At 43.0% G+C, this 72,089-nt stretch overlaps 1 protein-coding gene across 3 annotated transcripts; it reads right to left on the reverse strand.

Annotated features, from left to right (window-relative positions):
• Positions 1–26,277: 26,277 nt before the first annotated feature.
• Positions 26,278–59,500, reverse strand: GNB1L (G protein subunit beta 1 like). 3 transcript variants are annotated; one of them, XM_083149450.1, is made up of 8 exons: positions 59,348–59,500; positions 56,935–57,149; positions 54,980–55,114; positions 53,931–54,056; positions 45,091–45,247; positions 38,176–38,271; positions 32,142–32,357; positions 26,278–27,763 (listed from the first exon to the last, which is right to left on the reverse strand). In XM_083149450.1, the coding sequence occupies exons 3-8, from the start codon at positions 55,093–55,095 to the stop codon at positions 27,497–27,499; spliced, it is 978 nt and encodes a 325-aa protein (XP_083005576.1). In that variant the 5' UTR covers positions 55,096–55,114; positions 56,935–57,149; positions 59,348–59,500; the 3' UTR covers positions 26,278–27,496. The 3 variants fall into 3 exon arrangements, with proteins under 3 accessions (XP_083005576.1, XP_083005560.1, XP_083005568.1); XM_083149434.1 differs by having other exon boundaries at positions 59,302–59,450; XM_083149442.1 differs by having other exon boundaries at positions 59,283–59,427.
• Positions 59,501–72,089: the final 12,589 nt, after the last annotated feature.

Consider the following 72,089-nt stretch of genomic DNA (forward strand, 5'->3'; position numbering starts at 1 on the left):
GGGCGATTAGTATGTTATATGCACCCCCATTGTTAACGCCACCGCCACTATCACCGCCAACCGGCGGTATGCGTCCTCCGACCTTTTCATACCCCCACTATCCATGTCGGCGTGGATTTAAATTTATATAGTGTGGCGAGCACAGCGAGCCACCGCGCCCAAAGCGTGGCGAGCGCAGCGTGCCCCGCAAGGGGACGCGGATAACTTCACAAGTACAGTGCGGCTCTTAGGAGCCGAAAATCGAGTCCCATCGCATACCACTAATTAAGGTATGCGATGGGCGCCGTGCTAGGACACAAGTACCCTATTTACAATTGAATCTCTACATTAACTAAGGCACCTGGTCCTGACGGATTAAATGCCAATTACTACAAAATGTTAAAGGCTGATATTATCCCAACACTTACCTCTTTATATCAAGAAATATTTGATTACAAGTTGCCTTACACATATTTTAATGAAGCCATAACACTTTTACTAAACCAGATAAAGATATTTATATGCTGGACTCATATAGGCCAATTGCACTATTGAATCAAGACTATAAGATTCCAGCTAAAATTCTATCTAACAGATTGAAGAGAATGATGCCAAACCTTTTAAACCCACATCAATTAGGTTTTACAACAGATTAATACTCAGTTTTGGGGATTCGTTCAGCTATAGCAGTAATAGCCTCCTCGTCAAACAACGCTGCCACATCCACAGTATTGTTGAGTTTAGCCGAGAAGGCCTTCGAAAAAAATCTATGGGAGTATCTCTTCAGAATCTTAGAATATAAAGGTTTTGGACTTTCCATTATAAACTTAATTAAACATTTATACCACAAACCTTCTACTAGGCTATTGGTTAATGGTCTTCTCGGCAAATCCTTAATAATGCAGCAGGGAACACGACAGGGCTGCCCATTGTCACCTTTGTTATTCAATCTAGCGTTAGACCCTTTACTACGCCACTTACAACGATGGATGATCCTATATTCTATATTCTTACAACTCGCTTTTTTGAGAAATGATCGTTTTCAACATGGCTCGGCAGCACAACCATTTTGGTCAAGGTGCTCCCAGGTATTACGCTCTGTTAGACAGCTTACAAACCAAGAAATGTACAGACAAAATCCCATTATTACTTCCTACCCCATGTAATCTAGCTTTTCTCCAAGCCCAACATTATACCAATAAGGTGATAACTTTTTTTTTTTTCCATCAATAAATTTTTATTGACACAGATTTGTATATGGGGTACAGAAATGAAAAGGGAAAACATTGGGGGGGGGGGGAAAGGGGGGGACTGCAATCGGGGGTGAGGACAATATAAGACAGTAACATTTTACATATTGAGTTTTATACACGACCATATCAGACACATTAGATCGCTACGCAGAGCGAGCTGTACACAAGCATATAAATACAGTTTCAATTATAGAGTTAGTCTAAGGTAGGAGAGCATCAATTAGACAGGGGTGTGGGGTGAGGGAGGGTCTGAGTCTGAATCTGGGGGTTCATTCAGGCTAAAGGTGGTTGTTTGTCCAGACGTGGCTGAGGGGAAGAGTCTAGTACCCTCCCTTTCAGTTGTGTAGGTGTGCCAGGGAGCCCATTTAGAGTGTGGCGAGGAGGAGTTGGGGGAGTGGGGTTGAAAACCAGTTTCCATGAGGAAATGGTGGTTTATTTTTAGTATAACCTGGAGAAAGGGGGGGGGAGAGGGCTGCTTCCAATGTTGAGCTAGGTTTGCTCTTGCCGCTATGAGGATGTGTCCGAGGACATATGTTTTCCCAATCGGGAGATCTTGTGGGTATACATGGAATAGAGCTAGGAGTGGGTCAGGGGAAAGGGTTAGTTGAATCACTTCAGAGATGAGATCAAATACCTCTCCCCAATATGCCCTGAGCTTGTGGCAAGACCAGAAGATATGGTAAATGGTACCTATATTTCCGCATTGACGCCAGCACATATTGGAGCACGTTGGCCAGAAGGTGTGGAGGCGATCTGGGGTTAGGTAGAGACGATTTATCAATTTGATGTGCATCTCCGAGTGATTGAGGCAGCGGGACATTGTGTAAGAGGATAGGAATATCTTACGCCATTGAGGTCCAGAAAGCTGGATGCCCAAGTCGGATTCCCATTTTTTATGAGCTGAAGTTTTAGTAAACTCTGCGGGGGTTATGAGTGTGTCGTACCAGAAGGAGATGTCCCCTTTGGAGAGTGTCTGGGAAGGTCGGGAAAGGATCGTCTGGTGGCGGGGGTCTATAGTGGGGCGTTTGGAAAAATGGGAGTTCCACCAGTGTGCCACTTGGAGATAGTGGAGGTACTCGTGGGGGGGGAGAGAGTATGTTTCTTGGAGGTAGGGAAAAGGGTAAGGTTAAGGTTAGGTATTAGTCTCGCCACGGTAGTGATGGGGAGGGTAGTGATAAGGGAGGTAGAGGCGCGTAGAACGGACAGTAATTGGTCCCATGCATATAAGGTAGCGGACGTTGTTGGGAGCAGGTTAGGTAGTGGGGGCCTGATGTGTTTTGGGATCTTAAGGAGGTCGCTAAGGGGGATATTGGGGGAGTGACATTGTTCAATGTCCACCCAGGCCCTATGGGTAGGACTTTCAAAATAATGTTTTGATGGGGCAAGTAGGCAAGCTACCTGGTATTGAGACAAGTCTGGGAGGTCAAGACCCCCATATGCTCTTGGGATTGTCATTTTGGAGCGGGCCATAGCGGGGGGTTTAGATGACCAGATGTATTTTGTCAGGATAGAGGTGGCCTGTTGAAGGGACTTTTTAGGGAAAACATAGGGGATAGTGCGGAACAGGTACATTAGTTTGGGTAGGAGCGACATTTTAAATGCCGCCATCCTACCCATCCATGAAATTTCGTACGCCGACCAAGATCTGGATAGTGATGCAAGGGAAGTTAGGAGGGGAGAGAGGTTAACATCAAATACAGACGCCATGTTAGGGGGGATGTGGATTCCTAAGTATTTTATAGAGTTAGCTTGCCAATTGTAGGTGTAAGTGGCTTTCAGTAGGGGAAGATGGACTGTGAGATTAATCGGTAGTGCATCAGTCTTGGATGTATTAAGCTTATAGTAGGATGCGGCGCTGTATGCAGCTAGCGTCTCGTGGACGTGTGGGAGCGAATGGATGGGGTCTGTCACGAAAAGTAACACGTCGTCCGCGAAAAGGCTTAGTTTATGCTTGTTGGGGCCTACCTTAAGACCTGGAATGTTAGGGTTTTTGCGAATGGCCGTAGCTAATGGTTCAATGGAGAGAACAAATATTAGGGGTGAAAGTGGGCAGCCCTGCCTTGTGCCATTGCTGATATTAAAGGGGGAGGAAAGAAAGCCATTGCTGAACACTCGGGCCGAGGGGGAGCTATATAATGACATGATTGATGATAGTATACGGTCCCTGAAGCCGAAGCGAGATAGGACTTCCCGCATATATTGCCAGTTAAGGCGGTCAAATGCCTTTTCGGCATCGAGTGAGACGAGAAGGAGATCTTGTTTAGCAGACAAGGAGTCTATTAAGTTAAAGACTCTCCGTGTATTGTCCGGGGCCTGGCGTCCCGGAACAAACCCCGTCTGGTCCGGGTGTATCAGCAAGGGTAAGTAGAGGTTGATTCGGGATGCCATTAGTTTGGCGAAGATCTTGATATCACTATTCAGCAGGGCTATAGGACGATAGTTTTGGCACAAGGCAGGGTTCTTGCCGGGTTTCGGGATGGTGACAATTCTGGCCTCTAACAGTTCAGGGGGGGCACGTCCCAGCGAGGAGAGTTCGTTGAACAGGTCAGTAAGGTAAGGGGAAAGCAGGTCACTGAAGGTTTTATAGAAATCTGTAATGAACCCATCCGGCCCGGGGGCTTTATTGCGCGGGAGTGACTTTATAACCGACTGGACCTCCAATCGGGACCAGGGGGCGTTTAAGAGGTCCAGTTGGTCCTGGGAGAGTGAGGGAAGCTGTAGGTTTTCGAGGAAGCTATGGATAGAGGAAGGGGTGGGCTGTGGCGTGGAGGGGTCCTTGGAAAGGTTGTATAAATTGGAATAATAATCTGCGAACTGGTTAGCTATATCTTTAGGGTTATATATTTTCTCATTGCTGGGGGATGTAATGTATTTTATACGATTTCTAGCGTGCTGGGCGCGCAGTTTCCGGGCTAGCATTCTGCCCGATCTGTTGCTAGCTAGGTAGAACCTGTGTCTTATTCTGTTTAATGCTGATTGGGTGCGGGCAAGGAGCATTTTCTGTAGTTGGCTCCGTACCGAAGCCAGCTCTGCCTTCAAGGAGTTAGAGGGGGCCTCTTTATTTCTTGTATCAAGTTCTACTAATTTAGTCTCTAGGGCTTTTTGGGTTGCGGTGGCATTTCGCTTCAGAGTTGCCCCAGCTTGAATAGCAGCCCCTCTTGTAACCGCTTTGAAAGCGCACCAGTGGTTAGTCACCGAGGTATCTGACGTTTTATTGTTGGACATGTATAGTTCCATTGTTTTTTGAATGGTACTTTTGGCTGCTGGGTTTGACAATAGGTGGGGAAACAGGCGCCAGGGCCTAGGGGGAATTCTGGAGGGTTGAAAGTTCCAATGCCACACAACTGGGGCGTGGTCAGACCACGTGATGGGGAGAATGTCAACTCCTACGGAGTGTTGGAGGGACCACTTATCACAGAGAATATAGTCAATTCTCGAGTAGGTGTTGTGGACTTGGGAGTGGAAGGTGTATTCCCAGCCTGTGGGGTAGGTTGTTCTCCAAGTGTCGTACAAGTCAAACTCTGAGAGGAGGTTACGAAGGGCTAATGATTGGTTGTCTGTGTGAGATTGGTGGCTGGAGGGGAGGTGGGATTTATCCAGTCGGGGGTCTAGTGCTAGGTTAAAGTCTCCCAGCAATATCAGGGAGCCTTTTGTGTTTTTTTGTATGAGGGTAAAGAGTTTACGGAGGAAGGCCACTTGGTTCGTGTTGGGGGCATAGATAGAGACTATCGTCGTGGGTCTGTCTTCTAAGAGGCCAGTTATGATCAGATACCTGCCGTTTTTATCAGCAGTCTGGGAGTGACAGGTGAAGGGGGTGCGTCTGTTAAACAGAATGGCAACACCATTACGTTTGAAGGGTCCGTTGGCGTAGAAAGCAGTCGGATAGTTGGAGTCCCTAAATGTGGGAGGTCGGGAAGAGGCGAAGTGGGTCTCCTGAAGGGCCACAATGTCCGCTTTCTGTTTATGGAGGTATGTCAATGCCATTCTGCGCTTATGTGGGGAATTCAGCCCTTTAACATTTAAGGATATCAACTTAGGCATGGCAGAGTGTTAAGTAATGCAGAAAAGTTGCAAGTACATCCATGGAGGGGGAGCGCAAAATGGAGGTAGGTAAGGGGAATGCAGTCCGGGGGGGAGGGGGTTGGGGGAAAGGAAATTGAGAAGGACAGTATGTTGATAGGAGGGGAGGTATAGGGATAGGAAAAAACAAAAGGGTCCAATAACTAGGACCCGCATGACTACTGCAGGGGAAAGGAAAGGCATTTTCGTGCAGTAGTATATGGAGAGGTTGGGGGTGGTGGCCTGGCGTCTCCGGGTAGAGGGCGGGGGGAGATTGGCCACCCCTCCAGTAACGACATTTTTAACTAAACAAAACATTTAATATAAGATATAAAATATAACAGTCCGCCTGAGAAACTCAGGGGGGGAAACAAGCTATAACATTGGTTAATTTCTATCAAGGTTGCGGGAGATAAGGAGAGAAAGGGTCCCCAGCCAGTGGGGAGCAATAAACTATAAGGAAAAACCGAAACCTTAAACAGGCTAACATTGTGCTGCTACAAACCGTGAGCAGCAAAGTCACGATGCTCATAGACCTGCACCATTGGTAGGTAATGAAAGCTGATACTTATCATTGAAGCCTCAACCCGCAGTGGGGAGGTGATGGAGGTCTGGTGGCATGGGAAGTCCATCATTAGGCAGAAATGGTTGTAGTCGGGAGAGGGACATCAGGTGTCGGCCCAATCCTGGCGAAGAGGTTGTGGGCGCTTCTGCCCCTGGGGGGCAGTGATGGAGATGTCCCATTCTAACAGAAGTTTCACCCCGGCATCTAGAGATGATATTGTATAGGTGGTGTCTTCATGTGTGATGATCAATTTTACCGGGAACCCCCACCTGTACCGGATCTCGTGGTTGCGTAGTGCCAGGGTAATAGGGGCAAACGACCTCCTGCTGGCCAGTGTTGCGGGGGAGAGGTCTTGGAACACTTGGAGACCTCCCAGTGTATCTGAGAGTTTTGCGTCACGGGCCGCCTTCAGTAGGCGCTCTTTCACTGTAAAGAAGTGGACCCGGAGCAGTGTGTCCTTGGGTAGGTCGGCTGAGATCGTTTTGGGTCTTGGTAGGCGGTGGATACGATCAATAAGGAGATCCTTAGGGTCGACGGAGGGGAGGAGCCGACGGAACAGTGCTGTGGCAAAGCCTTCAAGCTCAGCGTTGGTCACCGATTCTGGGATGCCTCTGATCTTATTATTGTTCCGTCTGGATCTGTCCTCCAGATCAGCTAGTTTGGTTTTGAACTGGTCCATCTCAAGTTGTTGGCGATCATAGGATGACACGAGAGCGTTGTGGGATGTGACCAATTCCTCCATTTTCTTCTCTAAATGATCTGTTCTATTGCCAATTGCCACTAGTTCTGTTTTAACCTCACGAATGGCCAGTTTGAGATCTCTGGCCAATTCAGCCTGGAATGCTGAGAAGACTTGGCAGAGTGACTTCACCGTCACCGGTTCGTCTGATTCAGCATCTATACCAGCTATTCCAGGGGGAGGGCTAAGCTCTGATTGGGCACCCGGGTGGGTGTACACTTGTTTCAGAGGGCTTGGTTGCAGTTGGGGGGTTTGGGGGGATTTTCTAGCAGGCATGTTGATCTTGGTGGGGGCGACCTCCTTGGGCCTCTTTGGGGGCATGACGGTAGCAGGCACTTTTTAGATATGCGGAGAGAGAATAGAGATCAGGCACTGTGGGGGTTCATGTAGCAGTTGCGTTTTCACATAGGGGTAGGCAGACTGCAGTCGTCACGGAGTGGTAGCCATGTAGTGACGGCGGTCACATTAAGCTCCGGTGGATGGCTTTGGCAGGGGGGAGATTGAGGTGAAGGAGTGAGGGCAAGATGTGCTATGTGGAGCCCAGGCAGCCGTTGTCCCCAAGGGGGAGAGAGTTACCACAGTACTCGGTGGGGCTAATTCACGGGGTCCAGGCACCCCAGTTCTGGGAAAGAGGGTGGCTGGCTGTTGCTCTACAATTTTATTGGAAGCTCCCAGAACTGTGTTTTACAGTGTATTAGGCACAGTACTGCAGTGATGCAGTGATGTGCCCTGTTTGTATGGCAGCAGACTCCTGTGTAACTACACAGGTAGTCCTGACAGGCAGTAGCAGCACTGCAGTTTCTAGTGAGGGTGGCACAGTAAGTGGTGTGAGGGTCTTATATGCCCAGAGGACTGGAGGGTAGGGGTAGGTTTGGGAGTACCCTCAGCTATTTAATCTATCCTCTGCTTATGAGGTGTAGCAGTTACACTGCTGAACAGTCCTGAGCAGTAAAATCAAAGATGGCCGCCGCAGCTGCACTGAGCTCCAGCAGCAGTGCCTACAGGGCTTCTCACCTCCTTGTAAGCGGGGAGCAGGCTTCCAGATGTGGGTTGTCCGGCTGCTGGGGAACCCCCTGAGGTATGGCAGGCTGTGGGTGGTCGAATCTGCGCCGTCCCGGGTCCCGTTTTGCCGCAAATTCGCCGTGGAGCCTGATCCTGGGCAGGCCTCCAAAATCTAGGTCCCGGCTTCTCCGGGCAGGTAGGCCGCAACCCGCAGAGACCTAGTAAAAGGTCTCCCGGCTCCGCAGCTCTCTTCACCCGTTTCCCCAGTGCCTGTGGGGCTTAAGCAGCAGGGTGTGAGGGAGATTCAGGTGTGAGGGAGGCACTGAATACTATTTTTACAGCTAGACTGGCAGGAGCTGTTGAGGAAAGCTGCTGTCCCTAACTCCGTGCAGGCCACGCCCCCAGGTGATAACTTTTTTAAGTGACGCTGATTGAGACAACCAACTTGATAAAGCTCTTATAAATGTAGGTTACTCTAGAAGAGCCATAACTTACTTTTATCAAATACTGAGAGAGCCTTATTATACTGGTCAATTCCAAAGAGGTATCAACAAGTGGCGGACACACTTCCCCAACCTAGACGAAAGGGCTATTTAAAAAAACACTATTGTATTATTCTAAAACCATATCAGCTACGTCTTACAAAGACATGTTTCTTAGGGATGCAGTTACGATCCCGGTAGTCGGTATCCCGGCGGACAAAATACCGACCGCCGAAATACATACACTTTCTCCCTCTAAGGGTGTCCACGACACCCATAGAGGGAGAATAAATTAGTGTGCCGAGCATAGCGAGGCACCGGGCCCAATGCGTGGCGAGTGCAGCGAGCCCGCAAGGGGGGGGGGATCCACGCCCCCCCCCCCCTTGTCGGGATTCCGACTGCCGGGATTTAGTACCAATCCCATTTTTACAAATATTTTATAGAGGATATTTATCTCTTTATCGTTGTAGTTTAACGGGTCTAACCAATTCTTTGACATGCCCTCAATTCTTAGGCAAATTTATACCACTGTTTAAGGCAGTGGTTCCCAAACTGTGTGCAGTGGCTCCCTGGGGTGCCTCAGGACACTTGCAGGGGGTGCCCTGGGTTGGTGGTCCAGGACCAACAAAAATTATTAATGGTGCATTATTTATTAGAAAAAACAGTGCTGGTGGCTGTCAATCATAAAATGTGTACAAACAGAAGCAAACCCTGCCATTTACCACATAACTGACATGAAAAATCGCATATAAACACAATCTAATAAAATAAATTTTGGCCTAGGGGTGCCGTGAAAAAATTCTGATACTCTAGGGGTGCCTTGATTTAAAAAAGATTGGGAAACCCTGGTTTAAGGGAATGTACAGCTATTCAACAAATCATAGAAACATAGAATTTGACAGCAGATGAGAACCACTTGGCCCATCTAGTCTGCCCCTTTTTTAAACATGTTACTTCAAACCATACTTGATCCTTATTTCTTTGTAAGGATATCAATATGCCTATCCCAAGCATGTTTAAATTGCTCTACTGTATTTGATTCTACCACCTCTGATGGGAGGCTATTCCACTTATCTACTACTCTTTCTGTAAAGTAATTCTTCCTCCAATTCCCCCAGAATCGACCTCCCTCTAGTGTTAGTGCATGTCCTCATGTTCTGTTGCTCCTCTTCCTGTAAAGAATGTCTCCCACCTGTACCTTGTTAAAACCCTTGATATATTTGAAAGTTTCTATCATTTCCCCCCTTTCCATTCTCTGCTCTAAAGTATACATATTAAGATCTTTTAGTCTTTCCTGGTACGTTTTGTGATGTAGGCCATGCACCATTTTAGTTGCCCTTCTTTGTACAGTCTCTAATGTATTTATATCCTTCTGGAGATATGGCCTCCAGAACTGAACACAGAACTCTAGATGAGGTCGTACCAATGACCTATACAGTGCCATTTTTACTTCTTTCTTTCTACTGCTGATACCTCTCCCTATGCAACCAAGCATTTGACTTGCCCTCTTTATTGCTTTGTTACATTGCCTACCTGCCTTTAAGTCCCCTGACATAGTGACACCTGGATGACTAAGACAATTTGCAGTAATTCATCTGGTAAATTACTTATTGTTAACACCAGAGTGGGCCACTAAATACATAAGTATGAGACCAGAATACTTTTGCAAGACCCACCAATTTCTTAATAATAAAATGAGGTGGACATCCTGGACACACATGCCCCCCCCCCATTTCATTTGATTAAGAATAACATGATGTACACATTGAAAGAAGATTACATGAATCTTTTATCTTCACAAAAAAGCAAACCAACACACCATGGTTTTAATAATGTCTCACATTTATTGAAGTTTGTTTATACAGAACTAGCATTTACAGAAACTAATTAATACATTGTATATCTGATAAAAATGTATCCCTTGGTGGTTCAAAACTGTACGGGACCTGTACGACTGAGGTGACCTCAACATTAGTGGCATGTTCATATCTTTGGCCAAATACAGTATATGCTAACAACCTTTCATATTATAACTGAAATATAATAAAAAGTAATATACATTATATGAGGAGTAATGATTGCATTGTTTATCTGCATCCCCGTCGTTCTTCGCGACACAGGTTGTCATTGTTCATTAGATCTCAAAAAAGTTTGTTCCTGAAGAGAGAACTAATGCTGACTTTTCTGGTATGAGGTGGTGGTGGTGGTGGTGGTGGGGGGGGGGGGGGGGGGGGGGGGGCACTTTTTGCATTGTGAATGAAAAAAACAAGCAGTGTTGCCATTCCTAATAATTTCATGCTAGCTTAGAGAGATTTAACTATCTTTGCTCCATTCTCCCACTGTATTGTCCCTTATTCACTGGTATCTGCCTGACAGCAGTAACCATACACATTTAATGAGAAGAAAATTATATGGGAAAGCAATTGTAACTAATCAACTGAACATTCAGTGTATATTGCCATGTTTTCCATTAAATACATCAAGCTTTGTGATAGGCATGTGTTTTTTTTTCTTTTTAAACCACTTGACTGACAATTGTATTGGATACAACCGCATTACCTGACCAGATCATATATACTATATGCTGGTGTGGGTTGGGATCATTTGGTCTACAGCATGATGGTCAACAGTTATTAGGTCGACATGGGTCTAGGTCAAAAGGTCATTAGTTCTACAGGTTGTTAATTTGACAGGTCGACAGGCAAAAGGTCGACATGGGGTTTTTCACAGGTTTTTTTACCTGAATGTCAACACAGTCGACATGGACACAGTTTGACGTGCACCGCTGTGCTCGCAATACGTTGGGCACTGTGGCTTTGCTATGCTCGGCACACTATTTTATTCTCCCGCCACGCCCTAGTGGATGGTAGGGCATGAAATACTGCCTGTCGGCACATGTCGGCTCAAATAACAGTGAAAAACCCCATGCCAACCTTTTGACTGTTGACCTAGACACTGTCGAACTAACAACCTGTCAAACTAATGACCTTTTGATCTAGAACCATGTCGACCTAATGACTGTCGACCATCATGCTGTAGACCAAATTACCGCATCCCGCTGGTGTTGACCCACTGTTCCTCCCTGTCTTTAATGGAGGAAATCCAGTACAGAATGGACTTATTTTTGCTGTTTCTGCAGACCTTGGGAGTCATGTTGTGGTCTGAAATCACTCTAGAAATCATGCCCCAGAATTCTATGCAAGCGGCATGTGCAGAAACTATGACTGCTAAACTTTATAAAATGCAATAGTTTTCTAAGTAAATACATGGTTATAGTTATTTCATTCCATGCTTTGCATAGTTTTGTCTGCTGCCTAGCACGCAATGTTGCAGTTTCACATTTGTTGCTAGCACTAAACGTAAGTGGACATTTCAATCAGGTGAGAAAGTATTATATTTTTATTTGTTGTTTTATTGAATGTGTTTCAAAGATTACATCTTAACCCCTTCCTGACAGAGCCAGTTTTTGCCTTCCTGACAGAGCCCTTTTTTTCAAATCTGACATGTATCACTTAAGTGGGGATAACTTTTTTTTGCTTTTACTTATCCCAGTGATTTTGAGATTGTTTTTTCGTGACACATTGTACTTCAAGTTAGTGGTAAATTTGGGTCGATACAGTCTGTGTTTTTTTGTGAAAAATACCAAAATGTCGTAAAAAAATGGAAAATTTAGCAATTTGCAAAATGTTAAATTTTCTGCTTGTGAGACAAATAATCATACCACTCAAAATAGTTAATAACTAACATAGACCATATGTCTACTTTATGTTTCCATCATTATTTCAACTTCCTTTTCATTTTTTTGGACACTAGGAGGCTTACAATATGAATAGCAAATTCTCAATTTTTCAAGAAAATTTCAAACACTGATTTTTTTAGGGACCAGTTCAGTTCTGATGTGACTTTGAGGGACTTGTATGTGAGACACCCCCATAAATGATGCCATTTCAAAAACTGCACCCCTCACAGTATTCAAAACAGCATTTTGGAAGTTTGTTAACCCTTTAGGTGTTTCACAGGAATTAAAACAAAGTGTAGGTGAAATTTCAAAATTTTTTTTTTTTTGCAGATTTGCAATTTTAATACATTTTTCTTAGGAACACAGTACATTTTACTAGAGAAATGTGACTAAAAATTGATTCCCCCAATTCTTTTGTTTTCATAAATATCCTATATGTGGCCCTAGTGTGCACGTTGACCAAACCACAGGCTTCATAATAGAAGGAGCACCTACTTGATTTTGGAGCCTCCTTTTTATGAGATTATTTTTTAGGCACCATGTAGGTTTCTAGGCACCATAAGATGCTAAAAGTTAGGAACCCCCCTACAAGTGACCCCATTTTGCAAACTACACCCCTCAGGGAATTCATCTAGGGGTATAGTGTACATTTCAAACCCCCAGGGGTTTCACCAATTGTGGTACAACTGGGCAGTGAAAATGAAAAATTAAATTTTTTACACAAAAATGCAGTTCTGGCTTAAAATTTTTCATTTTCAGAAGGTATGAAGGAGAAAAAGCACCCCAAAATCTGTGCCCCAATTTCTCCCGAGTACGGCAATGCCTCACATGTGACCAAAAAATACCATTTGGGTGCATGGCAGGACTCAGAAGGGAAGGAGTGATTTTTGGATTTTGCAGCTCAGATTCTGGCGGAATGTTGGTGGGTGCTATGTCGCATTAGCAAGACCCCCCAAGCACCAATACAGTGGAACCCCCCCACAAGTGACCCCATTTTGCAAACTACACCCCTCAGGGAATTCATCTAGGGGTATAGTGTACATTTCAAACCCCCAGGGGTTTCACCAATTTTGATACAACTGGGCAGTGAAAATGAAAAATTACATTTTTTTACACAAAAATGCAGTTCTGGCTCAAAATTTTTCATTTTCAGAAGGTATGAAGGAGAAAAAGCACCCCAAAATCTGTGCCCCAATTTCTCCCGAGTACGGCAATGCCTCACATGTGACCAAAAAATACCATTTGGGTGCATGGCAGGACTCAGAAGGGAAGGAGTGATTTTTGGATTTTGCAGCTCAGATTCTGGTGGAATGTTGGTGGGTGCTATGTCGCATTAGCAAGACCCCCCAAGCACCAATACAGTGGAACCCCCCCACAAGTGACCCCATTTTGCAAACTACACCCCTCAGGGAATTCATCTAGGGGTATAGTGTACATTTCAAACCCCCAGGGGTTTCACCAATTTTGATACAACTGGGCTGTGCAAATGAAAAATTACATTTTTTACACAAAAATGCAGTTCTGGCTCAAAATTTTTCATTTTCAGAAGGTATGAAGGAGAAAAAGCACCCCAAAATATGTGCCCCAATTTCTCCCGAGTACGGCAATGCCTCACATGTGACCAAAAAATACCATTTGGGTGCATGGCAGGACTCAGAAGGGAAGGAGTGATTTTTGGATTTTGCAGCTCAGATTCTGGTGGAATGTTGGTGGGTGCTATGTCGCATTAGCAAGACCCCCCAAGCACCAATACAGTGGAACCCCCCCACAAGTGACCCCATTTTGCAAACTACACCCCTCAGGGAATTCATCTAGGGGTATAGTGTACATTTCAAACCCCCAGGGGTTTCACCAATTTTGATACAACTGGGCTGTGCAAATGAAAAATTACATTTTTTACACAAAAATGCAGTTCTGGCTCAAAATTTTTCATTTTCACAAGGAATGAAGGAGACAAAGCACCCCAAAATCTGTGCCCCAATTTCTCCCCAGTACGGCAATGCCTCATATGTGACCAAAAAATACCATTTGGGTGCATGGCAGGACTCAGAAGGGAAGGAGTGATTTTTGGATTTTGCAGCTCAGATTCTGGTGGAATGTTGGTGGGTGCTATGTCGCATTAGCAAGACCCCCCAAGCACCAATACAGTGGAACCCCCCCACAAGTGACCCCATTTTGCAAACTACACCCCTCAGGGAATTCATCTAGGGGTATAGTGTACATTTCAAACCCCCAGGGGTTTCACCAATTTTGATACAACTGGGCTGTGCAAATGAAAAATTACATTTTTTACACAAAAATGCAGTTCTGGCTCAAAATTTTTCATTTTCAGAAGGTATGAAGGAGAAAAAGCACCCCAAAATCTGTGCCCCAATTTCTCCCGAGTACGGCAATGCCTCACATGTGACCAAAAAATACCATTTGGGTGCATGGCAGGACTCAGAAGGGAAGGAGTGATTTTTGGATTTTGCAGCTCAGATTCTGGTGGAATGTTGGTGGGTGCTATGTCGCATTAGCAAGACCCCCCAAGCACCAATACAGTGGAACCCCCCCACAAGTGACCCCATTTTGCAAACTACACCCCTCAGGGAATTCATCTAGGGGTATAGTGTACATTTCAAACCCCCAGGGGTTTCACCAATTTTGATACAACTGGGCAGTGAAAATGAAAAATTACATTTTTTTACACAAAAATGCAGTTCTGGCTCAAAATTTTTCATTTTCAGAAGGTATGAAGGAGAAAAAGCACCCCAAAATCTGTGCCCCAATTTCTCCCGAGTACGGCAATGCCTCACATGTGACCAAAAAATACCAGTTGGGTGCATGGCAGGACTCAGAAGGGAAGGAGTGATTTTTGGATTTTGCGGCTCAGATTCTGGTGGAATGAATGGTGGGTGCTATGTGGCATTAGCAAGACCCCCGAAGCACGGTGAAATTATGAACCTAATAATCCATAGATGTGTGGTATATTTTAAAACACTCCTTTATACATAGGCCGGGTTTGTCGGGGCAAGTGTCACACTGGAAAATAGTTTGCTTTCTTATTCCCTTTTTATAGCAAACTTTGCACCTTTTTTGTGTCCTGCCCTTTTTTCCAGTGGAGGGGATTTCATCAGGAAAATGCTGCCCTGGTACAATACGGAGGCCAGTACTAGAAGTACTGGGGCCCTCTGCCTGCTGGTTCCCAAATATTAGGCCCTTTATGACTTCCTCTTGAAAGTGCATAAATGTCCCCCTCTGACCGGTAGAACGGAATAGCACGTAAGCGTTATACAGTGCCATCTGGATGATATACACGGCCAGCTTCTTGTACCAGATTTTTGTTTTCCGCAGGGCACTGTACGGCTTCAGTACCTGATCTGAAAGATCCACTCCGCCCATGTACCTATTGTAATCCAGGATACAATTAGGTTTTGAGGTGTGGGTACTGGTACCTCGTACAGGGACGGAGGTGGTACTGTCTCCGTGAATTGTTGTCAGTATAAGGACATCCCTCTTGTCCTTATATTTGACCAACAACATATTTTCGGTGCATATTCCCCTGCTTTCACCCCTTCTCATTACTTGGGCAATGTGCGTTTTTGGGAGGCCTCTTTGGTTCTTGCGCACAGTACCGCAAGCTGCTGTACCTCTTGAACCAAGGGCCTTAAACAGGGAGATGCTAGTGTAAAAGTTATCCACATAGAGGTGATAACCTTTATCCAGGAAGGGGTGCACTAAATCCCAGACAATTTTTCCACTAACACCTACGAGGGAGGGGGGGCATTCTGGCGGTTCAATTCTTGAATCCTTCCCTTCATATACCCTAAACCTGTGAGTGTACCCTGAGGTGCTTTCACACAGCTTATACATTTTTATGCCATACCTTGCCCTCTTACTGGGAAGGTACTGGCGGACTTTAACCCTTCCTTTAAAATGTATAAGGGACTCGTCTATGCAAATGAATTTATCTGGGATGTACATCTCTTCAAATTTGGCACTGAAATGATCAATGACCGGCCTGACTTTGAATAGCCGGTCAAAGGTGGGATCATCTCTGGGTGGGCACTGTGCATTATCGTTGTAATGCAAAAATTTAAGGATCGTCTCAAATCGAGCCCGGGTCATGGCCATACGGTAAAATGGGGTGCTGTACAGAACATCTGTACTCCAATATTGCCTAATTTCTGGCTTTTTTACTATGCCCATATGAAACACCAGACCCCAAAACGTCATCATCTCTACTGCATCTACAGGGGTCCACCTAGCAAATGATGACGTGGGGTTTTGAGCAATAAACTGCTGGGCATATAAATTAGTTTGGTCCACCATTAAATTTATAAAATCATCAGAGAAAAATAATTTGAAAAAGTCAATTTCTCTGAGACCTGTGGAATCAAATTGGATTCCTGGCATGGCCAAAAACTCAGGAACCTGGGGCTCAAAATTGTCTGGTGGTGGGGTCCATACGAGATCAATTATTGGGGGGGGGTCTCAGCTGCTCTACGGGGGCGTCTTTGAGGGGGTCCCTCATCACCAGAGGAGGAAGAGGAGCTTAAGACGAATCCTTCAAATTCCCCGCTTGCCTCACTGGCTATGTCAGAGTCAGAGGCAAGCATGGCATATGCCTCCTCCGCTGAATACATTCTTCTGGATGACTGGGATGACATTTGGGATGACATTTGGGATGACATTTGGGATGCCATTTTTATTTTTGTGTTACTGGTAGTGAAATGTTTCAACACGTGTATAGTGTAGGGGGGGGGTACAAACTTTATTTCAACCCGGGGGGTATGTAGTGTGTAGTGTGTATGTAGTGCAGAAAAAAAAAATACTTTATACAGGAATTTGATCCCAATAAAAAAAAAAAAATTGAAGGGGTTAAAAAAAAAAAAAAATTGAAGGGGTAAAAAAAAAAAAAAAAAAAAAGGGCCTGCGCCAAAAATTGAGCACAGATGTTGGTCAGTAACGTCCGTCACTGAACAGCGCTCAAAGGCAACAGGAATTTGATCAAAAAAAAAAAAAAAAAAAAAAAAAAAAAAAAAGGAAGATCAACCCTGTGCCGAAAAAGCTGATCAGTGATGTACGTCACTGATCAGCGCACAGTGGCCACAGGACACCCACAAAATCACAGTGTGTGTAAAAAAAAAATTAAAAAAAGACCCCACAGCACCCTCAAAAAAAAAAAAAGGTGATCAGTGATGCGACACTGATTACCAGTGAGGGGCAGCAGGTGCACAACCTTTGGTGCAACTGACAGTGCAACTGGCAGCAACTGACAGGTATATATGAAAAAAAAAAAAATCTGCACCCCCAAAAAGTTGCTGATCACCTCAGATATAGTGATCAGCACAAAAGGCGGGGGCAGCAGACACAAAATATAGCACTCTCTATCACTCTCTGTCACTATCTCTCTCTATCTCTCTATCTCTCACTATCTATCACTCTATGACACTGCAGCAGCAGCACTGACAGTTATATATATGAAAAATAACCCCTGCACCCCCAAAAAGTTGCTGGGGGTGCACAAAAGGGGGGCAGCAGACACAAAATATAGCAGTCTCTATCACTCTCTGTCACTATCTCTCTCTATCTCTCTATCTCTCACTATCTATCACTATGACACTGCAGCAGCAGCACTGACAGGTATATCTATCTAAAAAAAAAACCTGCGCCCCCAAAAAGTTGCTGATCAGTTAATTTATACTGATCAGCACAAAAGGGGGGGCAGCAGTCAGTTATATAAAAAAATATATAGCACAATCTGTCACTATCTCTCTATCTCTCTCTCTATCTCTCTATCTATCTCTCTATCTATCTCTCTATCTATCTCTCTATCTATCTCTCTATCTATCTCTCTATCTATCTCTCTATCTATCTCTCTATCTATCTCTCTATCTATCTCTCTATCTATCTCTCTATCTATCTCTCTATCTATCTCTCTATCTATCTCTCTATCACACTGCAGCAGCACAAAATATAGCACTCTCTGTCACTAGCCCTCTCTATCTCTCTCTATCTCTCTCTATCTAAAACTCGATGACACTGCAGCAGCACAACACAGCACAGCACAACACTGGAAGTCACAACAAGTAGCAAGATCCCAAGCAGTGATCAGGTAAGTATTTTGCAAGGTTCTGGTCAGTATATCGCGGCAGCTAGGCACGGTGACCGCACTGCACGCAATTCCAGACCGGAATGGCGTCTGCAGTGCAGTCACCGTTAGTTTAAACCCCCCTCCATGGCTGTGATTGGTTCGTCGGTCCGACGAACCAATCACGGCCTTTGGGGGCGGGCGGGGTGAGGTGGGGTGACACCAGTGTCACCCTTACACCCCGCGGTGATTGGTGCTGTACTTTACAGCACCAATCACCTCCGATCCCTGTGTCACCGGCGAACGTTATTCGCCGGTGACACAGAAAACGCTGTGAATGGCTGTTCACACTGAACAGCCAATCACAGCGATCGCCGACGGGGGGGCGGCATCGCAGCCCCCCCTGGGCATGCAGGGACATGTCTGCTGTCAGGGACAGCAGACATGTTTAAACTGTCACCGCGTCTATAGACGCGGTGACAGTTTAAAGCCATGACGTACATTTACGCCATGTGTCGGGAAGTGCTTCCCGACCATGACGTAAATGTACGTCAAATGTCGGGAAGGGGTTAAAGATAAATAATGACAATAGTCTTTTGGCACTAAGCACCACTTTTAAAACAAACCACCAACAAAAACAAACATAATACATAAAATTAGGGGCAGGGGATACGGTCACTAGGTTGACAAGGGTAAGGTCGACATAATATTGGGTCTACATGCATCAAGGTTGACACACCTGAAGGTCAACACATGCATTAGGTTGACTTGGGCTAGGTCAACATGATGTTTTTCAAGTATTTTTGAGCTGACATGCACCGACAAGCGGTATTTCATGACCTACCATCAACTAGGGCGTGGTGAGAGAATAAAATAGTGTGCCGAGCGTAATGAGGCACCTGCCCGAAGCATGACGTGCACAGCAAGCCATGCGAGGGGAAGTGGTGCACTTTTTTTCAGTGTCCACAAAGTGAAAAAACCCATGTCGACTTTTTGACTGTCAACCTAACCCCAGGTCAACCTTCAGTAGTCAACCCAATGCATATTGACCTTAGTGCTGTCGACCCTAAAACCCATACCAAAAGGCATAACATTATCACAAATCTACAAATGGTGCAAATTGACTATGGATAAATATTAAACAATCTTTTTCATTTTACAAAATCTGAAAATCAATCTACTTTAGAAAATAAGCCCTGCTTATAAGATACTGCATAACTAGTCAGTGTAAAGTAGTCATCAACCATAAAGTATAATAGTCATGGGTCACTAACACATTAAAACAAGACTCTATATATAGATATAAATTAACATTCAAAGTTTACCAAATATTCAGCTTCCTCTGTAAGTGGATGATGGCACCCCCTACAGGACATTTATATATTACATCTTTCTCATGCGTGTCATACAATTTTATACTGCTATCCAATAATAATAACTTACAATAAAAACATTATGTATTTCCCTTTCTGTTACATTACTAGATGTATAACAAATTAACAGACTGCTAACACACTCTGGGCCTGATTCACAATTCATTTTAGTTTAGTAACAATTGTCAAAACTGCAACTCTCGGGCACTAGGCTGTGGGGGGAGGGGCCAGCCCCGCAATGTCAAGGCTGCCCCGCAATATCTGAATGCAATTCCGCTGACCTGTCAGGACACGCCTGCTTTGTCCAGACCAATCCCATAAAACAATCCATTGCTGTCCCCGTCGACTGAAATTGCAATCGGCTGTTATTACAGTTTCATGGCTCATGCGAATAGTGATTTCTGCGGGTAACTCTGAATATGGCTATTTTTTTCTGGCACCACAAAAACATTTTATTTATATTTGTACATCTTTTTCTTAAATATAAATAATGTGAAGCAATGGCATATATTAAAATAAGCAAATATAACATGAACAAACTTTGTTATATAAAACCAAAATCGAATTTACAAAAAGTTCAAATATAATGTTAAACAATGAATTTTGTTTAAAAAAAAACATGGTAAAAATGCATACTTGAAAATAAAGCATCTTTAGAATGTAATCTCTCAAGGGCAAGGTCTCTCTCTCATGTGCTTTTTCCCTCTCATTTATACCATCTTCAATGTAAACGCAGAAATTAATACTGCAATGGCCTTATCGCAATGTATAATATGTGCTCACTGTCAACTAGATTAGGGCTCCTGAATTTTTTTTTACTCTGGGACCCCGTCATACAATAAAAAATTAATACAAGACCCCAGCAAGTTCCCAAAGAAAGGCACATGTGTCATTAGTGGACTGCACATGCATGGCAGCCTTGTGGAGGCACAAAAATACGCAGTACTATTCAGACAGGACAAACCCTCCTTTGGAAGAGGAATCGTGAATGTCAACAAACATTCATGGTTTGTCCCATCCGAGAGGTATGTGTATGCTGGTTTGTTATTTTACATCCTGGGATGCCGACAACCGAGGATAAAGAGGACACCATCTAAGCCAGAGGCCTTGGTAAATATAATTACCGTTAACAGGTAAAGAGTGTATTTCTAATGGACAAGTGGACGGGTCAACGACGTAATCCATAGGTACATATAGGGTGACATGTAATAGTATGCAATATTTAAACTTTTGCGATTTTTTTTGTAAAAAAATGTCTGAAATCACACATTTTGATCAACTCACAAATTTGTGCATTACACTGTATATCACATTTTTTCCTGGTCAATGTGCACATGAATACCTGTCATTTGCATTCGCACTTCATATTGCATCCAGGACATTCAAAAGTATATAAATCGCCAATTTAATATAATGCGAATTTTAGTAAACATGACCAAAAATCACAAAACAAAATAGACCAAGTTTTGGCAGGCAAGTTTGACAGAACCATGCACAAACCAGTGAGATCTGTGCATGGTTCCGTTCCAAAAAATGTGTATAAGTACAAATTTAAAAAAAAAAAACAGCATGGGATCCCCCATCCTGAGCATAACCAGCCCCGGGCTCAAAGAACCAGTCCTGGTTTCAGACATTCAGGGGACAGAAAACATAGCGGATCCCCAGGTTTTCTAAAACCAGCACCAGGCTCAAGGGCTGGTCCTGATTCTCAAAATACGGGAGCCAAAATGAGTAGGGGTCCCCCGTATTTTGACAACCAGCACTGGGCCCAAACAGCCAAAAGGGTAATGCCACAGCCCGGGGGGAACTTTTAATTAGAGTTCCCCTGGGCAAAGCATTCAACCCTGTGGCTGGTCAGCAGGGGCAGAGACCCTGGAGGAGTGGGGATCCCCCAATAAAGGGTCCCCTATCCTCCAGTTACCCTCTGCAGCAGTTAATTGTATGTCCCATAATAGTGCCTCAGTTCATTTTCTGAACCATAGTAGAGCCTTGGTTATTATTAAGCCACATGGAAGTGTATTTTATGAGCCATAGTAGTCACATTATAAGACTGCCAGCATACAGTATGCCCAACTCACATTGCGGAGGGTATTCAATGCTTGATTTGGACAGTCGGCATCACCGCCAATCTGAAAAATATCCATTTGGTATTCAATTTTCAGTCAGATGCGTTCCGACAGTTGGAATGGGTATGGATCATTTGGTCTACAACAAGCTGGCAGACAAGCATTAGGTCGGCACCACATGGTCGACATGACTTAAGGTTGACATGGGTTAGGTCGACAGGGTCATTAGGTCAACAGGGGTAAGGTTGACATGGTCATTAGGTCAACATGGGTAAGGTCGACAGGGTCATTAGGTTGACATGGGTAAGGTTGACAGTGAAAAAGTAGACCTTACCCATTTCGGCTCAAAAAACAGTAAAAAACAAAAACCCATGTTGACCTATTGATTGTTGACCTTTCTCATGTCAACCTAATGACCCTGTCGACCTAACTGCATGTCGGCCTACTTGGTGGTGACCCAATGACCGTATCCTGTTGGAATACACGTGGATTTTCTAAACCCATGTGTATTTGGTTGAAAAAGGCTGCAAATCAACAAACCAGTGGCTGTTTCAACCATTTAGAAGGTCGAATCTGCCATGCTTCAATGCGGTCGGAAACAGCCACATTGAATAATACAACTGCACTTATGGTAGCTTCTGTATGCCCTTGATCAGAATCCTAATTAAAAAGCATTATGTAGGCCATTTACAAAACAAAATAAGACACTCCTGCTTATTTGGTGAATGTGTGAGCACTCAGGGACAGAGAAATCACAAAACACATGGGCATAAATTGCTGTTTGTTTTTGGCTTATAACCAGTGCTATTTTTCAGCAGGAACCAGCAGGAACTCAGTTCCTGAACCTCTAATTAAATATGACATCATCAGGAACTAAAAATGTACTTTCCATAAGGTAAGTTTTACTTTAAAGTGCCTTTGTTTCTAAATACAATATATACATTTATCTCTCCCTCCCTCTCTTTATTATATATATTATTTTTTATTTAATTGATCCACCCCGAGACCTGGAGTTCCAGGACCTATTTTTCCAGAAAAATAGTACTGCTTATAACCATATCTGCTACTGAACCTCTTCATGTACTATTAGGTACTTTGGCTGAAACAATAGAAGTGTTTTATGTTTAGATTTTTTATTTCATGATCAATTCATTTAGCAAATATAACTGAAACAGTGGTTTAAAAAGAAGCAGTTTGTACCCACTGTCATGGTTCATGTTTGTTAAATGTTGTCTATCAAGGTTTAGAAATTTCAGCAAAAGAAAAGGCAAGCTACATTATGTAAGCTGATACGAAGTCATTGCCATTTATTGGCACTCACTCACACATTTCTTTTATTTCAATACCCTTTTCCTCCTCGTTGGAGAAAGATAGTTCAAAACAGATGCACTCTTGAGATAATGCAGGCACAATTCAATGTCTTCATTTAGTGTGATGCCAAGTCTGCATGCCATCACAACCCATGGAAAAAGGCTTCATCTGGGATTAGAACATGACAATGGGCAGCATTCTGAAAGTAGCCTAGAAGATGAGCCATTCAATAAAGAAAAAAGGAATTTTTTAGATCAATAGCAATGTAAATTATTTAATGTGACTTCTATTTAAAGGAATGTCAAACTGAAATCCTGGATAGTTTGAAAGGATACAACATTAAAATTACCCTTAAAGTACCGAAAGTACTCCAAAACTGTTCATATGTCAACCACGAAAGTAAAGACTATTATTTTGTGTTCATTTAACATTATAGCCACTATAGATTGAAGTGTTACAGTATCTCACCTGTTACACAGATAAAGCTCCTCCCACATTACTGAGTATCCTTGTGTGATCTAGAATACTCCAAAAAGTAGTGGTTATCTGAGGAACTGTGAAATCACTGCCCTACACTTCTATATGAAGCAACCAATGCATGCAGTGCATTCCTATCAGTTAGTTCTTCTGTAATAGAAATCTTACCTTATAAATTGACAAGATGCTGCAGAAGATCTGGTCTATGAATTGTGCCGCAGAATGCCATTTTAGCTGATCTGTAGAGGGGAGGGGGGGTTGGGTTGGGGGGTAATCATCAGTCTCCCATGACACATGCTCTGCACTACACATGGGGGAGGGGGTATATCAATGGGGGTGAGGAAAATATAACTGATGGAGGTGGGGGATTGGAGTTGAAGTTAAATATTTAAATTATGCAGAAGGGAGACGGTGAAAAAAATAAACAAAGAACAGATTATTTGACAAACTATGAATTACAATTAAGTGATATCCTTAAAAGAAATGGATTTTGAATGTATTAATTAGAGATAATCATAACAATTGATATATACACAAGTAGAGAGTTTATTTATTTACAGTTTCTTATATAGCGCAGCAGATTCCGTTACGCTTTACAATTTTAGACAGTGATAAAACAAACTGGGTAACAACAGACAGACTTGGAGGGAGGAGGGCCCTGCTGCAAGCTTACAATCTATAGTTACAGTTCTCAAAGTTTAAAGAACTTCTCAACCTGTTCTTTATATAACACATAACCAGTCCATTTTGAAAACATGGAAGAGTTTGTCTTTTAACCTTTGTATTCAAGGAGACAGTTGTATCCATTGCTAAACTACAGTTGAGAGTATTCAAACTTAAGTGAAATCCTGGTGAAATTTTTGAGGTAATATTCCAAAACATAGCCCATTCCGGATATTTTTTTTACAAAATATTTAAATATTTTTAAAAAGATACTTTTTAAACGTTATTATTATTAATAATAATAATAAAAAAAAAAGGTGACAATTTCTGAGCGGTTTTATTGGGGAGAAAAAATGTCCCTTAAAGAAATAAAATGCAATGTACAAGATACAGCAAGACATTTTTACACTTATTTATAGAAGTACAAGTTGAGTATCCCTTATCCAAATAATTCCGAAAACCATAGTACTTTTATTTTTGCTAAAAACCTACTGGGTACATCTGTAACTGGCACTACTGGGGACATGTAACTGCCACTAAATATGTGCAAGGACGTGATTGCTTGCCATTTAAATTCAGTGTCTGGAATAGTACACAAACTTTGTTTCATTTTTTTTTTTTTTAAACCTTGTTTTCATGCAAAAATAAAAATATATTTGTGTGTATTGCATGTGTTTGATGTGCTCATAAATGCAAGATACCTCTTCTAAATATAAAAATATTCAGAAATACATAATAATCCATTATCCAAAATTCTTATGGTCCTGAGCATTTTGGATAAGGAATACTCAACCTGTAGTTGCTCTATAAAACAAGCAAGACATCCCTGTGTCTACATCTACTTGGAGAGATCAGTAAAAGAAAGCAGCGATGGGGCGCTTCAGCATTCTGTAAGAGTAAGGCCCACGCAGTGGATATTAAGTGTGTTCCAAAGACGTACTCGACATAAATCCAAATAAACACTATCCAGCAAGTCTATTTAATTAAAAAAGTGATAAAATGTATAAATAGAGCAAGGCCAGCCAAATGTTTTGGAAGCAAACGCACACCCCTTCTCAGTAGCTCAGTAAAGCAAGTCTGCAGTTCACAAAGGAATATTGATGTTGCCATCTGGTCTGGGAACTGCACACTGCATGGTTGGCAGGATGCCCAAGGAACTGAAGTTTTACACACAAAATACATTTTTTTTGCACAAGGGTTCCAAGGACCTATTTTACCTTGTTATTGGTCTTGGAAAATGAAAGCAGCTGAAAAATGCAAAAAAAGAGTAAAGTGAATAAACAAATAGCACATTATGGTACCACCGGCGCTAACCCCTGTGAAAGCTGTAACACTGTCCGATAAAGCCCACCATCGCCCGCCACAATGATCCAAACATTTTTTAGATTTACTGTGCTAACTTCTCAATTCCAAATATTATATAAGCTTTCTTCACAGATATCATTTGTAACATCCCATAAATGTTCAAAGACTACCAACATGAGAGAGACTGATGCTGAAAAAATGCTAGTAAAATGAGACCGACCTGATACATAAAGTACAGATGACGCTTCCTCTCATCAGAGAGATCAGACTCCATTTTTGGCTATCCCTTATGGGTCATATTTTAAAGCTTCACAGGAACATCTTGATTTCCAATAGAGATTTGCCATAAACAGGAACACTGTCCACACGTAACTTGGAGGCAGAGGTCTGTGACTTGTCCAAATACAGTAGTTGACAAGAAATACTGCTAATGCATTACTAGGGGTCTATTCAAAACACAGCTAGCTTTTCATAATGTTAACTTTTATAGACAAAATTATCTCATTTGAATTAAAAACATTAAGGTTGGCTGATAGCAGCCATTTGGGAAGTGGTAGTGGCGACTGGAGTTTTGAACGCATGCCATTTCCTGCAACAGATTTATAAATGTATGAAAGCTTTGATACTTTCACAAAGTTGGCATATTCACTAATAGAGGTTACACATGGTGAGATATGCACTATTGATCTATTCAATTTTGCTTACAGAAGCAAAATCAAATAGAAAAATCGAACGGGCATCTAATGGTTTTTCTACATTCGATGCAGATTCGATCCCAATGCGCGCTCCTGTGTAGTGTAAATCTAATAGAAAAATAGTCTTGGCAGGCAAGAATATATACTACACAAACCCAGATCTAATAGAGGTCTAAAAGAAAGTGAAATCTCACATTAAAAGCACCGTTGAGAAGTTATTTTATTATACCTATCAAAAGTTTTTGGTACTGTGTATTTTCTAATGAGATGATCTTAATTAGAATAAAAACATTGGATAACCTTCAGGAAAAATAATGAAAACAGTTTTTCACTCCCATTTTTTGTCCAATATTTCATGCTTCTTTAGATTTGGATTTGTAGACAGGCAGACTATGATATCTGCTTATAGCCTTTTTCATAAAGCTTTAAAAGAAAAATTGATATTTCCATTTATCAGCTACAATGAAAATGTCCATTATCTCAACAACAAAAAATGTTCATTTTTATTTGAAAAACACTATTAAACCACTTGAAAGAAGTATGGTCAAGGTTACATAATATAGTAACATAAGAAAATAAGCCTTACAACTAGAACTACAAAACAAGATTTTTATAAAAAAATGTTTTCTATTAAAAACACTAAAAAAGGATGTTATTCAGCTAAAAGCATTAAAAAAATTCCCCAAATTCCTCCTAAGGGGGATATTCAATCACCGGCCGGGCCCTATTCAATGCTGTCTTCCCCAACAGTATTGAGCAGGGTATCTCGGCAGAACGAGCCCGACATCACAAGATGTCGGGCTCGTTCTGCCGAGAACGGCCTGGAAGTGACGAGCTACCGGCTGCAGCTCGCCTCTTCCCAGCCGCAACTCGCGGCCATGCCCCTACTTGTCTCGCTGCAGGGGGGACATTGAATCCCGTTTGCATGTTCTCGGTCAAGCTGACCGAGAACAGGACTGGGTCACAGAGCTCGAGCAAGCTCGACTGCCGTGACCCCCGCATTGAATATCCCCCTAAATCTCTCTCATTATAACACTTGTGCAAATATATCCTGATTACCTCAGTCAGCTCATTGACAAAAACTATATCTGCAGCAATCAGAAATAGTTGCCTCATCTATGTGTGTTCTATATTACCTTCTAAAATGAAGCAATTTGAAATTCAAATTATTATTAAAATATATATTTATTCTACATTTACACCAAGTATAGTTTTTTAAATTGTAAATGCAATATTTCTATGGAGTCTATAAAATTCATTGAAGCCTGCAAATATTTCAGAACATGTGGACCTGAGAACGGGCAGACTAGTGGTAACAGATTGTTTTAATGAGTTTCCCTCCAATATCACTTCTGTATGTGTATGTTGGCTGAGTAATCATGGTAAGTATGCAAACACAGAAGTAACGTGAACTCCTCAGTGTGACAAAATGTAAAAATATAGAGGCAGAGTGACATGTGCGGAGTTTGATAACAGTTGGAACGGACACACTTTACTGACACCTGACACTCTACATACTGTCACGTACAAGGATGAATGAGAGAAGTTCTACACGTTCCTTACATACAGTAAAAACATAATAGGCATGTATGTCCACGTTTAATCTAGATAAGGTTCTCAAAGCAGTTGCCAAGATTGTATTTATAAGTGCTGTTCACTTTAATAAAGTTTTAGCAAAAACCAGTCAATTCGTTTTTGTTGAAACAACTGCATTTCTAGGTTTGTGCATATATTGACCATAAGCTAATTCGTTCATCTTTAGATCCAGCAGCCAGCAATCTGTCTTTAGGAATAATGTGATCTGAAAAGGACACACAGTGTACAGATGCAGAATGGTATTGTAGGACAGCTAATGGTTTCATTTTCTTCCACCCAAACACACGAACACGATAGTCCCAGCCACCTGTGGCCAAAATCTTCTTGTCATTTCGTATTGTTACATCAGCAATGCCTGGGTTGACTAGTTCCTGAACTTTGTAATTCTCCAGAAATAATAATAAAAAAAAAAAATACATTAGACTCAAAAACATCATCCCAATCGCAATGTTTATAACGGTAAAAGTTTTCTAATACTTCTATCCAATGCAGAAAAATAATAATAAAATATAATGATTCAACTTCTTATTCCAAACATACAGGTATTGACGGATACCCCAGTAAACTGGAAGACAGCTTATATTTACAAAACATTGACAGAGGGTTGTTATGTTTATTACTTACCTTATGTGCAACTACATTAAATAAGTGCAAACCGAAAGATTGACAGTGCTGAGCTTAGTCGTGTGTATTTAGTTTAATACATTATTTACACTGGCCCCCAAGATTAGCAGCACATCAACATCTATTTTTTTCTTTAGTTTTTTCTTCCCTGTGTTATTCTGTAATTATCATAGCATGCTCTGAGATTGGACCTGTGCAGAAAAGGGATGTATATGTACGCAGACTAGCAGATGCTGTAAGTACAGTATATCCTGATGCCTTGTCGGGTCATTGCTTGCTGGAACTGCAATTGGACTGAAGCCCAGGGTTATACTATTGGAGAGACTGCACAAAACCTTGCCTATTGGAATATAAGACTAGCAAACCACTGTGTTCATTTCTACATGATGTCATTAGCTCAGGTACCTGGAATGTAACGTTCCCACATCTGCTTTGAATTATTAATGGATGAGTGGGAAAGGAAAACTGAAATCATTCACTATCACTATCATTTATGTGGGAGGCACATATATTTATTTTATTAATGCTCACTAAAGCCCATTTAGGTAAAAACTGCCTGGATTTGATCAAGCAGAAGTAATAGTCTTGTAAATAAGTGGAAGTGTGTGAGTATACATGCATGTGTGAGTGTGTGTTATGTATGTATGTATGTATGTATGTATGTATGTATGTATGTATGTATGTATGTGTATATATATATGGACCATTAAATGACTTATTTTACCAAAGCCTGTGTGAGTGCCGCCTACTTGGAGTAATATATATATATATATATATATATATATATATATATATATATATATATATATATATATATATATATATATATATATATATATATATATATATATATTTAGCGTGAGAATAAGGGCGGCACTCTCCAGACTTCTTTGATGCAAATTAAAAAGCCTTTATTGGACAATAAAGGCTTTTTAATTTGCATAAAAGAAGTCTGGAGAGTGCCGCCCTTATTCTCACGCTATATATTGGACCTTGAATCCTGGGGAAGGCACCGCAGCACTACTACACTGTGGAAGTGAGTGCCGGACCAAACACTCTGATATATATATATATATATATGTGTGTGTGTAGGGAGTACCCCAAACCGCGCTCTTTGGGTAGTATTCAATGCTGCTCGCCACGGCAGAAACCCAGCGACCCTCGCTGTTTAACCCCCCTTGCCGGCCGCACACCCTATTCAACGAGACCTGCAGCTAATGCAGCGAACCCGCTATATTTAGCCGCGAGTCTCGCTGCTTCTGCAGCCGCATACGCCGATTCCCAATCGCTCAAAAAACGGAGCGAGGGGGAATTGGCTATGAGGGGGGTGAGTTGAATACTAACAGGGCGAGCGGTGACAGCGAGCAGGAAGCCCTGCTCGCTGTCACTGCTCGCCCACGGCATTGAATAGACCCCTATGAATGTGGGGAGCAGCACCTCTGAGGGATCCCCTGCTAGATGGACCCCAAAATTTTAGAAATGGCAAAGAATTAAGTTTCAGAGGGAGCTAATAATAAACCAATATATATTTAACAAAAATCAGCCCTGTGGGCAAAACATTATAGATTGTTTCAGAATTGAATACACATTGAAGGCTACAGTCATCGAATAAGTGTGCAAATTCCAACGTGTTTCGTCATATCCATGACTTCTTCAGGGGCAGAAGAACAGCAATTCGGTAGAGTAAGTAATTGATGTTAAAGATGTCATTCACGTAATACTTATGAATAAATCCAAATATAGATATATCCAAGTCGATAGGAAATGTCCGCCAATGTTGGCTCCTCAGAGAAACACCTTTTCTAAATGGAATATAAGAGGAAGGTGCTCAATGACCTTATTCAAAAACAGCCACCCAAATAATATTCCTGTGGAAAGGATGTGCACTACTGGGATCCAAAAGCTGGACCTTCTATTATATATCTCGACTGATGACTTGCCATAAAAGTGGGAACAGTTTGTATGGCATATTGGTCCATGTACAGATGTGGAAACGTGCCTGCTAACATTGGGCCTTATTTTGGTTCATTCTTTCTGACAAAATCCTTCTTAGATGGACAAAACCATGTACACTGCAGGTGGGGCAGATGTAACATGTGCAGAGAGAATTAGATTTGGGTGAGTAATTTTGTTTCTGTGCAGGGAAAATACTGACTGCTTTATTTTTACACTGCAATATAGATCTCACTTTGAAGTAAAACCCCACACAAATCTAATTCTCTCTGCACATGTTACATCTGCCCCACCTGCAATGCACATGGTTTTTCCCATCTAAGAAGGATTTTGTCAGAAAGAATGAACCAAAATAAGGCCCATTGTCCCTTCTGCGTTACCTTTGGATACCTACTTACTCATTCACATTTTTTTACTATCCCCATTCAGGTTGTCAGTTTAACATCAGACATATACTTTAATACAATATTCATTTTGGAGTATATTTAATCATTTGTACGTGCGGCCTCCACTATGTGGGGAAGACATCCTGCACATTTAAAGAGAGGGTGGCATTACATAGATCAGTAATTAAGACGGACCTCATTGGTTATTTGGTTTAGTTTTTGTTCTCACAGTGAAGAGTCTTACAATAAGCACATGTTTTATTTCCATTTATGCCTTCCTGATGATGAGGTATAACTGACATTGAAACATTGAAGGATGAAATAACTTGAAAATCTGTAGTGCCATACTGCTTTTTGCTGCATTTGCATTCTTCTACCTACGGAAACATTGGTGCTTCTATGTGAAAAATATTAATACTAGTTAAAAGCCTGTCAAAATAAAGGCTTCTGCAATGTACTTTCACTTTGAGCTGTGACAGTTTTTAGCCCACAAACTCTCTACCCCACCCCAGTCCCTATCTGCTCCTACCTCCAAAGCTCTTTTGGACCCCAGCAGTGCACATACGGTCTCTGTGGCTTTATATGTAATGGCAAACTTTGGACTGTCTTTTTGACCATTGCTTGGATTCATCTGTGCTAATTGTGTTATCACCATCGCCTGTTTTAAAAAAAAACGCATATCTGGTGTTTGTGAACTGTGGCAAACTCAGTTCAGGAGCAATTCCATTGGATCACTAGGAAATCTTTCTTTGTGACAGATCATGTATGAATTGTTCGTATAATATGCTGCTTCCATCACCCCTGAGGAAGTCATTTTGATAACGAAACGCGTATATATACTATTTGTAAAATCCGGCACTGCCCATCCTTCTGATCAGGAACTGCCCAGGTGCCCATCAATTGCGGAGTCACCTCCACACATATAAGGAATGCAGAAAAAGAGGTCACCCCGGGTCTTGTACCTAATAAAAGAGTTTACTGGCACCAGTAAACTCTTTTATTCAGTACAAGACCCGGAGTGACATCTTTTTCTGCATTCATTTTATATATATATATATATATATATATATATATATATATATATATATATATATATATATATAAATATTCGTGATCTCCCGGCACTCCTGCTCCCCCGTGGGGCTCACTTGCTCCGGTGCCACTCGTAAGGCACAATGCTGTAGCCAATAGACAATCCAAATATAATAGATGGCACTCGGAGGCTTGTAGTAAGGTGAAATAGGAAAAAGTGCTTTAATCCAGCGTTAGCGACGTTTCGGGGACTATGTCCCCTTCATCAGGATACGGGTATCCTGATGAAGGGGACATAGTCCCCGAAACGTCGCTAACGCTGGATTAAAGCACTTTTTCCTATTTCACCTTACTACAAGCCTCCGAGTGCCATCTATTATATTTGGATTGTATATATATATATATATATATATCAATTGAGAGAACACTGGCGATGACTAGAATTATACTTCATGCAGTATAAATCTAGTCAGGCGATAGCGACGCACGGGGCCGGGAATCGCTGTTGCCAGGGGTACATAGATCCCTCAGAAATGGGTCTGTAATCGCCTCGTTTCTATGCCCCATTACACTTTGCAAGACAGTTCAAATTAAAAAATAAAAGCAGACATAATTCTCACGATATACGGAACCCATCATCCAAGAACTTTGAGATGAGATTACTAGGTGATTAAGTAGCTACGGGTCACTTACTACATTTTTTTTTTAAACTTCAGAACAGCTAATGCAAAAGCTAGATGGAAAAGCTCAAAGGAATGTTGTTTCTTACCTTGAGGTTCTGCTGTTCATCGAGGATCCAGGCATTGAGAATTTTCTCTGCAGACCCAGAGACCCCTTTGCCGTTCATACAGTCAAAGTCAAGGCTTAGAACAGGTTCCTTGTGGCAGAAGAGCCTGCTCATCATTTTGTGTTCTAAGACATTCCACAGGGCCACTGATCCATCCTCATAGCCAACAATAAGCAATGGGCTAGATCCTGATTCAGGCTGTTAAGAGAAAAAACAAACACTGATTCTCAAAATGTATTCGGAAACAATAAATCAACTTTCTTACACATGAAAATTAAGTAGACAGATGCATTTATTTGGCTGATGAAAAGACAATTATGTTAAATTTATGACAAATAAGTGGGTGGAAAGGTCAGTAGTCAGGAATACATTTACAAATATAAATACATATGTATCAGAGAAGAAGAAAGGACAAAGTATACATACTTTCATAAACTTCTAAAAGATTAAAAAATCATTGAATAAATGTAAAAAAACTAAGAGAATTTGAAGATAATGAAGATATCAGCAACCTAGTGACTCTTAATGTAATAAATATAATACTAATAATACTAATAATAATAAAATACCAGTAAAAAAAGAATCCTTACAAAGACCTACATTTATATATGGTTAATGCAATAATCAATAGTGTTGTAGTATATACTCTGAAGTATAGAATTACACCAATATATAGCCACCAAGACTATTTATACATAATTGTTTCTGTATGAATGTTAAATGACAATTTTATTACAAATAAATGCTTTAATTTAAGGCTTAACATAGTCTGTTCATTACTGTAACCAATCAGATAATCTTTGATTAATGGTGTCAGAGGTCAAAGGGTATGACACTCTGACCAGACACCTCATTTATTTTAGCCTCTGAAATAACTCAGAGAAGATGGAACTTCAGTGGATTATGTGTCGCTTTTCAGAGAAAAGGATTCATCATCTCACCAGAGTGAATTATACTAACCAGTCAGACAGGAACTGGTCAAGCCAGGATAAATATCCCAGGGGAATGTCAGGTTTAAAGCCTTATCGCGTTATGTTGTAGTCAGCGTGCACTCTGAACGAATTTGTTCTCTTGAGGCATGAATGCTGTTGTCATTCTTTTAGCATTCTATAAATACTAAATAAATTAAAGCTGTCTAAGCATTCACGTGCCATTGTTTAAATGGCAACATTTCACTTAGAAAATGATAAAGGATGTAAAAAAAAAAAAAAAAGGTGCAGCTATTATAACTATACATAAATGGAGACTGCCAGAGCAAAATGTACCTGGTCTATATAAAATAAATGTTTAAAAAATATGTACCCACTCTTCTCCCTTTCCTCGCTGTGTAGAAATGAGGTTCATATATAAAAACGGATATTCAGAAACAGTCTAAGCTATATTGTTTAATATATTGTTTTAAACGTGTGCTCGTTTAGGAAACATTACGTACTAATTTATTATTATTATGGCTACTTATACAGTGCTAACATATTCCATTGCCCTTAACAATTGGGAACAAATAGTAATAAAATAAGACTGGGTAATAACTGACAGACACAGGGGTAAGATGGAAAAACAAACAAATGGTAGTTCTGCGCTCCACAGTTAGGAGCCAATTTCCACAAATATAAATTGCACTTTACAGTAAAGGTATCCTTTCCTTCTAAAAGTCTTTATTTTTATCCAGACAAGTTCATAGGTTTTTAAAAAATCCAGAGATAGTTCAGAAAGAGGAAAATACAGAATATACTCTAGGTATCACTTTATATGAATAAAAATGTATTTAAATTTCCACAACCCAAAGGAATGTATATTAATGGGTCCAAAACGGGTGATGTTCTTATTTTTTAACCTTCACTGCCACAATTTAGGAGTAGGTGCTCACTTCAGTACCTTAGATAGGAAAATTAAGTACATGCATATGCATAGGTATCTTCATGGTGCTTTTTCTTGTATAACCCAAAAGTTTAACCAGCACAGGGCTGCTTTCAGGGATTTTGGTTTGTCTGCCCGAAAACAGCAAAAAAATATCCCAGATAAGCCGTGGCAGGGTCAGATTTTTAGGGCGAATAGATCGATCGTTGGTAATAGGATAACGCCGTAAATATAGCAGTACATCAGAATTGTAGGCTCCTGTTTTTCTTTCATAAGAAAACTAATGGCCCCTCCAGCCACTGTCATGGGTTCTACGATCACTATCCAATTAGTCCACACACATTAACAGAATCCTAAAAACAGCACACTGTATTCAAAATCATTATGTACAACTTGCCGCCTCCGCCGCTTTCTCCACCCTACATTATTTGCATCCAGTCCCAGCACTGTAAAAAAAACTTCAATTATTCTGTCAACTACTTCTCATATTTACTATGTTGATTGGCTGAAGTTAACATATTAAGGGGGTATTCAATCCCAGTCTTTTTCCTTATTGTAGTCGATTTCTTGTATTATTACGTCAGAAAAGAGCTAACTTTGGTTATCGCGTATTCATTGCTTATTTATTGCGCTTGTCGATGTGCCATTGTCTGTTTTTGGTTTTCGTTTTACGTGACCGTCGATTATGTACTTTTACGAATTTTTGATAAGTATTTCTCTTAAGTAGTCGTTATTTAATGTTAAAGCTACTCAATGTTCAAGTATCTCAATAGTTTTTGCACCTTGCATTCCTTATATCGCCCATTTGAACCAGACAGTTTTATTCTGTCGTTACAATGATTTATATATATATACACACATCTATTTATTTATTATTATTTATTTGTTATATTATACATACAGTTTACAATCATGGGAGGGGAAAGCTGGTGTCGGGGGGCTGAGCTATGCTCCGTGTCCCGACAGCTTGGGGGAAAAAAAACATTGGTTTCTCTTTTGCAATCGATGTAGGGAGTCCATCTGTTTATCCCACATCAATGGTAAAGGTAATCAACATCATCCATAAAACATAAATCAATTCAAATAATCAAAGGTCGATCGCCATCATAAGTGCAAAGACAGCACCCCAAAACCCAAGGCAGGCACATGACATATATTACAGATGACTATACAGTAAACGCTCAACATCGGAACCAGCCCCAGTAAACAAGTGCCCCACCCTAAACAGTGCAAAGGCAGCTCCCCAAAACCCAAGGCAGGCACATGACATAGAATGCAGATCACCATACGTATAGAGTAAACACGCTACATTGGCACCCAGCCCCAGTAAACAAGTGCCCCAACAGAAACAGCATGAAGGATCCTCCCCAAAAACCCAAGGCAGGCACATGACATAGAATGCAGATCACCATACGTATAGAGTAAACACGCTACATTGGCACCCAGCCCCAGTAAACAAGTGCCCCAACAGAAACAGCATGAAGGATCCTCCCCAAAAACCCAAGGCAGGCACATGACATAGAATGCAGATCATCATAAGTATAGAGTAAACACGCTACATTGGCACCCAGCCCCAGTAAACAAGTCCCCCAACAGAAACAGCATGAAGGATCCTCCCCAAAAACCCAAGGCAGGCACATGACATAGAATGCAGATCACCATACGATTAGAGTAAACACGCTACATTGGCACCCAGCCCCAGTAAACTAGTGCCCCACCCAAAACAGCACAAAGGTAGCTCCCCAAAACCCAAGGCAGGCACATGACATCCATTTGCATTCCAAAAAAAACCAATGCAAAAATAAAAAAAACATCAAACAATAATAAAAAAAATATAGTAATAGCATAATTAACACATCTTCAACAGATAATCAACAAGAAGACAGCCACAAAAAATACACACATGTATAGAAAATATACCAGCATCTTACATGAGAAAGGTCACATGAAATAAATGGTGATTTGTCCAAACCTTCGTCCAAAGGGCAAACTTCCAGGGTAAACGGACTAAAATCCCAATAGAATAAAGTAAATGGCACCACAAAATAACTAATGCTGCATGACAGTGAAAAATCCCACGAGTACAGCCAAATGACAACGCCTCCAAATCCTGCCAAATGACACAGACCCACCCGGGGCTAGCGCTTTTATAGTTCTGGACATGGAGCGAAAGGCAAAATAACGACACCTACATCTCCCATCATTGGTCCAACATGGACATGAGACATTACGCGGCTATGACACTTTGAATAGGCGTGACAATGATCATGTGAGCATGACTACGACAGGCGCACAGAATGTAAAATTTAGAAAACATCAAGTCAATGTATGGAGAACGGGATTGAACACCGCCTGATGCGGCTTCCGGTTACGTCAATGGTGGGCGTCTGTTGCCCAGCACTGTTGCTGGGCAACAGACGCAACACAGACCCAGATGCCCACCAGTGACGTAACCGGAAGCTGCGTCAGACGCAGCCGGGCCGGACTGGAGTTCAGACTTCTTTCTCAGCACCCACACTAGTATATAAGGTAAGACACTTGCACTTGTTTTTAGTATTGTACACCTTGAATACGGGGTGTTTGTAAACCCGAAAGTCGTGTTCCACTTGAGTAAAATCATTTTTTCAAAGTCCGCCGGAGTGCCTCTGCTTGTCCTCTTAACACAGCCTATCCATTGTGGCTGGAAGGCACCCGAGGAAGCTGCAACACTCTTTCACGGAGTTGCCGGGCTGATACAGAACATATATATGTATGTGTATATATATATATATATATATATATATATAAATAAAACACACATATGTCTAGTGTCCATTTGTATATGCGAAAAACTGTCATATATTGGCAGCGAATGAAACTACATCTCTTTCTCTCTCACACATGCACAAACACAGAGGCAATCACAAGGTAGCAGACTAGCTAGAATTGTAATATTCTGACATCTTTTAACAGGCATAATTCATATATAACAGGTATAATTCTAAACTATTTCTCAAAACCTTCCATTTCCATTCTTGTTTATTATTTTCCATTATTTGGCATATTTTTTTCTTCATATTTCTTTTTAGTACATGTATTACACTTAATTTCCAAAATAATTGGGGTGGGAGGGTTTCAACAGCGTTGTTTGTGCTATTTGTCTATTTTAAGTCGCTTAGCAAAAAAAAAAAACTGTTCACAAATTATTTTAATCCATGCATTACTTATTGCCATCTGATTCTTTTCTACAACTGACAATTATGCTAAAAAAAAAACCTGGAGGCTATAAAGCTTTCAACAGCACATTTACAAAACATCATGTACTTTCCAGTTAGCAAATCAAAATCTGTGATTATTCACAGGCTTTCCTCATCTGAACAATTACGTAGTCTGTTAAACAATAAATCAAATACACAACACAAAAATAAAACAGATCAACATGAAGCTGAATTACTCAATAGTACGATAAAAGTGATAAATTATTGTTAATACTCCTACGTTTAATTAGATTAGATTAATTAAAAGCATAGTTTTAGGATTTAAAAAAAACTATTTTTTTCCTGCAGCCAATAGAAAACAACAAAATAAAATTTAGGGGCTTATGCATAGTAGAATGCAAGCTGGCTGTACTTGCTCCCACACTGTGTCCACAGAACTGAATACGTATATGTCCATATGCAGATTTGTTCATGCTTGCACCAGTCTTAACCTTGATGCAAAAGATCCATCTGAAAACACCTGTACGCACAACTCTGCAATTCCATCAACTGATGTCTGTCTAGTTATAACCCGCTACACCTCTTCAGCCGCAAGTGGAGATGCGACTGCAATGCAACCTTCAAATACTCAAGATACATAACCCAAATGGACAGTAAAACTCTGCATCAGCTCCTTAGTATTGAAAGTATAGAAAATAACATAAAATAAATCTTTTGTTTAAGTAATATCAGATAATTATCTAAATTCTTGACAACAATACTAAGGATCTAGTACAGGGTTTACCAACTCTGCCATTACAGTCCAGGAGACCTAACTAGTACCACATTAAATTTGTATTTCATCTTTTGGACTCAATTATGGACATCTTTATAACCTGAACAGTTATAGCAGAGTTTTTGAAATCTTAATTCCGTGTGATATTTTATATTTAATAGCTCATTTTGGCTACTAGAGGGCTAACCTGCCATAGCTTCATGCACATTGCCATCCCCAATCTCTCCACAGTGGGATCCATACAGCTCAGTATCTTTTTTGATGTCAGGTCCAAAACTTGAACCTGCAAATAAAAAAAAAAAGTGCACATTACTTTTTACACATGAAAATGACGTTTGTTTGTTTGAGAAGTAAAAATGAAAAGGCAAAGACCATCTCAGTGTGATATGGCACATATGGGGCCTTATTCTAGTTCACTCTTTCTGACAAAATCCTTCTTAGATGGACAAAACCATGTGCACTGCAGGGGGCAGATGTAAAATGTGCAGAGAGAATTAGATTTGGTGAGTTATTTTGTTTCTGTGCAGGGTAAATACTGGCTGCATTATTTTTACACTGCAATATAGATCTCACTTTGAAGTAAAACCCCACCCAAATCTAAATCTCTCTGCACAAGTAACATCTGCCCCACCTGCAGTGCACATGGTTTTGTCCATCTAAGAAGGAATTTGTCAGAAAGAGTGAATTAGAATAATGCCCATGGTGAGGATGGATCCAGGTGACTGAACAGAAATCTGTACATACATATAGTTCTCACATGGCCAGCAAATATACCCATGTCCAGAAAGCTTCTAGTTGATGTTTTTAGTACAGGTTGAGTATTCCTTATCCAAATAATTCCGAAAACCATACTCTCCAAAATATACTTTTTTTAAAAAAAATTCTAAAACTTACTGGCTACATCTGTACCTGGCACTACTGGGGAAATAACGTAACTGGCACTAAATACGTGCCAGATCATGATTGCTTGGCATTCAAATTCAGTGTCTGAGAGTACACAAACTTTGTTTCATGTTTTTAACCCCTTCCTGACAGAGCCAGTTTTTGCCTTCCTGACAGAGCCCTTTTTTTCAAATCTGACATGTATCACTTAAGTGGGGATAACTTTTTTTTGCTTTTACTTATCCCAGTGATTTTGAGATTGTTTTCTCGTGACACATTGTACTTCAAATTAGTGGTAAATTTGGGTCGATATAGTCTGTGTTTTTTTGTGAAAAATACCAAAATGTCGTAAAAAAATGGAAAATTTAGCAATTTTCAAAATGTTCAATTTTCTGCTTGTGAGACAAATAATCATACCACTCAAAATAGTTAATAACTAACATAGACCATATGTCTACTTTATGTTTTCATCATTATTTCAACTTCCTTTTAATTTTTTTGGACACTAGGAGGCTTACAATATGAATAGCAAATTCTCAAATTTTCAAGAAAATTTCAAACACTGATTTTTTTAGGGACCAGTTCAGTTCTGATGTGACTGAGGGACTTGTATGTGAGACACCCCCATAAATGATGCCATTTCAAAAACTACACCCCTCACAGTATTCAAAACAGCATTTTGGAAGTTTGTTAACCCTTTAGGTGTTTCACAGGAATTAAAACAAAGTGTAGGTGAAATTTCAAAATTTCATTTTTTTTGCAGATTTGCAATTTTAATACATTTTTCTAAGGAACACAGTACATTTTACTAGAGAAATGTGACTAAAAATTGATTCCCCCAATTCTTTTGTTTTCATAAATATCCTATATGTGGCCCTAGTGTGCACGTTGACCAAACCACAGGCTTCATAATAGAAGGAGCAACTACTTGATTTTGGAGCCTCCTTTTTATGAGATTATTTTTTAGGCACCATGTAGGTTTCTAGGCACCATAAGATGCTAAAAGTTAGGAACCCCCCCACAAGTGACCCCATTTTGCAAACTACACCCCTCAGGGAATACATCTAGGGGTATAATGTACATTTCAAACCCCCAGGGGTTTCACCAATTGTGGTACAACTGGGCAGTGAAAATGAAAAATTAAATTTTTTACACAAAAATGCAGTTCTGGCTCAAAATGTTTCATTTTCACAAGGAATGAAGGAGACAAAGCACCCCAAAATCTGTGCCCCAATTTCTCCCGAGTACGGCAATGCCTCACATGTGACCAAAAAATACCATTTGGGTGCATGGCAGGACTCAGAAGGGAAGGAGTGATTTTTGTATTTTGCAGCTCAGATTCTGGTGGAATTTTGGTGGGTGCTATGTCGCATTAGCAAGACCCCCAAAGCACCAATACAGTGGAAGCCCCCCACAAGTGACCCCATTTTGCAAACTACACCCTTTAGGGAATTCATCTAGGGGTATAGTGTACATTTCAAACCCCCAGGGGTTTCACCAATTTTGATACAACTGGGCTGTGAAAATGAAAAAATTTACAGCTCAGTTGTATCAAAATTGGTGAAACCCCTGGGGGTTTGAAATGTACACTATACCCCTAGATGAATTCCCTAAAGGGTGTAGTTTGCAAAATGGGGTCACTTGTGGGGGGGTTCCACTGTATGGGTGCTTCAGGGGTCATTCAACCAGAATCTGTGCTGCAAAATCCAAATATCACTCCTTCCCTTCTGAGTCCTGCCATGCACCCAACTGGTATTTTTTGGTCACATGTGAGGCATTGCCATACTCGGGAGAAATTGGGGCATAGATTTTGGGGTGCTTTGTCTCCTTCATTCCTTGTGAAAATGAAAAATTTTGAGCCAGAACTGCATTTTTGTGTAAAAAATGTAATTTTTCATTTTCACTGCCCAGTTGTATCAAAATTGGTGAAACCCCTGGGGGTTTTAAATGTACACTATACCCCTAGATGAATTCCCTAAAGGGTGTAGTTTGCAAAATGGGGTCACTTGTGGGGGGGTTCCACTGTATGGGTGCTTCAGGGGTCATTCAACCAGAATCTGTGCTGCAAAATCCAAATATCACTCCTTCCCTTCTGAGTCCTGCCATGCACCCAACTGGTATTTTTTGGTCACATGTGAGGCATTGCCATACTCGGGAGAAATTGGGGCACAGATTTTGGGGTGCTTTGTCTCCTTCATTCCGTGTGAAAATGAAAAATTTTGAGCCAGATCTGATCAAAATGTAATTTTTTACACAAAAATGCAGTTCTGGCTCAAAATTTTTCATTTTCACAAGGAATGAAGGAGACAAAGCACCCCAAAATCTGTGCCCCAATTTCTCCCGAGTACGGCAATGCCTCATATGTGACCAAAAAATACCATTTGGGTGCATGGCAGGACTCAGAAGGGAAGGAGTGATATTTGGTGGTGGAATGAATGGTGGGTGCTATGTCGCATTAGCAAGACCCCCGAAGCACCAATACAGTGGAACCCCCCCACATGTGACCCCATTTTGCTCACCAGCTTTGGGAGGGGGGCTGGCGCTGCGGCTGGTGGGGGGGTGCTGACGCTGCGGCAGCCGGGTGGGTGGGAGGGAGGGGGGGCTGCCGGGTGGGAGGGGGGGGACTGGCGATCGGTGGTGATCGGTGCTGTACTTAACAGCACCGATCACCACCGATCACTGTGTTACCGAGCGGCTTAGCCGTCGGTAACACAGAAAACGCTGCAATTGGCTGTTCACATTTGAACAGCCAATCGCAGCGATCGCCGCGAGGGGGGATGTCTGCTGTCAGGGACAGCAGACATCTCCAAACTGTCACCGCGTCTATAGACGCGGTGACAGTTTAAAACCATGACGTATATATACGTCTTCGGTCGGGAAGTACCTCCCGACCATGACGTATATATACGTCATATGTCGGGAATATCTTTCTATCTATCTGTCTATATATATATAAGCACTACAGCAGACAGCGACACCCCAGACAGGGAAGAGGAACTGCATGGGTTTTCAAAGATAGCAGGTGCTAGAATGAACACTACTAATCATCTAGAAACGACTCAATGCACGGGCATAAAATGACAAAAGTATGAATCAATTAGTCAAAATATCCTGGTGGGAGCATCATGTGTTTTGGTTCTGCAATAATTTTGCACATTTAAGAAGTGCGGAGTTTGGCACAGAGACACAGAAGACTAATTGATTATTTCCATTTAATACATTTATATACTCTTTCAATAACCTCTTCTTCCTCAAACTTAGCCATCTCTCAGCCTAACACTGTTCCTGTCTACCCCTGCCTGTATAAACACTGTGCTGTGTCACCCCTGCCTGTATAAACATCACTTTTAAAATGTACGTGCTCACACCCTCTAACGTTGTGTTCTTTTTCTTTCTTATTCCTAGACTATGTACTATGACATACTGCCTACTATACCACCGAAACACTGATGCTCAGGGCCGGTGCAAGGCAACGGAGCGCCCCAGGCGAGTCAGGGTGGGGGTGCCCCGGTGCGGGGGGGGGGGGTACCTGCTGCGCCATCTGTGGAGCGGACTGGGGGTCCGTGTCGGCATCTGACAGGAGCGCACAGGGGTGTCCGTCCCGGGGGTACCTGCGGCATTGTGTATAAAGCTGGAGCGGCGGCATCCCTGCAGTGAATAAGGGTACTTATGTAATATCTGGACTCCCGTTTTTCTTATGAGACCACGTCCCCTCGCGGGGCTCACTGCGCTCACCACGCTTCGGGCACGGTGGCTCGCTGTGCTCGCCACACAATATAAAATCAACTCCATGCGTAGTTGGATAGTAGGGGTATGAAAAAAATGGGGTGCATTTAACATGGCAGCCCAGATAATACATAAGTACCTGAATAAGAAATAACTAGCGCTATCCGCCGGGCTATGCGGCGGCGCGGGAAGCGCTTCTGATTTTGAAAACAATGGCCACACGCTGATTGGCTGAATCTCAGTCAATCACGTGCGGCAAGTGTTTTCAAACCCAGCAGCGCTTCCCGCGCCGCCACATAGCGCTAATTATTTCCTATTCACTGCAGGGACCCCGCCACCAGCTTTATACACAGCGCCGCAGGTACCCATGAGGCACGGACACCCCCGCCCGCTCCAGCACCTACGCTCACCTCCATGCAGGGGGTGAGGGGCGAACTGCCTAGAGCTGCCTAGTGGTGGCGCCGGCCCTGCTGATGCTTATTCCAGCGCTATGACCATTGATGCAACAATGTTTTTATAAAATAGGCCAGATGGACTAAACTTGAAAAGTGATCAAATGGAGAGTGATAAACCACCAGCCAATCAGCCCCTGTCATATTGCAGATTGTTTGAAACATTTTAGTTCGGAGATGATTGTATGGTAAGTTTATCACTCTCCATTTTATCACTTTTCAATGCTTAGTACATCTCACCCCATGTACCTGTCCTACATGGTCTTGTATTTTAAGTCACTGTAGCTCCAACCACATTATCCACAGATTTACCATCTGCCAATTTTGTCAGACCACGGCTCCATATTTTCTTATGCCAGCCCTGTGTATGATATACAGGTTGAGTATTCCTTATCCGAAATGCTCGGGACCACAAGCATTCTGAATAAGGGATTTTTCCGGATTTTGGAATTTTCTTTTTTAAACATACTTACCTGTCTCCTGATGGTCCCTCAGCGTCCACTTTGTCCCCCCGCGTCACCTGCGTGCACACACACTCGCGCAATGCACTCCTGGGACTGCTGTAGATGACGGAGAGGATGCTGAACGCCTGCCGTGGACACCGGGGGACTTGGTAAGTATAAAAAAAGGGTTAGGGGGGTAAAAAAAAAAACTATTCCTAATAACCACGGTTTTTGGAATAATTCGGATAAGGGATGCCCGGAAACGGGATACTCAAGCTGTAATGCCATGGGGAATTTCTTTAAGCAATGATTTTCTCTTTAGCATTAAGCATCATTCTAATATTCGGGCCCGACTATTATTGCTGTCCATGAGCACCCTTTTATGGTCTCCGTTTAATCATGTTCTAATGACGAGTGGATAAATTGCTCATAGAAACCAATTAGGTTATACCTATCATTTATCTAGAACATTTTTAAAATGATAGCTGGAATCTAGTTGCTGTTGCTATGGACAACATGACCCCTTGTCCTCTACAGAAGGTTTGCTACATCTCCTCCTATGATGCAAAGCACATCACCACAAATGCTTGATAATAATGCCATCATAATATTAAATTTGTTTCCGGCACCTTGTTTTATCCATACCATAAAAAAGTCAGGCTGTTCTGGGTCAAAGTGGAACTAGAAGGGTGCATATAACATAGCCGGGGAGCCCTGGTTTATGGAAAGTTTTTGTACAGATTCTGAATAATGGGACTTCTATTTGGCCTTTATTAAATAGGGACTTGTACACATAGGCTTCAGCTTTAAACTCCTATACTTTTGGAAATTGATTATGCAATGCATGTATGCATACACAAGGTAGACAGTTTATCAATTTATAATCAAAATCTCATCTTATGAGTCTACAGAGATCAGAAAGGAGCCAGACTTCTTAAATTGAAGAGAAACCTAAATAAGTATGTCTATGAGTGCTACTAATTAAGAAAAATAATTGCTAGTTTTGCCAGAGGCCTATAATGTTCCTGGATGGCTCCAGTAGCCTAAAATGACGGACACTCCCTTTCACAAATTCTTACTAATAACCTTAATAAATCCATTTGGTGCTATAAACAGAGAATGGTGTGTAACTCGTAAATGTCTCCATACACAAATGAACTTCTGCCCCTAATGCAACATCAATGCTTCTAGAGAACAAATATATTGCTAAGAATTAAATGATACATTAGGGATAGAGGCAGACAGTGTTAGTCACAATGACAGTGTTAAATGGTTTCTCAAATTCAGGCAAAAAGGACATATTGGCTTACTCAGACTGCCCAACGCAGACCGGCTTGCGAAGATTTATCGCATGTAAAAAATGGCACATCAAGTGCCAAGTCGGATGTTAGCCCTTCCAGGAAGCTGCCGGGGGAACTAGGGAAATCGGGTCCAACTTGCCCTTAAAACAAGTCATACTAGTGTATGGGGGCCTTTAAAGTCTAGAGTGGGAACTCCTTCATCTGCTGATCACTAAGGAGTGTCATACTGATTATAATGATTTCAAAATAATAATACAAATTCAACATATGGAAGTAACTGAAATGGGTTATTTCTTACCTGAGAGGCCTCTCTTCCTGGCATTGCTAGTAGACAATGCTCTTTATTTAATAAAGAACATTTACAGAAGCCAACACTATCTACAGCAATAGAGTCTGTCACTTCGTTCCTTCCTTCTGTTAAATCCCATTGACATATCTGTAGATCTCTGCCTTGACTGACAGGGACAAAAACACATTCATTGTAACATTAAAAACTCAAATATAATTTGTAGAAGTTATGAAGGAATAATTAAATATATCACTGTTTTTTTTTTCCAGTATGCGGCATATTGGATAAATTGATCACATCTATAATTATGAGAAAGTGTCTTGGTTAACAGTCTCATAGCTACTGTCCATCACAAAAACAATCATAACACTGTAATGGTGCCATGCATGATATTCCAAATAGAAGGCTGCATTATTTGCTAGGGTCCAGAATCCAGAAATACCTGGTTTCATGGATCTAGTTGATTTCTGCTCCGCCATCTGTCTATTAATTCAAATGTTAAAATGAAAAAAAGTGGGGTTTTCTTTACGTAAAAGAGTGACTTTTAAGCCCACGCACGCTGTTGGGTTTCTTACATTATGCACATTAGGTTGTGTTCCTATGTTAGTACATATAAAATATGTGCAGTCCTTTAACCTCAGACTATTTAGGACAAGAGGTATTAAGGACCATTTCATGTTTCCTTTCTCCTTCCAGACAGAAAGCAAAAATGACAATCAATTCACCATCGGGATGGGGGGGGGATTTGCACAGGGGTCTGCAATTCACCAAAGGGGTGGCAGATCCTGGGAGGTGATGTCGGGGGGCGCCTCAAATCACAGGAGGTGGTGTCACAGGAGGGGGGGGATCAATAGCTGGAGGGATGGTCATGTGGAACCACATTTTGGAGCAACACATTTAAGTCCTGTGCTGGGGTTGGAGTAGATACACAGTGGTGTCTGTCTTAACACGGTCTCTTTCATGATCTCTCTCTGCACTCAGTCTTTCTGATCTCCTTCTCTTCCTCCCCCCTCTGCTCTCCTTCTCGCTTTTTCTTTCTGCTCTCCTTCTCTTGCTCTCTTTTTCCATCTCCCCTCTGTATCTTTCCGCACTCCCCCTCCCTCTATCTCCCTAATTTTTTCTCTCACATTTTTTTTCGACACCCATTCTTTCTCTTTCTCCTTGACATCCAATCGCTCTCTCTTATTCCCATCTTTCTCCATACCTCCTTGACACTTTCGCTTACTTCCACTCGCAATTTCCCCCTCTCTATTTTTCTCATAACCTCTCCCCCCCCCCTCTCTCTCTTTCTTCCTGACATTCTCTTTCTCCATGAAACCCTCTTTCCATAACATTTGGGTCAAAAATGTTGTGCCTAGGGGTGGCCTGACACTTAAATCTGCCACTGGTGGATGATGTACTTTTTACAATATCTTCATGCAACATGGTAACAGTAGGAAATACCAAATAGGTGTACTGTAACTACTCTAAGGGGTTATTCAATCCCCCGCCGCTATTCCTGACGGGGGAAATGGCTGCGGGTGCCTATTCAATGCTGTCTTTCCCAACAGCATTGAAGAGGGATCTTGGCAAAACGAGCCTGACTTTAAAAGCAGTCAGGCTCATTTTGAGAACGGCAGTGGATTGTCGAGCTCACGGCCGGATCTCGATGATCCACGGCAGTTTATTGTGGCACTCGGGACATTGAATCCCACCTTGGGGCGGGCCAGAACGGGACAGGGTTACCTCTGCTGGGATGTCCCAACAGTCGTGACCCAAGATTGAATATCCCCCATTATTTATACTGTACTTCACGGGGCTGTACATTGTTATTGCCAACTTAACACTGCTAACAATTTTGGCTAACTTTCCTTACGATTTTGACTATATAGTCAAAATTAAGGAAAGTTAAGCCAAAATCGCACAGTGTGTAAGCCCCTTAAACCTTGGAGAGTAATAAAAGTGGAAGAGGTAAAGGCCAGTATTCTATTAGCTGGTCATGTGACCTCAGCTGTAGTCTCTCTTAATTAGACCTGCTATATCTGGTCATATAGAAGGCAGTCCTCTGCCTGGGCAGTTCTTTAACTGAGAAATCTAAGTGGGAAATATACAAAGTGGATTTACTTATAAAGAACAGTTATAAAACAGTTGAAAAACAACAAACAAGGTAAATACAATACTTATTCCACACTTTCTCAAACAATCTCCTCTTTACCTGGTCACCAACAGACAAACTATCACATCATGCTCACCACAATGCTACTTCTCATTTCATTACATGGCATACTTACCAAACTTCAACCATCCTATAATCTCCCTGACACTCACCACTCTGTGCACATTGCCTCTTCTATTATTCAGTCTCCTCTTCTAAACACTCATGAGCCCTTTAATTACTTCTCTACTTGTACTTTCACATCCACTTCCCATCACCAATACAAAAAACTGCAAACATCCACCTATCTCTATCTCTCCTTTCTAATCTTATTAGCTGGTGACATATCACCAAACCCAGGCCCCAACCACCTGACCCACCCAGATTTAATGGCTTCTAAGCCTAGAAATTCAGCTAACCTCATAAATATCACATGCCTCCCACCACACACCAAACAACTTACATGTGCCCTATAGAATGCACGCTCTGTTTGCAATAAATTAACATCCATCCATGACCTCTTCATCTCCCACAACTTCAATCTGATGGCAATTACAGAAACCTGGCTCACACAATCAGACACGGTCTCGCCTGCAGCACTGTCACATGGTGGTTTCCACTTCACTCACACCTCTAGGCCTGGTAACTGTAAAGGAGGTGGAGTTGGTATATTACTGTCACAAGACTTCACATACTCAGTTCTCCCACCAGTTCCTTCACTCACATTTACATCATTTGAAGTACACTCCATTAGGGTTTTTTCCCCTTTCTCTCTGCGTGTTGCTGCTATCTATCGCCCACCTGGGCTTCCCAAATCTAAATTTCTGGAAGATTTCTCTGCCTGGCTCCCCCATTTCTTATCCTCTGACATCTCCACTATCATCCTGGGTGACTTCAACATTGCTATTGGCAGTCCACCATCTCTGCATGCCTCCAAACTCCTCTAACCTCCTCTCTTGGCCTCTCCCAGTGGTCCGACGCCGCTACTCATGAGGAAGGCCACTGCCTTGACCTTGTTTTCACCAGGCTGTGCTCAGTCTCTGATTTTACTAACACTCCCTTCCCTCTTTCTGATCACAATCTCATTACCCTCTCACTCTCTTCCATTACCCCAAGCTCACTGACACAGAAATCATGCAAGCCTACTCTAACCCGCAGAAATACTAATGCTATTAATTTTCCACAACTTTCCACCTCCCTGCAACAACAGCTCTCACTAATTTCTACATTTACCTCTCCTGACTCTGCTGTTTCCCACCTCTACCAGACTCTTGAAACAGCCCTTGATGAAGTGGCTCCAGCTACCCATTATACCCCACGTAGGCTTAGATGCCAACCGTGGCACTCCAACACAACAAGACAACTACGAAATCAGTCACGTAAAGTTGAACGCCAATGGCGTAAATCTCGTAATATTACTGATTTCCTCACATATAAGACTAGCTACCACTCCTACTGCAATGCTTTGGACACGGCCAAACAAACATACTACCAATCTCTCATCTCTTCTCATGCCACCAACCCTAGGCGACTTTTTAACACATTTAAGTCTCTTCTGTACCCTCCCCCTCCTCCCCCACCGGCTACCATCAGTGAACAAGAACTTGCCTCCTACTTTAAGGACAAGATTGATAACATCTGAGATGAAATGGTATGCTCCACAATCTCTAACCCTCTTTCTGCCACACCTGAACCCTCTGGCACTTTCTCTTCGTTTGAGCCCACAAATGAAAAGGAAGTATCCGCACTCTTCTTATCCTCTTACTCTACTACCTCTCCTCTTGATCCTATACCTGCACAAGTCATTAAAAATCTATCTCCTGTGCTTATTTCAACCTTAACTAAAATCTGCAATCTCTCTTGCTACTGGTACTTTTCCGTCTCTGCTCAAACATGCAGCGATTACTCCCATTCTGAAAAAACACAATTCTGACCCTAACTCTCTCTCTAACTATCGTCCTATCTCTCAGCTCTCATGCCTCTCCAAAGTACTCGAGAGATTTGTCTACTCTCGCCTAACAAACTTTCTTAACTCCAACACCCTATTAGACCCGCTTCAGTCAGGCTTTCGCTCTCAATACTCCACTGAGACAGCACTGACTAAAGTGGTGAATGATCTGGTAACAGCTAAGTCTAAAGGCCATTACTCACTGCTTATTCTTCTAGATCTTTCTGCTGCGTTTGACACTGTGGATCACACTCTCCTTTTACAAACACTACACTCCCTAGGTCTTAATGATACAGCCCTTTCCTGGTTCACATCTTACCTATCTGATCGCTCTTTCACTGTTCGCTTCTCTGACTCTACTTCCTCTTCACTACCTCTGTCAGTCGGAGTTCCGCAAGGCTCAGTCTTAGGTCCTCTGCTTTTCTCAATCTATACCTCCTCGCTTGGCAAACTAATCAGCTCCTTCGGATTTCAGTATCACTTATATGCGGATGATACTCAAATCTATCTATCAACCCCAGAGTTGTCACCAGTGGTTTTGGGCCGAGTCTCTGAATGTCTCTCTGCCATCTCACTTTGGATGTCTTCTCGCCAACTCAAACTCAATATTTCCAAAACTGAATTACTTATATTCCCGCCAACTAAGAACAGTTACCATCCAGATATCTCCATCACTGTTGACAACTCGACAATCTACCCTACCCCACAAGCTCGTTGCTTAGGGGTCATCCTCGACTCTGACCTGTCCTTTGTTCCCCACATTCAATCTGTCTCCAAATCATGTTACTTGCATCTAAAAAACATATCCAAAATACGACCGTATCTCACACAAGACACTACTAAATCTCTTATCCATGCACTCATTATATCCCGCATTGATTATTGCAATAGTCTCCTAACTGGACTTCCCAAGAACAGACTCTCACCACTGCAATCCATTTTAAATGCTGCTGCTAGGCTGATCTTCCTTGCAAGACGCTCATCGTCTGCTGATCCGCTCTGCCAGTCCCTCCATTGGTTGCCTGTATATTACCGTATTCAATATAAAACACTTCTACTTGCATATAAAGCTATTAACCATACTGCACCAGCATATATCTCTGCACTTATCACACAATATCTCCCATCTCGACCACTCCGCTCTGCACAAGATTTGCGTCTTTCATCTGAGCGGATCACTAGCTCCCATTCACTATTACAGGACTTTCATCGGGCTGCTCCCATCCTATGGAATGCCCTTCCATGCAAAATAAGACTTTCCACTAGCCTCCAAACCTTCAAGCGTTCCCTGAAAACTCACCTCTTCAGGCAAGCCTATCATATTTAAGTTCTACACGCATAACCCTCTGAGGCACTTATGTATTATATAGCTTCCCTTCTGGACTTGTAACTTGTTGGGACTGCTATGCTATTACTGGTGCCTGTCCTTGTGTTTCCCTCCTATATCCCTATAGATTGTAAGCTTGCAGCAGGGCCCTCTAACCACCAAGTCTGTCTGTTACCCAGTTTGTTTTATCACTGTCTACTATTGTAAAGCGCAACGGAATCTGCTGCGCTATATAAGAAACTGCAAATAAATAAATAAATAAATATTGCTGTTGGAAATTTACCGCATGGCAAAAAACAGGCTAATATTGCCATGTTTAGCACAATGGTATTATATGGCTGTTTTATATTATAGCCCTTTTTTTTTTAATGTGCGATAAATTACCAGTTTTTGGGCTATAACACATGGGATCTGGGATATGTTGTGTAATTGCAGAGAATGGGCTGAAAGGGTTGCTATCTGGAGATTATGCTTCTATAATCTCCGATATGTGGCAACTTGTTAGAGATAATTGGATAGCCCCCAGGGATCCATTGCCTTCAGCAATTTAATGTTGCCAATATGATACCCCCAAAGTACCAACCAACCAGCTCCAGTCATTTTTCAAACACTTAATTTAACATGACAGTTAGGGTCCGTTTGGCTGGTACTTTATCTCTCTCCAAGGTACATTTAAGTATTAAGGAAACACTGAAAAGGTAATAAGTGAAAGACACCGGAGTTTGAACAAAAAGCTGATCAGCATCCACAGGAAAGCAATAACTTGTTAATTATCTTCAGGGCAAAATAACAAGCAATTACAAGTACAGTGTACTTCTAGCCAATGTTTCTCATTAATCAGATTCAATGATTTCATTTAGATTTTTACAATGTAAATGTGATTGCCCTAGAGGAATCATTTGCTAAATGGAGACCTGAAATTACTTTAAACTATCCACTTATACAAAGCACTTTCCTTGCAACTAATAACAAAAAGGTAATTGTTACTTATCTCTTTATATAAAAGGCTAACTATTCCTCACCTCTATGAAGTGAGGTACCGCGAGTGACCACTAGAGGCCACTCGATGGACCAAATTACTAAAGTGAAAGCCATATTGTCAGGGACAATGATTTGTATCAAACTTCATTAATATGGAGAGAGGGAGCTGTAAAGACAGAGATTGGAGGTAGGAGCAGATAGGGACTGGGGGAGGGGGGGAGAGTTTGAGAAGCCGTAGTTTTGATGGGCTTTTAACTAGTAAAATAATACTTTTCTTTGAGGCCAAAAGAGAGATACTGTCTTATTGATGAGCTTTAAGCTTTATTGTCAGGATGCAACCATGTATGGAAATGAAATATCTTCCACTCTCCCCTCAACAGGGAATGAGCCCCATATTTCAGGTAACAATGGATAGCAGAGCACCAAGATGAACAAACAAACAAGGAGAGGCAAGATCCTGCACAGTTTGCATTGATTATGTGATCCTAGTAAATAGGCCCCTATAAATAATTAATCCCAACTTATAGGATGAGGTATAAGTCTTTAAATACACCTTATCAAGTATTCAAAGTTTCCAGTTTGCAAAGCCCCTAAACCCATTTGATGAAGAGAATGTTAGTTGGGGCATACCCCAGTTCCAAAATTATACTTTATTGGTGACCACAAAAAAGCACAATGAAAAGCCTTGCTGGGTACTTGTGTATTTTGGCGACGCCCCCGATCTCCATCGCGCGATGTTTAAATCGCATCGCATGCCATGCACCTGATGGCGTGCGATGCGACGCGCTCGCCACACTTTCTATTCTCAACTCCACGCCGACGTGGATAGTGGGGGTATGAAAAGGTCGGAGGATGCGTACCGCCGCCCCTCGCGGGCTTGCTGCGCTCGCCACGCTTCGGGTTCACGTTTATAGTGGGGGGGGGGGTGGCGTGGGGGGGCATTTAACATTGTAAGCACCCATTAGGGTGCTTATACAATGTTTAATCGCATTGTATGCCATATACAATGTCATACAATTTTCCAATTGTATGCCATTGCGCGATATCGCATCGCATCGCATACCATCGCATGCGTTATGGTATGCGATGCGATGGGCGCCGCCAAAATACACAAGTACCCCTTGCTGTGTAAACAGGTATAGACTATAAGCTAGGCCTAAAAAAATCCACTTTAAAAGGATTATCAGGTGTCGGCAGAGAGGCCTGGCGCACAATGTAAAACTTATGTGCAATCTGCCTGTTTGTAAACTTAAAAATAGACAGCTGCCACAAACATCATTCTTATTTCACACTCCAGCGAATTGTACACTCTACTGAAAGAGCTCCAAACAAAATTAACTTTGAGGAAGAGATGGGCGAGGGACACACACCTGCATTTGCGTAGCACAACGGTGAGTCTGACCATTGAGGAACAGGCTTGGCATAGGGAGTCCTTTCTTGCAAATCATAATAAATGCCCTGCACTCAATGGAGCCGAGGTAGCAAATGAAGGGGCCAGCCTTATTATTAAACATTGCTAGAGCCACCTGCATTAAAAATATATCCTCCAACTTGACACTTAAAAGAAAAAAAGATATTAAAATAACAACGGTTGCTTTATTGCTGAAGACGGCAGTGTAGTCAGCCATGAACTCTGCTTCTTATATAGACAAAAGAAGCTGATAATGGCTCTACAGTCTGTGACACATCAAGAGCAGAAAAACTGTTGGGTTATAACCAACACATATGAAATGACTGCTACAAAGCAGTTATAGGTTTTAAAAAACAATAGGATGTGAACTAATTGTTTTGCTTGCCCGTGTCACCGGTCTAAGGTGAGCAGGAGCTATTCAATTGTTTTAAAGCACCCATCACTTGTTGCACATTTCTACTTGCACCCTCCTGAAGTGTGAGCCAAAAAACATCTAAAAGTAGGCCATTTGGGCGCCTTAAGGGCCTCTTTCTGCGTTGATCCGTTGATTGCACATGCATACGGATCATAGCGTTAATGTGCAAGCTCAATTAACAATATAAATAATGAAAATATCAACTCTCAATACCCTTGGTGTTTGGAGGTGGTAACCTGGCATGAAAAAAATGCAGACATGTCCAGGCATTATAAGGGATCATCCTGTTATTGAGTTGTAGAAGGGTCAGACTTACATTTGCACAGACTGGGAAATCATTTCATGGTGAATGAATTGCATATGGAGGTGCAACAGGATACCGGTTTGTGAACATTTTCACTATTCACTCGTCTGGGCAGCGGTTAACCACTTGCTGTCATCTGCAAAATTGCAGATGAGCAATCAGATCTGAATTAGACCCTAACTGCAGTGCACTGAATACTTTACATGGGAAAAGCTGCTTTACACTATTATTATATTGTAATAGTTAAAGGTGTTGGAAAAAAAAAAACCTGCAACACAATTTCAAAAATAAAATGAAAAGCGATAGCTTCAGCGTAAGGGTGGCTTTACCTCATGAGACTGTCTCTATTATGAAGAGTGTAGATCCAGTAGACCGATTTGCCATTATGTCCATTTAGCAGGGTCTCTGCTCTACGTGTATTTAGATTCCACACATGGATCTGTCCATTGGAGGATCTAGGTATAACAAGAAAGAGACAAAAAAGTATTTAAGGTCTGGCCACAAGGCAGCCTCTTAATGCAGAGCACAACTTATGAAACGACACTTGGGCTTTTGAGAACTGGCTGCTTAAAAAAAGTATTTTAAAAAGGGTCGTGACAACTCATTGCAGTGATAATTATTTTTCAAATATAAAATAAATGCACATTAATTATAAGTTATGAGACATTGATGTCCTAAATATTTATGTGGTGATCAGTGCACCAAAGCTGTTATGTCATTGCCTTCTCTTAGTTACAGTACATGAGTTGGGTGGATGACTGCAAGCACTGCCAACAGTAGACATCTGCCAAAAGGATTTATGTATGTCATAAATGACTAAATTGCCTTTAGTTGGATCTTACTAATCCTGCTGGTTTGGGGACAGCGCACACATAGCAATATAAGTGTCTTGACTCCTGTTGGAGAAAGTGCGCTATATAAATAAAATGATTATTATTATTATTATATTGGGACAATTGCACAGAAACTGTTGTGAGCGCGATGGCCATAACTTCTCTATAACCTTTTATGATTACAAATGATAATAGTCTGAAGCGATTTAAATAAAAGGTAAATACACTAAAGCAGGGGTTCCCAAACTTTTTTGATTCAAGGCACCCTGGAGAATCAGATTTTTTTCAGGGCACCCCTAGTACAAAAGTTTCTTATTGAGAAAGATAGAGAAAAAAACATTAAGTTAAGTAAATTGTTTTAATATGGGATCATTAGGGTCAGTTATGTTATTTGAATGTTCATTGTAAACTCATATCAATGATACATATAGTATAACGTGAAAGTCATTCCGAAAGTTAAAATATTAAAAATGTATTTTTACAGCACTTATATTTGTAATAGGTGCTCTAAAATAAAATCCATCCAAAAGTTTAATATCACTCACCCCGAAAATAGAAGTGGAGGACATGGTTTACCAACATTACAACTGAAATGCAGGCAATTGATTTCTCCACCAGCACCTCTAAGATCAAATTTTGGATCTGGGGATGGAAGAGTCATTTTCAAAGTGGTCACCTCGCTAGAAAAAAAATAAATAAAAGTGACACCGTCAAAAGACTACATGAAAAGAATGTACAGAGCTAATGGATTACAAAGCATTTCTGGAAAATAATATCAGATACATTATTTTTAGTAAAATAATTCAACAAATGTTTTTACACCCTTTATACAATATTTTAGTAAGACACAAATGGGCAATTAAATGATTTGTGAAATTCTCCTTTAAGGCCTTAAGATATAAATTATGTTTAGCAATCAGATCACATTTCCCATACTTGTAATGGGAAATGTGATCTGCTGAAATTGACTAAAATAAAACTGTAAAAAAATACTGGAGGAAGCCCTGTGACAATAGAGCCACACTTTCAGGTGGCATTATACGGGCTTCCACCCATTTTCCCTACTTCTGCTCTTCTCTGCCAGAAGGATCAGTGTCTGACATGCTCCTTCTATATGTGACCTCGGTCAGCTGATCTGTGCAACTTCCAACCAGCTGGTAACTCAATTTACAGGACCAATCCAATCACTGGGGTAACAGAGCAGGAGCACAGCATTAAGATGACCGGATTACCTGTGGTAAGAGTTACCTTAGTGGGGGAACATGAGGGTACTGCTATCAGGGTTCCAGAGGTCATAACTAGGAACAGGACTATGTTTACCAAAACACCACCACTGTGAGAGACTGCACTAGGGAAGCCAATGCCAGGGCATTTTTTTCAATCTCGGGATTTGGGATTGAAAAATGCTCAATCCCGGGATTCCCGGGATTGGCTTTCCTAATAAACTAAATGCCCTGGCTGCTCCGCATTTACTTACATTTGGCACGTGCAGCTGGGTTGCCGGCTGAGTTGCCGAGCGGATGGGTTGCCGGGCGGGCGATCAGCTTCATGCCGTTCCTGGGAGCCAGGAGCCAGGTTGCTGGGTGGGTGGGGGGACGGGTGGTTTATGCTGCTGGCTGGCTTGGAGTGCTGGCTAGTTGGGCAGGCGGCGCGGCTTCATACTGCCAGGCGTGACCTCTGATCTCATCACGCTGAGAGGTCACGCTGCGCAGTGCTGCTCTGCCGGGTACCGGGAGAAGCCAGGCAGCGTCTGAGCGGGTGCTCAGACACTGCCCAGCATTAGACTGCGCATGCAGGGGGACACCAGCCCGCGCTGAAGCATGTCGAAACACATGTGAAAAACGCATGTCGACCTTTTCATGAATCAACCTTTTAATGCCGACTTTTTGCTTGTGTTGACCTAGACACTGCAGATCTATCAACCAGAGCAAGTTAGAAACAGTCTGCTATAAAGACACAGAGGAGGGTGAAGGAGGGAGTGGATGGAACAGCGCACACATATTCATAAAGGTTCAATGGTGCCCATACACGGTACAATAGTTGAATAGATAGCATCACATGCGTGCGATGCAATCTAGTTCAAAATGTATGTGCAGCGCGGGAGAGCGCATCGCACACAAAAAAACGCACCGTGTATGGGCACCTTTAGAAACCCTTCTTGCTCACTGTACTATATGACTAGTTGTCACGGAAGTCACATAACCAAGGAAAATCTTCAGACTTACAGTATAGTCAAAATTAAATAGGAGTCATAAAAAATAATAAAGGAAAAACAGATAATTATCAAGCTGCTTTGTAAAGAATTGGTAACTAAAATTAAATAATGTACTTTATTATTACTGATTTAAGGTTGAGTTTGAGAATGAGTTCTAAAAAACATGATCCGAATGAAAAAAGCAACTACCATGGATGTTGCCCATTCAGAGACAGAAAGTCATACACAAAAATTGACATGAACAATCATGGATTATTAGAATCACCAGTAGTTATCATATCTTACCATTAACTCTGTACTGTAGGAAACAAACCACTAATTCATTGACGAGGTATGCCTGAAGACCCTTTGATTGGACTCATTACAGGGGTACATCGCAATTTGGATGGGAAACCTTGCAGATCTTTATCAAAAAGTCCCCAGCGTGTGTGATCACAGAAGCATCCACAGACAGGGAAAAGGCAGGCTTTTATCACTCCTTCAGAAGATGACCTGGAGAGCTGAAAAAATCAAAATAAGCAAATAAACTATGGCTCAGATTAGGCACAAAGGCAAGCCAAAAACAAAATCTTATAGAAGTAGGTCCAAGAAGCTCTGGAATTTAGTTGGTTTAAAGTAAGACTTGGTGAACATCTGAATCAAAGAAGAGGCCTTGGATTAACATATATAGTAGATATCACTGTGATTCACCAGCTTCTGCACGGTAAAACGAACATGAAGTGCTGTTGATGACCAAAATGAGGTGAGGGAAGCTCGGTATCCTCTCAATGAAGGTAAGCTTCTAGATGTGCTCATGGAGCAAAGATTAGTCTAATTGTAGGAACCTTGCAACCATGAAACACTTGAAATTCTTGTGCCTCCTTTATAGGAGAACTTGTCTAATGAGGTCATATACTACCCATTGTTAACATCACTGACGCACACAGGATTCCACTTTGATATGTGTTGGTTTTAAGATTTTTGGGCCTTTAAGCCCAAACATAAACAAAATAGTAGCCGTAAACCAAGGTAAGTGGTCTTAATTAATAAAAGAAGGGAGAAAAGTCTAAATCATGGAACTTCAGGTGCTTCACTGCTGGGCGGGAATGTAAACTAGAAACAAAATGGCTGATGCACACTTTAATATAGAAAATTCATAAAAATGTGAACGACTCTTAAGCTGGTGCTAGAAGTCGTCGAACCACCTAGGGCTGCAGGATTGCATGCCGATTCCAGCCACCACCAATATTGTTAACTATATCATCGTATGCACAATGAACGATAATGTTTAACAATATTAGGTACTTGTGTATTATCACGGCGCCCACATTTACTACGTACGCAAATCGCATTGCATGCCGTTATGGTATGGCATACGATGCGATTTTGATGCTTATAATGGCATTTAATGTACTATAGCATTAAATGACATATAATGTCATTTATTAATGCCCCCCCAGTATCGACGTGACCCTGAAGCATGGCGAGCGCAGCGGTACGCGTCCGACCGACCTTTTCATACCCCCACTATCCACGTTGGCGTGGAGTTGATTTTATATAGTGTGGCGAGCGTAACATGTATTACGCGTCCTCTTGCCATGCTTCGGGCTCGGTGGCTCGCTGCGCTCGCCACACTAAATAAAATCAACTCCGTGCCGATGTGGATAGGGGGGGTATGAAAATTTCGGTCAGACAAGTACCGCAGCCGCTCACCACACTTCGGGATGACGTGGATAGTGGGGGTCCAAAATAAATGACATTATATGTTATTTTACCATTAAATGGCATTATTCTAGGTTCCATCAGAACCCATATTTCATCGCATCGCATTCCATAATGGCATGCGAGACAATGGGATGCTATTTTTAATCGCACACCATCGCATGGCACACAATGATGCAATGTGATTTTTTATCGCACCCTATCTTTTTAATGGATTCACTGACACAGAGCAGTGAATACATTAGATAGGAAAATCGCATTGCATCCCATACAATATGGCATGCGATGCGATTTCACTACCGCAAATAGCGTAGTGGGCACCGTGATAATACACAAGTACCCAATATTATTTAGTGATGTCCCCCGGTTCCAAGCTGAGCATAGTCACTGCCGATAATGGAGGTTATTCTGGTTGACTTGCAAGGCTGTGAGTCCACCTGACGCTGCCCGCACACTCATTCACAGCCTTGGGAGTGGGGGAGAAATCATTCGATGATCGGTGACCATTGAATGATTTCTCCTGTGCTTGCAGATCTGCAGGCACCCTGTGCTGGAAGCAGATGGGCACCATGAAATGGTGGGCGTTCCCACAGGCAAGTCCCCCGGCCTGCCACCCCACGCCCCCACCTGCACTGTTGTGACTTGTATTGGCAGATAGATATTATTTTGTTATCATATTACTTTTTTAACAAAACTAAAATACAAAAGCCTGAATCAGTAGGCGACGTCCATAAAGCCAGGGTGCAGTGTACACAGAACGACAGCTAGGGCATGCTTGCTTGTACACTGCGGCACCAGCATCACTCGTGTATCACACTGCAGCTGAGGGCTCACTCTGCCAGGTGGGTAGTCCACAGGCACCTGGAAGGACGCTGACATTTGCTTATCGCTACCAAGAGGGGAGGGAGAGAGGTGAATGGGACGACCCGCACCAGCCACGGCCACGGCCACCTGTAATAACAGCAACTCCTCCAGCTGAGACAGCGGCTCCCCCTACCATGCTGTATCTCCCAGGCGCTCCGCCCGGCACCGTGACGCGGCTGAGAGTCGCGCTGCATTGACGTATCGCAGTTGACGCCCGTCAGCACAGCGCCGCTCACTGGCTGCGTCATTCGCTGTCTTGTACGCTTCTCCGAGTCCCGAACACACGGTTCCCGCGGCTGAAGCCGGGAGGCGCTCATTAATGCAAATGCGGGACGCAGCCAGAAACGGTTACAATACCGATGTTTAACAGGGAAGCATACCTCCCAACATGACCCTCTCCAGGAGGGACACATTGCTCTGCTCATGCACATTCCTCTTAATGTATGATTGCCATGACCTGTGTTAAACAGGTTAATTGATAAGAAAGGTGCTGCAACACAGGTGATGGCAATTATACATTAAGAGGAATGTGCAGGAGCAGAGCAATGTGTCCCTCCTGGAGAGGATCATGTTGGGAGGTATGGGGAAGGGAGATGGCCGCCCCGGCTTTCTCTGCGGTATAGCCAGCTGAGAGGGCAGGAACTAGCTAGTAGCTACTGCGGCTGTTATGCTGTGTCCAGAATACAATTGGTCAGGCTCTGGGCAGCGCAGCCTTTTTCCTAGGGACTAAGTAAAAACCGGACCCGGATAAGACACCGGAACGCCGGACCAGACATCAAACTCTGCATTCCGGAGCTTATAGTGTCTGGTCCGAGGGGTGTCCCATGCGGGGGGTGTCTTGTCCGGGGGGATGCCTGTGATTGCTCACACCAGGGACATGGGGAAGGGGAGATTACAGCCTCCCCGTGTGGTCTGGAACGTTCCAGTTTTTATTACACCCCCGGACCATGCGGTGAGGCTGTATTCTCCCCCCTCTCCTCTCCCAGGTGACAGGTGCGAGAGCAGCCTCATCAGATGGAGCACCCCCGGACAGGACACCCCCGGACCGGATACTACAAGCTCCGGAATGCAGAGTTTGATGTCCAGTCCGGCATTCCGGTGTTTTATCCGATTCCGGATTTTACCCATACCCTTTTTCCTATTCTAGTTAAAAGGTCATCAAAATGACGGCTTTTTCAATGTACTTTCACTTTGCGCTGTGACTGTTTTTCACTTTGAGCAGTGACAGATTTCAGGTCCCAAACTCCCCACCCCCACCTACAGTCCCTATATGGTTCTACTTCCAATCTCTGTCACTGCTCCCTCTCTCCTTATCCAGCAACTTTGAAACAGATCAGTGTCCCTGCAAAACAGCAATTGTGCAGTACTTGGCCACTGTTGAGAAAATAAAATGTATTTGTGTTACACAAGGCAAGTGGGTAGTATCTGGACACTGAATGTATACGTATCCACTCTCTTGCACTCGCTGCACTCTCCATCCTTCGGGCACAGGGGTAGATTATGACCTGGCGATAAGGGGCATATGCGCTATCCCCGTGCTTTAAAGCAGAGGATAGCGCTTCCCCTGTCTATGAAACCTGCAATGCGGGTGTTTAGCGTGCGGCGGTATGGGGGAGAAGGTCTAACGCAGTGGTAGCCAACCCTAGCCCGAGAGCTACCAACAGTTCACATTTTCCAGACAACCTAGCTGCTGCACAGCTGCACTCATTAATCACTGACACATTTTAAAAGATACACAGATGGAGCTAATGAGCTCACTTGTGATTCTGTGAGGAGACCTGCAAAACATGCACTGTTGGTAGCTCTCGAGGACTAGGGTTGGCTACCCCAGGTCTAACGTGTATTCGTTAATTGCAACTGAGCTCTTGGCTCATACCTTATGTAAGAAGCTTCCCGCTGGCCACGCGCTCCTCTGTTTATATCGCCATCATTTTCTGGTGCTGTAGGTCTGTTTGTGATGTTTGGCGCCGCTTGTTGGTCTACGGCGTATTCAAATTAAAACTGCGCATGCGCCGGGTATACAGCATCCCCTGCAAACATTACCCAGCGCATGCGCAGTTTTAATTTGAAGAAGCCGGAGACCAACAAGCGGCACCAAACATGGAAAACTGCGCATGTGCCAGTGACACATCACGTGTCAGGGAAACAGGCACATGCGCAGAACACACAGCCGGGGAGGAGCGCACATCCCTTATGGGAGACATCGTATCCCCATTGGGTGGGGATAACGCACCCCCATAACGTAAACATAAGGTATGATACATTCGGGCGAACTGGGGGGTCCGCTTTACCACGGAAAAGTGGTGAAGCGAGACTAGCAGCATAACGAAGGTTAGGGAAATCTACCCCACAGTGACTTGCTGTGCTTTGCACTTGATGAGCCAATTCACATGTGGTAAATTGCTTGCGATTTATCACATGTAATGGGGAGCTGCAGCGGGCAGTGAGGAGCAGGGGGTGGGCGGTGACTGTGAGGAGCAGGGGGCGGGCTGCGATACTCAGCAGTGGGGCTGGCGGCGATACTCAGCAGTGGGGCGGGCGGCGATACTCAGCAGTGGGACGCCGGAGCGGGCAGCGGGTCCTGACACTTTAACTAGCTGGTGGCGGCGAGTGCTGACCTGGCCGGGCGGTGTGTGATCACAGACATCAGCAGCGAGGACGGGCAGTGCAGTCACAGTGGCGGGTGTTAGATTTTTAAAATACCTGTCAAATGACTGTCCGTTCTCTGATTGGCTAAGAGCTCTCAGCCAATCAGAGAACAGCCAGTCATTTGACAGGTATTTTAAAAATCTAACACCCGCCACTGTGACTGCACTGCCCGTCCCCACTCCCCGCTGCTGATGTCTGTGATCCCACACCGGCCGGCCAGGTCAGCACTCGCCGGCGTCGCCAGCTATTTAAAGCATCAGGGCCCGCTCCGGCGACCCCCCTATGAGAGCTGCTGATCCCACTGCTTCCCCGGTCAGTCATGAGGTCGGACATGATCTTAATGTGCAGACCGTCCGACCTCCCTGATCCGATCTGATGCGCACGGGACCGTGCATCAGATCGGATCAGATGTCACACATCTGCGATTTTGGGACGATTTCACCCGGTTATCGGCCCAAAGTGCTGAAGTCAGATGAAATCGTCCCAAAATCGCATAGTGTATGGGGGCCTTAAGTTTGTGCCCACTTGTATCGTGAAGTAATGGGCCCTATATACACAGAGATTTGTGCCAGACATTCATAACGGGAGATTTCACTCTCTCAGATTATTAGCCACATACAGAGAGATTTGTGTCAGAGATTCAGGTACTTGTTTTCTAGCACGGCGCCCCCGCTTTTCCATTGCAGTGCATCGCATGCAATATAGCGGCATGCGATGCGATTTTTAATTGTACAAGCACCCTGACCATTTTACAATGTTAAATGCACCCCCATTGTCAATGCCACCCCCACTATCAACGCCAACCCGAAGCGTGGCGAGCGCCGCGGTACGCGTCCTCCAACCTTTTCATACCCCCACTATCCACGTCGGCGTGGAGTTGATTTTAGATCAGGGCTGGGCAATTGCGGCCCTCCAGATGTTGATGAACTACACATCCCAGGATGCTTTGCATTAGTTTTGCTATGTGGCCATGCTGAAACTGATGCATGGCATGCTGGGATACATAGTTCATCAACATCTGGAGGGCCACAATTGCCCAGCCCTGTTTTAGATAGTGTGGCGAGCGGACGCAAATTACTTAACACGCTTCGGGCTCGGTGGCTCGCTGCGCTCGCCACACTATCTAAAATCAACTCCACGCCGACGATATTTAATTGTACATTCCGGGTCATTTATCAGACTATCGCATCACATACCATCGCATACGTTATGCCATGGTATGGGATGGGCGCCGTGCTAGGAAACAAGTACCGAGATTCATAATGGGAGATTCAGCATGGGAGATTTAAAATCTGTTACAACTGTCACAGAAAGTGACGTAAAAACTGCACTTCATCACAAAAATAATGTTATATGGTAATTTCCTAAATAAACTTAATAAAATAAAGGTACTTGTGTACTATCGCGGCGCCCATCGCATCACAGATCATAAGGCATGCGATGCGACACAATTGGCAACCGATGGTATACAATTTAACATTGTATACCATTGTATATGGCATACAATGCGATGTTAAATTGTATAAGCACCCTAATGGGGGCTTACAATGTTAAATGCACCCCCACGCCACCCCCACTATGAACGTGAACCCAAAGCGTGGCGAGCGAAACGAGCCCGCGAGGGGTCGGCGGTACGCGTCCTCCGACCTTTCCATACCCCCACTATCCACGTCGGCGTGGAGATGATTTTCGAGCCCGAAGCGTGGCGAGCACACGCGCATTACTTCACAGGTATTACGCGTCCCCTCGCGGAGCTCGCAACGCTTCGGGCTCGGTGGTTTGCTGCGCTCGCCACACTATATAAAATCAATTTCCTTCTAGTGGCCCCCCAAAACCTTTTAAATCATTGGTGGCCAGTGGCCCCCCAAAAAAACTTTTAAATCATTGGTGGCCAGTGCCCCCCCCCCCCCCCAAAAGCAAAACAAACACAATTTAATCACTAGTGTCCCCCCCCCCCCCCCCCCAAAAAAAAACAAAAAACAACTTTTAAAGTATTGGTGGCTAGTGGAATCACCCCCACTGATGGTACAGTGGGAGCAAAAAATATATATATATACTGTATATATATATATATATATACCCAGTCTGGAGTCTAATGTTGCGTCCTCTCCCGCAGCATCAGTGAAGAGAGTGGGCGCATCGCGGCGGACCAGGAGGCAGCGTCAGCAGGACTGCAGGTAGGCATCGGCGAGGCAGCGTCTGCGGGCTTGATGGCGGCATTCAGCGTCTTCAGTCGCTCAGAACAGCCCTGCTCATCTGCCCACGGCCACACATGCGGGAGATGAGCAGGAGCTTTCTGAGCGACTGCTCTGAAATGTCCGGCGGGTCAGCTCTGAATCTTGGACAGATTCAGAATGGCGGGGGCACGCATGTAAATCGCTGTGTGGGCTATACACACAGCGATTTAAATGCATTTTCAGGCATTTTCTGATTTGTTAAAATCGCTCAGAAAATGCCTGCATATCGTGCTGTGTGTTAGGCCCTTAAGAATAAAGGTAACACTAGGCAAATTGGGTCAGATTTCACCTAATTACTGTAGATTTCCCCTGATTCCGGCCACACCGCAGACCCCCTGAAAGACCGGTCTCCTACCTCCAGCACTGCCAGCTCTCCTTGGTCAGGTGGTATTAATAGGAAACCACCTGATGTGGAAACGATAACAACTTAACCAGCAGTGGCCGTTCAGCTGAGATCGTGGGGGCCCGCGGGCATTGCTGAGCCAGAAAAAAAGTTTGTCTCTGAAAAACAAATATTTAGTCCCCCCCCCCCCCTTCCTGTGACAATTGACTTCCCAGTGATCATACGTCAGGTTCTATGTGAATTGCATTTTTTTTTACTCATGGTATATGGCTCGTAGAGTGGTATTCGTTTGTCTTTCATGTCTGTTTTCCTGTATCGAGAAATCTTTAGGGTTTTTTTTTCCACACACACTGGTCTCCCAAACAGCCAACCATCCACATATTTCTGCTCACCACCTCAGGAGGCTGCGGGCTAAAATGTGTCCCACTCATGGCTATTCATGCCCGAATTGAGCAACAATTGAATTGCACTATTGGGCATTATAAAGGACAAAGGAAACATGTAGTCATAGCCAGGTTAAGTGTAGGGGCAGGTGGCAGAACCCTCAAACAGGCATAAGCCAGGTCCCATATACTTTTATTGTAATTTTTATATTTTACTCTCTGGAAAATCAATGTTTAGATTAAGCTGTATAATTAATCCTGAAACAACTACACTACTGAAATAATTTCCTAATATACAAAATTACAGTACATATTGTTCATCCACTTCGGGGACTTGAATATAGATTATCGTTTGCTATAACACAAAAATCCAAACTGAAAATGTAGATACTTATAGGCAATGAGATCCCATAGTCAAGAATCCTGACTGGGGAGACCTAGGTCAACTCATTGCAGTGATAATTGTATTTCAAAGCTAAAATAAAAGCACATCCATTATAAGTTATAAGACATTCATGTCCTAAGTTATCATATGGTGATCCGTGCACCAAAGCTGTAATGCCATTACCTTCTAGTTACATGAGTCACAGTAGACAACTGCCAAATGGATTTTTACAGCCATCATAAATGAATAACATTGCCTTTAGTTGGACCATACCTGCTGGTTTGGGGACAATTAGCAGAAACTGCTGTGAGCATGGTGACATACAGATGGAGCAGCTCTCAATGGAGCTGTATAGTATTATCAATCGCCGCTGTGCGCCATCCGACAGAAAAGGGCTTGCACGCCCCGTTCTGTTGGAGCCCGCCGGCTCCCCACTACTCCCCTGCAACCCCCACCCGCCCTGCCCATCTCACCTGAAGGGGAGACTGGCAGGGAAGCCGCTCCCCATCGCCATCCCCGTCAGATGGAGCTCCGGTCTGCCAGCCTGCGCCAGCTCAGGACATCTGGCGATCCTGCAGGCTAGCTGACAGGCGCTCCATCTTTAACCCCTTGAGTGGTGGGTTTTGCTGGGGCAGGACAAACCTACCAGGGCAGGTTTATCCTGCCCCAGCAAAACCCACCACAGAAAGTTAGAAGCAGCCCCCCCCCCTCGCCTCCGCTCCGTCGTTAGTACGCCGGAGCTTCCTTGCTGCCTCTCTCCCCCTGCCTAAGCCGCCTGTCACATTTAGCAGTGACGTCGGCGGCAGGCTGGAGGATGTTCGCGGCTCAGGAGGACTTGGGTGCCTGAGCGCTTCCGAGTCCCCCGAGGCTGGCCGACCATACCCGAGCCTGCTGCCGACGTCACTGTAAAATGAGTGACGGGCTGGCTGGTGGGCGGGTCAGGGAAGCTCCAGCGTACCGATCGCCGGAGCAAAGGTACAGGGGGGGACTGGAGCTGGTCCCTGGGGTGTGCTGTAGTGGTGCACACCTGGACACCACTGGCGCACACCCATTGTATAATAGTGGTATGCCCGGAGATTTTCTGGGACAGCCCGCTGTGGCAGCGCAGCTGAGCCCGGAAAATCTCTATAACCTTATATGGTTGATTACAGAGGGCAACAGTTTGCAACTATTAAAAAATATGGGACATATAAAAGTTATTTAAGAACATCGCTGAAAAGTGCAAGCCTACATTATGTATTTTATTATTTATTTATTACCAGTTAGTTATATAGCACACACATATTACGCAGCACAGAGAATATTTGAACATTCACATCAGTCCCTGCCCCAGTGGAGCTTACAATCTATATTCCCTACAACATGCACACGCACACACAGGGGCGGATTGGGAATTAAAAGCAGCCCGGGAAATTATTTGAAGCAGCCCTAGGGGGGCCGAGGATACCCGTTGCGCGCCAACATTTTTAGGGGGCGTAACCTAGTGACATGGGGGCGTGGCCTATTTCAACGAGGTCACGCCCCATTTTTGCCGCTGTGGGGTCATGGCTAGTAGCTCACCCACACCAACAGCCCACCCATTGACCCGCCTTATTTTTTACATTTGCTTCAATCTTTTCTTGATTTCGCACACGGTAATACCACTTACACGTTACGACACACACTGATGCCCATTATATTTATGGCACACACCGTGATGCCCATTACATGTTACGCTGAAGGCACGCACCAAAAATTATATTATATTATACCACATGCCATAGTGCCTATTACACATTATGCCAGGGCTCAACAATTTTTCATAAAAGAAAGACAACAGTGACAGTGCGCACCAGAGGCCATGATGCCCATTACGAGTTATGCCAGGGCTCAACAATTTTTAAAAACCAAGGACAATAGGGAAAGTGCGCGCCGAAGGCGCACGTCAAAAATTTACACCGTTATGCTTGCTACACGTCACACACCCAAAACATATTATACCACGTGCCATAATACCCATTACATGTTATGCAACACACCGTAATTCACACGCAACACGCTATAATGCCCATTACACGTTATACCAAACACTTTCATTCCCATTACACATTATGCCACACATCGTGATGCCCATTACACATTACTCAACACACCGTGATGCCCATTACACATTATGCCCCGCACCGTGATGCTCCATTATACATATTCCCCACACCTTGATGCTCATTATACATATGCCACACACTTGATGCCCATTATATATATGCCCCACAGGTTGGAGTCAAAGGCAAATTGAACTACTGCGCACTTCACAAAGCAGATGCGCACTGCACAAATAGCCAGCACACACACGGTTTAAAAAAAAAAAAAGTTTACCAGATACAAGAGGCCCAATTGGACCAGCGGCGGTGACAAATGAGCACAGCATGAGGCAACGGAGAAGGCGCAAAATCTCACGATGGGGAAGTCACCTCACTCAGCAGAGAGAGGAGGTCACTGCCCCAAGTGAGGACCCGCAATGCGTCGGAGCTCAGCCAAGCTACTGCTGAACACCCGGCGAACCGGACGGGTGGTGACCCTACACACACATTGTATAATGACAAGGGGCACGCTGACACACACATTGTATAATGGCATGGGGCACGCTGACACACACATTGTATAATGGCATGGGGCACGCTGACACACACATTGTATAATGGCATGGGGCACGCTGACACACACATTGTATAATGGCATGGGGCACGCTGACACACACATTGTATAATGGCATGGGGCACGCTGACACACACATTGTATAATGGCATGGGGCACGCTGACACACACATTGTATAATGGCATGGGGCACACTGACACACATACAGTACAGCATACAGATGTATGCAATCCCTTGCATCCCTCCTCCCCCAGGATGAATACCTTTGTGGTGTGCAGTGTGCTGCCTGTGCATGTCTTGCAGCTTTTAGTGAGCAGGATGGCCCCAAAACTTAGTGCACATTAGTGAAGGGGGGCTGTGGAGCGAGGACAGCGGGCTTGCCATTTTGAAAAGTAAAGTAAAGGTGAACCGCTGATTGGCTGAGAGCCGTGACAGAGGGCTCTCTCAGCCAATCAACGGCCGCTGATTCCCCTGTCTGCCCGATGCTCCTCACTGCGGGGGGGGGGTGGGGGGTGGCGGGGGTTGCTGTCGCCACGGCCAGGGGGGGTGGCGGGTGTGCGGACATCACTCACAGCCGCGCTTCCGTCGGCATCCTGCGTCCACTCCTCAGACAGTGCAGCATTGCCCAAAACCAATATGGCCGCCGCATATGTGCATTTAATATATGCATATATGCGGCGGCCATGTTTGTTGTGGGCAATGCTGCCGTTCGTGACCAGGCTGGGCTGCGGCCGCTTCTAACAAAGGTAAGCGGCCCAGCCAGAATGAAATCTGGTCCGGCCCACCGGGAAATGGCCCGGTTTCCCGGTGGGCCAATCCGCCTCTGCGCACACACAGACATTCTAGGGTTAATTTTGTTGGAAGTCAACTCACCTACCAGTATATTTTTGGATTTTGGGAGGAAACCGGAGTACCCGGAGTAAAGAATATACAAACTCTACACCAGGGTTGCCGACTTTTTCTGTCTCCTCTCCGGTAGAAGCCCGGAGAGGAGACTTCCAGCTGCAGGTCGGGGGGCGGGGCTTGAGCTTTACATCATTAAGCCCCGCCCCCAGGATGCTAAAACCCCCAATACACGGATCTCCGTGGAGGGGGCGGGGCTAAAATGACGCGATTTTAGCTCCTCCCCCTCATCTGACACCCGCGGATTGACGAGTTCAATCCAAAAGGTATGGGGAAGACGCCGCAATCGGGGGGTGGCGTGGGGGTCCCCCGGAATCCGGGAGGGTTGCCCACCTTTCCGGGGGGCCGGGAGGAGGACCCGATTTTCGGGATCCTCCCGGTAATTCCGGGAGGGTCAGCAATCCTGCTCTACACAGTTAGGTCCATGGTGGAAATTGATCCCATGACCTCAGCACTGTGAGGCAGTAATGCTAACAATTACACCATCCGTGACATATCGACTGACCAGCAATTACCAGGTACCTGTATAGAAAAGGACATGTACAAAAGGATGGGTGTCCCAATGTGGAGAATATGAGGACGATTCAGACCTGTTCGTACAGGTCCACACCTTCTCTGATGTTTTGGGTCTGTGCATGCGCATTGTTGCCAATAAGCATGTGCAGGCGCCCAGCTGCGAGCACCTTCAGCAAAGATTCTCTTTGCCTAAGGCACTTGCAGCTTGAGTGACAGTTAGGCGGCATTTGCTGGGGTCCGCACAGTGTTTCATGGGCGTGCCCACAAAAAACGGTGGGTGCAGCCAGGGAAATGCTGGGCGGACAAGAAAAAAATTACTCAGGCCTTGCAAGCCATCAGCTTAGCGAGCCAACATTCGCAAGACCAATCCACACACACAATAGCTAAAATACATGGATCTGCACACAGTATTCACCCATGCACCATACAAGTTTATATCATTAACCAATTACCTAACCACATCTACTCAATGCAAGTTCACGGTAAGCACACTATTGCACTGTAACCATGCCAGTATAGATTCCAAACATACAAACTTTTAAATACATTTTTTTTTTTATTATGCGTTTTTAACATTCATATCCAGAACATGTGTAGGACACATCTATTTAATTTTAGTTGTGGATTTAATATATTTAAAATTAAGCAGCCATGTAATAAAACTTACTTGCTCATTATAATTGCCCACTAAATAAGGAAATTAGTTCCAATAAACAGCATTTTATTAGAGTAATCATGGCATTAATTGATGGGTTAGCTGCATGCCTATTGTTAGAGTTGCGAATGAATTCACCCAAAGAGGATGTTCACACACACACACACAGCGGCTGAGCTTGCGGACATGAGAATGTGCGTATGCACACGCAACTGTGCGGGTACTTTCAGACCACTCCCATTTGTGTACCGTTGGGAACATTCATGTTCGCATGGGTGAATATGAATGTGCATGCAAACGAATCAACCAGAATAAGGTCCATTGTGACCCATCCGGATATCCTCTGGATTATGAGTAAAAAATCAGCAAGTGTGGTTCATGATGATATAATGCTGGAAGTTTTGAATTGATTTCAATGAGGTAAAATAAAAAACAGGGTTAGCTCTGCCTCACACTCCACTAACTTCCCCAAAAAGTGTAATGTATTGTCATAAAATTCAGTTTATGAAAATCATCTGCTTTTCCTAAAGAAAATTTTTCAATGATGACTTCATTTGTGGCTGTCTTGTAGGTATTGTTCCTCTGCCTATTTTCTATTTTAAAATTCTAACCATGGCGAACCCATACAGAAAACCAAAAACAAACAAAAAGTTAACCGAAAAGAAATAAAGGAAAAAATGATATTATTGTCGGGCATGTTGTTACAAGTAACAACTTGGCTCCGATATTGTGTAACAACTTGCACCAAGTGACATCAGCTAACCAAAATTCCATAGTTTGATCCATGCTTCAATTATACTTCAAATATAGGTGAAAAATATTATTTAATAAAAAACTAGTTGGTTTAGGTACCTACTATATAAACATGTCTGCGTTATCATAGTTTCGTTCGGCAGTGGCGGTAACATGTTCAAACTTGAACAAGTTGCAGCTCAACATGGGTGTGGTTTTAGATCATTGTAACAACTTGCCTCTATAACTAGTCCCGCCTTCCCCTACAGGAAGTTTGATTCTATCAGCCCCGTATAACCACTGGCTGATGGAACCCAGGACACACGAAAAATGGAAAGGAACACAATTAATCAGGTGCTAATTAAAATTAATGTGTGACTATACAAAATGAGAAAATACTCATATAACATCAATAAATGAAAATATAAATGTTAAACTTTATACGACTAATGCCTCTGGTGTATACCAAGAAAAAAAAGTTACAAAATTCCCAAGGAGGTGGATTATGAAGTTGTCTGTAGTCTAATACCTAAAAGAAAGTTCTACTGTCCTGTTCTACTAACCATCCCCATCTATATCTGAGTTCAATAATGGAGACCAGCTCCTGTCTATCTTTTGCTCCAAGAAGGATTCACGTGGGGAAATTTACTAAGAGGGAGTTCTATTTCTTATGGGGTGTTTCTATGGGAAACCAATCATAATCTACACATTTCTTTAGAACCTTCTAGGCTATAATAGATAGTGTCTGATTGGTTGCCCATAGCAACATCCCATCTGAAATAGAACTCTCTCCCACACTGTCTAAAAGAACACAATTCCTCTGGACAATTCCAAATGCTTTCCCGGTTTATAATTCAATTACCGTTTATTGTAGGACACGACACTGGGCAGCGTTCAAGAAGTTACCTATTCTCCACCAGGGGTGATTATTGTAATTTCTGCCTGGCCCAAGTGCAGGCTCTTCACTGCACAGAAGAGTGAACTGTGTAGTCACAGCTGAGGCTGACAAAAGCCTACCGTATATATTCGAGTATAAGTCGACCTGAATATAAGACGAGGCACCTAATTTTACAACAAAAAACTGGGAAAACGTATTGACTCAAGTGGGACCCTCACTCGAGTATAAGCCGAGGGGGGCTTTTTCAGCATAAAAATTTTTCTGAAAAAGTAGGCTTATACTCGAGTATATATGGTATGTTTTCCTGGCTGATATGTCTCTGTGCAGGGATGGCATAGACACAGCCCAGTGTTGAACAGTCGGTCAGCAGGTTCATTTCTCTCTGGGACTGATACTTCCAGAGGGTCACTTCTTAGGATTCTACCTAACCCCTATCTAGTTCAATCCCTTGTTCCCTCCTGAATTTTTCACCAAGAGATACAGTAGCTTAACTGGACTCGGGTGGGCCTTAAATGTCGTGTGGATTTTTTTAGATGGGG

The sequence above is a fragment of the Crinia signifera genome, chromosome 1, assembly GCF_055691185.1.
Source record: "Crinia signifera chromosome 1, ASM5569118v1, whole genome shotgun sequence".
Lineage (NCBI taxonomy): Eukaryota > Metazoa > Chordata > Amphibia > Anura > Myobatrachidae > Crinia > Crinia signifera.

Bases quoted from the DNA above. Each gene is read 5' to 3' on its own strand.
- GNB1L (XM_083149450.1), bottom strand. From the start codon at position 55,095: ATGACTCTTCCATCCCCAGATCCAAAATTTGATCTTAGAGGTGCTGGT. The intron at 54,057-54,979 runs GTGAGTGATATT...TGTTATACCTAG, and splicing joins CCTCCACTTCTATTTTCGGG to ATCCTCCAATGGACAGATCC. The intron at 45,248-53,930 runs GTAAAGCCACCC...TGTCCCTGTCAG, and splicing joins AATAGAGACAGTCTCATGAG to TCAAGGCAGAGATCTACAGA.